The 72,089-nt window shown below is 40.7% G+C and overlaps 1 protein-coding gene across 1 annotated transcript; it reads right to left on the minus strand.

Annotated features, from left to right (window-relative positions):
• Window positions 1-6,120: 6,120 nt before the first annotated feature.
• On the minus strand, window positions 6,121-24,245 carry EIF2S2 (eukaryotic translation initiation factor 2 subunit beta). Its single transcript, XM_079720086.1, has 9 exons — window positions 24,096-24,245; window positions 18,642-18,819; window positions 17,022-17,125; window positions 13,825-13,960; window positions 13,010-13,110; window positions 12,260-12,408; window positions 9,468-9,524; window positions 7,227-7,312; window positions 6,121-6,588 (listed from the first exon to the last, which is right to left on the minus strand). Exons 1-9 carry the CDS (start codon window positions 24,108-24,110, stop codon window positions 6,413-6,415), a joined length of 1,002 nt encoding a protein of 333 aa, XP_079576212.1. The 5' UTR covers window positions 24,111-24,245; the 3' UTR covers window positions 6,121-6,412.
• Window positions 24,246-72,089: the final 47,844 nt, after the last annotated feature.

Consider the following 72,089-nt stretch of genomic DNA (forward strand, 5'->3'; position numbering starts at 1 on the left):
GTGAAGGGTGGAGGGAGGAGAAAATCCCCAAATGGAAAATATGAGTTCTACAGCTAGAAGAAAGGGGGCTTGGGCTGACAAAAACAGGTCTTCATTGTGTGATTATGACCATTTTATAGATTTTATAAATGTGGATGTTCTAGAACATGGCCCCATTGACAGGTGGTCTCTATATCCTCTCTCCTTTATCTGGACTCTGTGATGGTGATGCTATTATGCCAGTCTCCCAGTCCTGTTCTTAAGAACTAGCAGTTTCTACTTCTGTGTTGGGACCCAGCCACCATGTTGTGAAGAGGCCATGTGTACATGTTCCAGCTGACAGCCAGTATCAACTGTCAGACATGAGTGAGGAAGCCTTCAAGATGACTCCAGCCCAGCCACTGTCTGGAGAACCGTGTAAGAACTGCCCAGCTGACCTAGTCAAAGCCCAACACCATGAGTGATAAAATCGAATGATTGTTGTTGCTTTGAGCCACTAAATTTTGGAGTGATTTGCTATATATCAGTTGATAACCAGAACACAAACTGAGACTCAGAGGTTAAAGTAGCTTGCTCTACTTTGGGGGACTAGGTTAGGAGTAAAGACCTTCTGTTGAATTGAGTTCCTATCTAGACTTTTTGTTGTGTGACCTTAGGCAAGTCACTTAACCTCTGTGAGCCTCATCTTCCTCATCTGAAAAAAGAAAAAAACACATTCTTTTCATGACAGTACTTACTAACTGAGAGCACTAATTATTACCTAATCCAGATTCAGGTGATTTTCTCTTAAAAAATAACAGACCGTAATTTCCTGTTCTGTTTTTTTTCCTACTTATTTTTATACTCACCTTGTTTCAAAATGTTATTTCAGGCAGCTCACAAAGAAAATGTCAACAGAATATTATAAAAATGAGGCAAAGGAAGATAACAGCAAGGAGGCCTTTTTTGGTGTAATAACTCTATGAGTTATTGCAGTCAAGAGGAGTGCGTTGGTCTAGTGATTAGGCCCATGGGGCAGCCCAGTTAGCCATCCTGCTTGTATGAATGAATGGATACGTCTCTCCTCTGACTGGTCAGTGGACTCTTGGTGCACACATACTCCTCTCTGCACCTCCACCTCAGTGTACCTCTGTGGGAGCCCAGATGATCAGGGTGTCCTTCCACAAAAGTACAGCAGCCAGGTCTTGTTTGGCCAAGTGCATGGGCTTGGCTCTTCTGTAGACTGAACAGAAACTGACAGGGTTACCCATTCTTACTTTCTGACCTGGACCCCGTCTTCCCCGCCCCGCAACTCTCCAGTCCCTTTTAATAAAAAGCCCCCTTATTCCTCAAACCCTACCTTCAGTGTCTTCTCTGTGCCCTGCCCTGCACACCCCAATGTCCAGCTCCCTGACCACACAGGGAGCTGCCTAAGGTGAGAGACTGTCTCATTCATCCTTGCACATAAGGGTTTTAAAAAGGAACATGTGACTTGGTCAACGACATAATTATGGAGCAAATACAAACAATCCAATCCAGCATCTACCTTTGTCTTCTTAATTATATTCTACCTCTGCAGAATCTATAGAAAGGGATATAACATATATACGTTAACATATATATGTTAGCATTTCCTGGGTGCTCTGAGTTCTTTAACACAGATCGCATCATCTTATTTAAGCTTCACATCAATCCCCCAGAGTTGGAGATACTCATCCCTTGTTACGGGTTGGGAAATTGAGACTCTGGGTTGAATAATTTGCCCAGAATCTTGTCACTTGGAAGGGGTGGAGGCAGGTTGCAAACCTGGGCAGTCGCTCACCACATGCCCCTGTCATAAAAGACTCTGAAATTCCTCTCCCGATTCTTGTGAACAGTCTCTCTTCCTCTGCATACTCAATTTCCTTTGCTGACTCTTCCTCTTAGGCCAGCACCTCTTCATCTGCTTTAATTTTTGTGTATGAATTCCTGGCTGACCAAACCTATGGCTTCAGACTCCACTTTCAGGCCTCCACAATCTCCAACTCTTAACTTAATGCTCCCCAGGAGTGCCGGGGGACATACACAGATACCCATCTGATAGTTGCACTTGGATGTCTACAAGGATCTCAGTTGAGCCCTGTCCAGCCCCCATCTTTATCTATCTTCATGAGTCCTGCATCTTGAAGAACGGCATTTTTGTCTACCCCGTTGCTCATGTCAACATCTTCCACTCCTGATTGTCAAATCATGTTAGTTTTTCCATGGTATGTCTTTGCTCTAACCTGTTTTTCATCCCACTGCCTTAATAGTTAAGCCCTTTTTATCTCTTACATAGACTTTACAACTTCTTAACTAGCCTTCCTGCCACTTACTTCCCATCAGTCTTTCCTCTTTACCACCAATCAGTTAACCATGGCTCAGTGGGTAAATTCCAGACCCCTTAGCATAGCATGTAAGCCCTTTAGGATCTGACCCTCTTCCTTTCTCTCTCTAGCTCAATACCAGTCTGCCCTCTGTTCTTAAGCCACATAGAACTAATTGTGAAAAGAACTGATTTCTGTGCCTTTACACATGAGGTTGCCTCTACCTGGAATGTTGTCTTCTCCCACTGGTTAACCCTCATTTATCCTTTATAGCTCAGCTCAGAAGTCACCTTCTCAGACACCTTCCTGGCCTGAGTTAGCACTGGCCCCTCCTGTATGCTACTTTTATTACAGCTCTTAAAGATTATATATATTTACAACTGGTTTGGTCATCGGTCATTTTCACTGAACTGTAAGCTCCTGGAGGGCAGGGAACAGGGTCTGGAGCCCAAGTGCCTGGGACTGCATCCTGACTCCCCACTTACCAACTAAGTGACTCCTTGGGTGAGCTGCTTATCCTCCGAGTCTCCATTTCATCTGTAAAATGGAGATAACAGTATACCTACCTCAGAGGGTTGCTATGCTTATTAAATGAATAAATATATATAAGCACCTAGAACAGGACCTCACACAAATTAGGGACTTTGGTAGTACTAGCCATTTATTATATAAATGATTATTTAAGAATAGCCCAGAGGGAATTTCCTGGTGGTCGGTGGTTAGGACTCGGCCCTTTCACTGCTGGGGCCTGCGTTCAATCCCTGGTCAGGGAACTAAGATCCTGCAAGCTGCGCAGTGCGGCCAAAAAAAAGGAGGATAGCCCAGATTCTGGGCCACGTGAGAGGCATGTCATAGTGCATTGGTATATCTGGGACTGAAAAGTGAAGCAGTTATAATTCTCAGAGGCCAAAATAGTTTATGATACTGAAGATGTTGCCCAGCATGATATGATTAGGTTTGGCCCACTTCCCATGTAGTATTTTGGCTTTAATTTGGTTCCTGGCTCATTAAAAAGCTCATGAAAATCTGCAGCTGATGAATATAATTTTAAAAGGTGTCCATTAAAATGGTGGTGTTCTATAAGAATGTCCATTAATACTTATCCTTTAGAACAGCTGGTTCTCCAGTGGCTTCAAATATTGTGTTAAAACAGAAGCCAAGCTTAAATCAAGAGGCAGTGATTAGAAGGGTTCATGAGTATCTGCTATTAGGGAAGGTTTGAAGGGACAGGACTCATGGCAATCAATCACAGGGGACCCAGTATTTGGTCCTTTCTTCTCTGGAGAGCACCACCATTAATGGGACAAAGATTGAAGGACTATGCCTGTTGCAAACCCTTGGGAGAGTTTGATGCTCCTATGGCCGAGGGTGGCAGGGTTTATCAGGATCACTGAGACAGACAACCACCACAAGGACAGCAGTCTTTAGCAAGGTCAGTAAACCCACCGTCATCATAAACATAGAAGCAATACCTGTAGTCTTCAGGATTGGTACACTTGGCAGGGCCACCCTTTGGGAAAAGGGATATGCTTACAAGTACTATCAGCCATTAAGTCTCCTCCCCTCTGACCAAGGAAATTCACCCTAAGGGAAGTATGTATTCAACGGAAGGAAGATAATGCATAGTGCAAGGCAGACCTGCGTTAAGAACTTTACATACACTATCTCATCATCTTTGAGGTAGGCATTTTCTCATTTTATAGATGAGCATACAGGCTATAATCAATGGTAGAGGACTGCCACTCCAGACTGTTCAAAGCCTACACTCATAGCATTTTCAAGAATTAGCAAAACCCACCAGTAGGGTACTGACTTAATAAACTATGACATAACATGAATAGACTCCTTTGCAGTTTTAAAAAAGATACTAACTTGGAAAAATGTTCTCGATACTGAAAGGTTCTATGGTGATAGGATTATGGCAATTAAATTTTTGAAATTATAAATTCATCTTCTCAGTTAGAAAAAGACTATATACCACATACTATAAAGCCCAACTTTTAAAAACACATTGTAAAATCTAATGTTCTGTTCAAATGTGAAAAGTTAGTATTGCCAGGGCAAAGAATCTGGATTGGGGAGGCCAGGTCAGAACTGGGGCCTCACACACCACAGTAGTACTTCTTCCAGGCTGCCCAGCCGAGCATTTTTTCTGAACACTTAGGCTGCAAAATGTTTGGGGGGAGAAGGGGCTACAAGTCTGCATAGTCTATGTTCCTCTTAAAGAAACTCAGATACTAGAACACCTCCTACCACTTACAACCCACAAGCTAGGCACTGCTTGCTCCAGGCATGGGGATACATCAGTGAATGAGCATACTCCCGGCTCTCAGCACCTACAGTGGCCTGAGGGGAAACAACAGTTGACATGCAGTGCGCTGGGACCTCTGAAGTGTAGAGTGAGCCAGGAGATCTTAGGAAAAGCTTAAGCTTTTCTGTAGGTGAGGCTGGGGACAGGTATGGAGTCAAGAGGGTTTTATAAAGACTAGAGATATAACTGCATGTTTATGTGCACTATCTCCAAGAGTTAGGATCATTCCAGAGAATCTGTTTTGAGAATGGAGTTAAGAACTGGAGTTGAAATTGCCAGCCTCTCACCAAACTGTAAAGTCCCATGTCTCCCCACTAAAGAAATGAACAAAACACACATATATACGCACAAAAGCGCTAATTCCACAAGAGGCACTGATCCTTGCTTTATTCACGCGGTAACATCTGACATTGGGAATTGTGTGGATATAGATACAAAAGAAGGAAGATGAAATCATAAATAGCAGTTGAGTTCATTAGGGCAGTGCTGGCAGCTCAGCCAGTACGTAGTCCCCTCAGGTCCTACTGGGTTGAGGGAATGCTCTGCCCCCTCCACTGCTTCTTGGCCAAGATGCTTTACAACACCTGGACTATACTTTAAAATTAAGGGTCACAGTGATTAAAAACAACATGGTCAAGACATTCAAGGCTGAGTGACTGCTCCTGGAATAGTCTGGCAACAAGAAAGTGAGGAGCAGCATTATGCCCTTGTCCTTGGCAAGTACGTGCAAGGCAGATCACAGCAGACATGTAAGATGATCTTTTCCCCTGTGCTCAGTGGAGAAATACCTTTTCGGCCAAAACCACAGAAGGCAGAACCAGAAGGAAGCCCCAGAAGCACCACACAAGCAATATCACCTCTTAGTTTCTCATGATCACATTCAAAAGCTACTTTAATACAGAAAATAGAAAAAGCATTTGTGGTGGGTCCTTTTCAAATCCAGAACACAAGTTGGGGAGGAAAAAGAAAAGCTTCCTCTAGCATCCTGGTTTGGACTCTCAAAGAGTTCTCTCTACTGCACATGCCACACCACTTCCTCACCAACAGAGGCCCAATGGGGGTTTTTCTTGGAGTGCCAGTTACAAGACACACCCAAAGGCTGTTATCTCTAAACTTCTCTTAGTGGCCAATAAGGAAGAAAATGCTAAGGAAGGTACTTAGCACCTTGTATTCCCTCATGTAGTAACAGCTGGAGGACTTAGCAGTGAGGTAGTGGCAACAATCCTCACATAATGAAAAGAATTCAAGTCTATAAAATCGTTCTCTGGACACTGAAAACAAGCTGTCCTCCCAGACCTCATCCTCCAACCACCCTCTCACGTGAAGCTGTGTCTACTTCCGGTATACCAGGAAGCTGAGAAGGAAAATGGCTACCCAGCTGAAGTTTCTCAGGACTAGGATACAGAGACCTTGCCAGAGCCTAGGCACAAACTGTTTTGCTGAATTCATTAGGCATAATTTTTTTTTATAGAAAAGAAAACTGAAGGACAAACCAAATTGAAAGAATCACTGTTATAATAACTTTAATTTATCTTGCATTTTACAGAAGTCTATGAACGATTTTAAAAAAGCACCGCCTTACCCCATATTTCTCTGACAGTTGTTAAAGTAGGCAATGAGTATGTCAACAGCTTGAGCAGCGGCATCTTGCAAGAATTTCAGACCAACCGGCCACACGCCAAAGAACTTGGCAGCTTTTCTATCTTGTTTTTAATACAGTGGTATATCCACTCTGATGGTAAACCTGTCCAGCCAAATCTCCACAACACACTTTGCAAAATCAGTGGTGATTAGCAAATTAGTTAGCTTTGGCACGGAGCTGTGCTCGCTTGCCTGTGACAGCCTGGAAGCCAGTTTTGATGCTGGCAACAGAGCATCGAGAATGACAAGTTTCACACTGTAAGAAATAGAGTCGGGTGTCCTTTTGCAGGATTGTGTCCGGTGATCGGCACGTGTGACAGGTGACATATTCCTCTGCAGGAAAAGCAACATAAGGAATTAGCCGGTAGCCACAGTGAGCCAGAGGTTTCTTTCTTCTGAAACACTTCTACTGACTGCAAGCCCATGCTGGCACCCAAACCAGGAAAGCTTAGCTTAGCTACACTTAGGTATTCTAGGGGTAAGAAAACACAAGCTATCTGATGTGATGCTTCACGTACTTAACAATGGGTTGAGAAAAGACCCCAAATGTCCAAAGAAGCAGTGACACTTGCCAAATGCCTACTCCTGGCTGTGTTTACAGGAGAGCCACTTAGAGAACTTACTAGCTTTCCTAGGTGGGAACAGATCTGCCAATTTTAAGTGATTAAGAAGGTAACAAAACTGGGTCAGGCCAGGTCTGAGTGCAGACAGATTTCTCTGACTTGGCCTTCAGCCTGGAACCAACCAGCAGCCTTGATCAGCTGGGTCGTCTTAGGAAATCCAAATCCCTCCCCATGACCCCTAATCGGCCACCAAGAGCTACCTCCCACCCCAGCTCCCCACCACTATCATTTTCCCTCATCTTCTAAGGCCAGCCTTTCCAGCTTCATTAAAAACCAATGGCTGTCCCCCAAAATATTTCAGCCCAATAAGAACATTTCAGAGCGACATGTTAGAAATTATAAACTTACTGATATATCTTCTCAAAACATTTTCTATCTGTTTCTGTTGGAATCTTCCTTTAATTACAAGTTGGTTATTACCATCTATAGAACCACTATGAAAGAAAACAAAAATATCTCCATTATTATTATTTTTTTCCTATAAGGAATCAAATTCCAGGGCCTTTACATTTAATGAACTTAAAATATATTCAATGGCACAGGATAAGTTCTAGGAGCAGTGCTACCTGGTTTCTCAAAATTTATTTTTAATTAAGTAGTTGGTACCTGATGACCCTATTTCCTAACATTAAATTCAATTTTCAATTAATTAAGTTTACAGCAACAAACCTGATTTGTAACTGATTTTAAGTCTAAAACAAATTTATTCCTTAACTGTCTGTGTGATGACCCATTCACCCAACAAAAGGACAATCACACTTTTACTGAATGCATACCACATGCAAAGCAGTGAGGCAGGCTATAAACACATGCAAAGCAGTGAGGTAGGCTATAAATACAAAAAAATATGAAAGGAACTGCAGATATCTTTAAAAATTCTAAGACCAAATCTTTTGATTCAGTCACATACAGCTGATGAACATGTTCTAAAATTGTGGTGATGGTTAACTATGTGAACAAATTAGAAACCATTGGATTGTACATATTTACATGTGTGAATTGTATCTGTAAAGCTGTTACAACCCTCCCCCAAAAGTACAGTTGAAATCACAGGCCTCATATTGTCAATGGTGCTTAAAAAGAAACTTTTTGAAAAGAAGTTGCTGACAAGTACTTTTGAGAAAGCAAAGCTCTCGGCTAGACATCATTTGTTAAAAATTACAAATCACAAAGTGAAACAACAAAATTCAGCCAAGCAGCATTAAATTTATATTTGCTCCGTATCTTATTATAAAACTGACTTTTATAAGAACCTCTCCTGTGATTCTCCTTTAACTCTAAGAGTTTATTATCATCCTGCATGAACTGCAACCCCTAATCTTTAGGCTACAGTGACTTCAATGCTTGATGCAAGAAATTTTTTTCATTCACTGTCAAAAGAAATTGAATTTTCTCAACAACCCTATAATATTTCGCCCACTGACCATAAGTTCACTGGTCACAACTTGTTATAATTTACCTCACCTCTACAAAAACTAAATTATTCTGAGAAGTAGGAAAAACACTACCTTCTACTCCTTCATCAGTTTATACAAGTTAAAAACAATGATTGTAACAAATTTACATTTAAAACAATTCTTCCACAACACAGTCCACATATCTACCACTGGTCAAGTAAATTACTCCTTAACCCCAAAGCAAATACAGCCAATTCCAACAAACTGAGTTTCAAGAGTAGGAAGAGAACAGGACACCTCAGTTATCTCAGTACTGCCAGCAAGGTACAGGATTAAGGCTTTTAAGAGTTCGAGCTCCTGAGAAAGGCAGACCTGAGTTTACATCTTGACTGCAATTAACTAGCTATGTTACCAACCATACAACTTCATTTCACCAAACCTGTTTCCAAATGTGTAAGACAAGGGTAATATTAGTTTCTACTAACAGTTCACATAACTGTTTAAAGATTGAGATGGTACCCAAAAAAGTGCTTGGCATACAATGGGCACTCAATGTCTTAGTCATATTTATTATGCCCTAATTCTGCATTACTTATTTTTAAAGGGACATTCAGCTTCCTAGCACTTATGGCCAAACTAACTGGGATGGGCTCCGTGGGACACTGGCCCTCCCGAATGGTGATGGACTGGCGTGGTGTCTTCAACAGGAGAGCCCTAAAGACAGGGAAGTAACTATTTAATTATGGATACCTGTTTCAATGTTTTTCCCATGGCACTCATCAATTTATAAGCTGTACTTCATCAACAGCCTATTTACAATTTAGAAAATAAATTCTGTCCTAAGAAAATGGCTTCCTCTGAAATCTGGTATTTGCTCCATAAAAAGACCCAAGAATTCCAATTAATGACAGGAAACTCTAAACATGGCAGAGCCATGGTGCTCACTCTGGTATACCAACAGGCCTGTTCACAGAGTAGCCAATGTGAACTTTGTTTCCTATTCCCAAGTAACCAACCTCCCATAGAAATGAACAAGTTTTCCACCTTCACTGCCCTAAAAGTTCTTCTGACAATAAAGTGAATGTTTTTTTTTCTAAGCATGTTACATATCTTTTCAAGTTAAGAGAAGTTCTTATGAAATGTCCATTAATACTGTAAGTAACTGTATATAAATGTGAATATAGTTTCTTACCTTGTACCCAATTCAGCCAATAAAAATGCAAGGAGATGTTTGGGCTGACGATGTAATCTAAAAAGAAAGTGGAATAATATAAACCTTATTTTTCATGGAAATCTAACCAAACTTCTAAATACTTCACCCTGTTCACTGTTGTAATTTGTTATTACTCAGCTATTAGGTGAATTTTAGCACAGTTCATCAAATTCTGAAATGAAGATAACTGATACCATTTGTTTACATTTCAAAGCCCATAAAACAATATTACATTTTATTTACAAACATATACACATTGGTAAATGTCTATAAACAGGGACAGGAAAGGTAAATACCAACTTTAGAGGATAAAATCTTTTTCTAGGAAGGAAGGTAAAAGGGATCAGAAAGAGATATAAAGATGGCCTTAAACTGTAACTGTAACGCCCTCTTTGTAAAGAAGCAAAAAGGTCTGAAGCAAATGTGTCAAAAGGTCAAAATACACCAAATTGAGGCAATGAATACTTGGGTATTTGTTATGCTAATTCCTATATATTTCCTGTTTGCAATTTTTTTATTTAAAAAAAAAGGGAAGTATTTCACAGCAGCACAATAGCAGAAAATTTAAAACAGCTAAAATATTCACCAACTGGGAAGTGGTTAAATAAATTGTGGTACATCCATTCTATCTTGCTTTTAAAATAATACAGGTCTTGGGCTTCCCTGGTGGCGCAGTGGTTGAGAGTCCGCCTGCTGATGCAGGGGACACGGGTTCGTGCCCCGGTCCAGGAAGATCCCACATGCCACGGAGCGGCTGGGCCCATGAGCCATGGCCGCTGAGCCTGCACGTCCGGAGCCTGTGCTCCGCAACGGGAGAGGCCACAACAGTGAGAGGCCCGCGTACCGCAAAAAAAAATAAAATAAAATAATAATAATAATAATACAGGTCTCTAAATACAAAAAAACCAAAAAGATGTATCCACATAAAATGAAAAAAGCAAATACAGAGCAAGGCCACTCAGTATTTCACTTTTTAATTCTATTCATTTGGCACTGTTTGAGCTTGTTCCAATAAATAGATATTACTATTACAATTTTTAAAAGTTATTTTTAAAAAGTTACAATTTTAAAAAGTTATTTTTTCCCAAAAATGTAATGAGTAAGGGTTGGTGAAAATATAATAAAACAGGTGGACACTTAGGTTGCTACTCAGAGTATAAACTGGTATAAACTTGTTGGAAAGCAACTTGCCAATGTTTGCCATAGAAATGTCCATTCCTTGTGACTAGGCAATTCCATTTTGGGAATTTTTGCCCTAAGGCTCTATTCTGAGTTCTGCTGAGATATGTGTATAAGGATGTTTCCTAAAGCTCTGCCTCTGATAATGAAAAATTGGGAGCAACAATGTGCAACTAATGAACTGTCAGAATATGTTGTATAGGGACTTGCCTGGTGGCACAGTGGTTAAGAATCCTCCTGCCAATGCAGGGGACACAGGTTCTATCCCTGGTCCGGGAAGATCCCACATGCCACGGAGCAACTAAGCCCATGTGCCACAACCACTGAGCCTGCACTCTAGAGCCTGCGGAGCCACAACTACTGAAGCCCACGCGCCTAGAGCCCCTGCTACGCTACAAGAGAAGCCACCTCAATGAGACGGCCATGCACCGCAATGAAGAGTAGCCCCCACTTGCCGCAACTAGAGAAAAGTGCATGCGCAGCAACGAAGACCCAATGCAGCCATAAATAAATAAATAAAATATTTAAAGCCTTGTGCTTCAAAGGATGGCAAGGAAGTGAAAAGACAATCCATACAATGGGAGAAAAAAATTTATCTATATATATAAAAAAATATGTTGTATAACTCCTAAAAACATTTAAAAGACTATTTAATGATAAGGGTAAAAATTTCACAATATATTAAGAGAAAAATATGTTAAAAACCAGTATACCAATTTATTTAAAAATATGTAGATGCATAAAAGTAGCAAAACAAAAATATTAAACTATGATTACCTATCTCTTAATGGTGGATTTACAGATGACTTTTTTTTCTTTAGTAGGTCTATATTTTCTTATTTTTCTATAATAAGCATATACTACTATCGCCATCAGCAAAAGTCTAAAACCTTTTAAGTCATGCCTAAGCAATGAAAACAAGTGGTTACTCTGGGCAGGGAATTTTTAGTGATTATATTTTCTTTGTTTACTGTTGTTTTCCCTTTTATCTGCAACAAGCATGTATCACTTATGAAACAAAAAGAACAGAAGATAAAGTCAGTTGCCCTAAGGAACCTGCCAGAAAAGGTGTAGCTGAGGACCTTTGAGAAGAGCCAGCCCCAGACAGTGACCTGGGGGTGAGACAGGCATGGAATGCGATGGTAATTAAGAAAGTCGAAATCTCATCAACTGTGTCTTGGCAATAACCATCCAAGGAAGAAGCACATTAAATTCAGCTGCTTTCCCAAAGCTCACTGCTTGTACTTGCTTGGCAGGCCCACCCCAGGCTGATGAGCTTTTCCACCTCCCTGGGCTCTCCAGGCCCCTGTCTAAGGACTACAGTCAGCCTTCTTACTCTTCACTCCATCTGGTTAGGATCCTCTCATGAGTCAGCATGAGTGGGCTTCTCTCACTTCTGGATGCCCAATAAAACAAGCCTAAAGACCTGTGAATCGAAAGAACTGACGGACTTGAACTGTGACCTCCCTCAACCCAATCGTGACACCTGTGCATTCTTTCTACTTTTAATAAAGTCCACAATAAGCATATTTAACATACACTCCACTGAGAATCTAGCATTTGGGATGGAGACTCTGCATTAACCAACTTACAATTTACAGATATCTGTAAAGTTGACAAAAGAAGTTTTCTTGGTTCCTACTCGGACGACCTGTGGAGGTTTCATGACAAATTTCCTTTTCTCTCCAGCAACCATATCTGGATTCTTTTCCCTCATGATGTTGAACACTCGATTCAGTAGCTATAGAGATAAAGTGGAATTCATGTACAGTCTTATTAATAGCAGGAGTATAACGTTCCCACTTGAGTCATTGTGCTTTTCCTTTAAACAGAACAAACCTTACTTTTTACTAAATGTACACACACATCACATGTTCTGGGAGCTCCCTGAAAGCAAGACTCAATTCTCAACCAGGAACTGGTCCATTATGGATGTTTAACAGTTCCTTGTTTAAAGTTAAAGGAATGAACAAGCCCAATTCTGTTTCTGTGGGAAAGTATATGGTACCTGGAGAAGTAAAATTCAGACTACCCTGAACAAGCAAACCCCAGACTACTATGGCCCCCTATTAGCCACTCCCTCTCCCTACTGTCCCTCTTCAGTGGGGCTCCAATGATCCCAGAAGTTCATGGATTCAGATGGAACAGTGAGTGCTATAATGACTGCCACATTGTGGACAGCCTGCCCCAAACGTCGGCATCAGGCAGTGCGACCTCTCTGGGTCTGTTTCATTATCAACCTATACTTCAATGGCCCTTTCAATTCAGGGAACATTTATCCTGCTTTTGTTTTGAGTTCTACTGAACAGTTTAGCCCCCTTTCATAACAGAATTTGTCTTACCTCCTCATATGTGTAGTCTCTTTCTGAACCTGCCCAAGCAGGGCCTGTCTGGTTACTGAATGAGATACCATCATCTTTTTTGCTGTCTTCATCTTCTAAAGCTACAGATAACAAAGACTGTAAGAATGAGGGGTAGAGCCTGATACAATAACAAAAAGGGGAGAAGGGAGAAGCAGATCTAGAGAAATGAAAGCTTCAAAGACATGTCTTCCTTCCCACAACTGCATTCACAACAGCCTCAAGCATAAAGGCATCAAGGCTCACAACCCCATATTCCTTAAGGGGATGTTACGATTTTCATAAACCACCCTTAATAGAGACCTCTCTAGGGATGTGTGGTAATACAGACACATTGAACTGTTTCTTGATTTAACAAACGTAAGATAAAACAATGCACTGGGATAATTAGAGGAAAAAAATGTCCAATTGTTTTGAAGCACTTAAGAAACATATACATCCATAAAAACCCATCTGCTGACTATACTAAAGTTCTCTAAAGCAGCTATAGCACTTAGAAGCTAATAAACAGCACTTTTAACAATATAGTAAAAGATTTTTTAAACATTTAAAATTCCGTTACAGTAATTGTCCCAATAGTCTAAATCAGTATGTTTTAATGTAATCACAATTGCCAAGTTCTTCCCCCATGAAGTCTTTTAAACTGTCATTATGAAGTTAGATTCTGTTTCCTTTTAGCTTCCATTATTAGGCAGTGGAAATAAGGGGCAAGAAAAAATAAATAAGGAGGCCACCCATGGAAGAGACTAGGCCAAAGGCTTGTGTAGCCTAGAAATGAGCTAAGCTCCCAATATTACCTTCATCTTTCTCTAGTATTTCATCCTCATCTGGGAACTTGATATTCTTCTTTTTCTTCTTTTTATTGCCAAGCATAATGTCAAGGTCATCCTCTGGTTCAGCTGGTTCTTGAACATCACTTTCAATCTTAAGGTCCTAAGAAAGTGAGATAAGAGTCTCAACATTTTGCTACTAGGATTATTATTATTTTTAAATGATATGGGCTGACATGGTTTGGGAGGAAAAAAAGATTTTAAATATTCAAAACTGAAGTTACAGATCAGAACTCTCACAGGTGAACCATACTGGTTCAGAGTCTGTCATTTAAACTGGAAAAATTTTAAGACACTTTTGTGGGACCTTTTCCTTTCTTTTATCCATCAGCCTTGGGATCTTACTATAATTATTGTCCATGTTTTTAAACCAGGCCACTGTCAGAATCAAAGAAACAAAGATTCTTAAATCTTCTCAGTGACAATCTTCAGCAGGAATGGGGTTCAGGAATGTTTTAAATAAGTTTCTAAGTATTCTGATGCAGTTCGTAGGAGGGTTTTTTTTTTTCCTTCTGACACCAAATACGTGATGTTTTTCCACCTCAATTCTCCAACTCTCTGACACTAACTAGGTGACCTACAATTCAATGCAGTTCTAACACTACCCAGAGTTAGTGACAAACTCCATGGGTTTAAGGGCTCAGTCGCATAAGACTGTCTTCATTTCAGAGGCCAGGTACAAGTATAGAGTCCCCAGGTTTCCAATACATATGTCCTACTTCAAATTCAGAGGTTCCCACACACCCCTGGTTCAATAATTTGCTAGAAGGACTCAAAGAATTCAGGAAAACACTTTACTTAACTATTACTTTATTATATTATATATATATACAATATTATAAAGGATATGCTCAGAAATAGCCAAATGGAAGACATGCATAGAGCAAGGAAAGGGAGGCAGGAATGCAGTGCTTCCATGCTCTCTTCAAGTATACCACTCTCCCAACACCCCAGTGTGGTCACCAATCCTGAAGCTCTCCAAACCCCACTGTTTAAAGGTTTTTTATGGAGCTCACCCATGAAAGAAACCCATGAAAGGTTTTTTGTGGAGGCTTCATTATGCAGGTATGATTGATGAAATCACTGGCTCTTGGTGACCGAACTCATATCTAGAGATTCCAAGAGTCTTAGGAGCTATGTGCCAGGAACAGGGACAAAGACCAAATATTTTTTATTATACCACAGCCAGCCTGGCACCAGACTGTGAGGAGGTCTTTGGGCATCACTTCAATAGATGAAACCATGAAAGAGGGAGAAGGCAGAACCCACGGAGAATTAGGGTCCTATGATGAATGGATAGAGACAAGGTAAAGCTTGATCCCAAGATTAGCTGCTATAGTCATGGATGTAAATAGGGCATAACCTTGAAATGAGACATAAAAAACCCCAGAAGAGCAGAAAGGGCCAGTTTCAGTCTCCAGCCTTCTAATCTCACCTCCTTTCACCAGTGTATCCAACTCCCTGCCCTGAAGTGTGCCATCCACATTACCCATCAATATCTATTTTTGTGCACCTACATCCTGAACTACTCTGTAAATGGCTATAGTAATTTTAGAAATCTGATCAGCAGCAAAGTTGGAATAGCCGGGAGGAAATGAAGCTCAGCCTTGAGATGCCAAATCCAGCTGTGTCGTTTCAGTGCCACTTTTGGCCATCAAAGACCAATCAGCCCATGTGTATTAGCTGGATAACACCAGACAAGAAACCTGATACTAACCTAGTCTCTAATAAGATGACAGTCAGTAAATGAGAAACTCAGACATGCTAAATATAAATTAGCACACATCAGCCAGCTTCTAGTCCTATATTATTATTTATTTTATCCCAGTAAGATCTATTTTCAACCTGAGGCTAAGACCCAGTGAAAGGTAGAGAATAATAGCACATAGTGTTTTTGAAGATTTTTCAAAAGCCCTGTGGTGCTCTGAAAATTCAGGGGGAGAGTAACCCAAGATCTTAAAAACACTTCAGCCTCAAGTTAATGCCCATGTCTTGCCTGACAAGAGTACTTATAACCTCTTACGTTATGACTTCAGTAGCAGAGAAAAAAGTATCCAAGCACTAAATTAGAGCTTATAAGTGGCTCTTCAGGACAAAAGCTACTAGAGAAATTTGTTAAGCAAGACTTTCTGTGGCACATCTCTGATGTGTCACCTTGTTACCCAGGATATTTATACCTCACTCATTCAACACAATTTGAGCATTTCTCTTTATCAATTTCCTTATAACAGCAGGAAGAGAAGAAAATCCCCAAACAGGGGAGAGAGTAGGATAAATCCAGATAAAATAATCTTGTTCTAAAGAACTCTAAATTATCCCTGAACCTCCAAAAACAGGAAAAATATCTTATTTGTTTCAGTACCCTAACAATTAGCACACAATGCCTGACTCACTATCATCATTAACACATATTTGCTGAATTAACCAAGTCATTAAAATTGTGACATTGTTTCCAAAACTCAATGAATTACTGCTATGTGTGGGATACACCTTATTTACTTGAATTTGAGCAAATAAATAATTTACCAAAGAAAAATTTGGGTAAAGGGCATAAAAGGCGACAACTTAGTGCATGTGTATGTGTATTCTCACTCTTTCTCTCTCATACTTCTGAGATATTTATATTAGAAATCAATCCAGTAATAAGACAATTACAGGGCCTCAAGGCCCCCCTACAAGACCAGAGAACTCCACAAAACCAACCTGAGTGCTCTGGTTCTCCTACAGGCTATAAAATCATCAGCCACCAACCACCACAGGCTGGGGTTCATTCTTTGCTGCTCAGAAGAATACACATAAATTTGTGTATCCTCAACATGCTACCAGAAGTTTAACAGAAGAAACTATATTTGCTCTATCGGATTTCTAACAGAAATCTCTCTCCTCAGCCAATCTCAGTATGATTGATGATAAGTGGCATTTTGTAATCATCTTAATGGCACACAATACAATGTGTAAAACCTAACTTTACATTCCTTTGAACCATCATCCCTTTAAGATACCTAGTCAGACAAAAATCCCAAGAAACTGACCTTAACAGTGGTGACTAAATACTTAATAACAAAAGCAAAACTAGTAAGAGATGAGACAAACAGGGAGAAACATCAGCCACTAGCAACCTTTCAAGGGGTCAAATTTTACCTTCAATAAGAAAGCAATACTACCTTTACACCTTCTTCAGCTTCATCAATATCAAATATCTTTTTTGTTTTTTTCTTCTTTTTCTTCTGATTAAAGAAGTTCAAGTCATCTAGATCATCAGAAGCATCTAAAAAGATAATTGAGATTATCAATTATTAATAGCAGAAGGTGAAGCATTAAATTATGAGTTAAACCAATGTTTCAGCTATTAATCGATCAAGTCACCAGAATAGCGAGATTGGTATTAATTAGCACAGTAATTCCTCCACAACCACAAAGGTTAGGGTTCTGAAAACACAATGGCAGGTCAACTCAAAGCTTTGTAGGAAAAATCTGGTTAGGGGACCATGTTGGGAATATTTATTTAGTAATCTGACCATATGATGCCTCATTGTTCCCAAGTCAAAGTCAGGGTTCTAACATAATTTCCAAGGCTCTCCAGCTTTATCTCTCTACTTCTGCTACTCTCTCATCTCCGACACCTTAATTCCTAGTTCCAGCTCAACTGAACTACCTCCACTTCTTAGTGAAGTATGTGTCTCTCACCTTCAAGCCTTCCTATGGGCCCTCCCACACAGCTCTTACTTTCATCTCACAGGATCTTTGTTAGGAGTTACTTCCATCAAGAAGTCTTCTCTAAGCCTATCCCTCCTGTTCCCCAACTGGGTTAGGTGTCCCCTAGGTGCTTTGATAGTACCTTCTATTACTTCAACAGAGGTGCTTACCAGCTGCTTGTCTGTCTCACAATGAGATACTAAGGGGCTATGCCTTTCTCACCTAAATCCCAGAGCCTAGCTCAACAAGTTATCCAATCAATCAATCAACAAAGGGCCTTATAAAGTATTTCACATTCATTAAAATGAGGCTACAATATGAATAAAATGAAATTTTATCCACCATTAATGAGTAATAATGGGTTTGGTTCAATAAGTTTTCCATTTTTTGTGCCCTATTGTACACTAGAAATATTTTTAAATGACACTACTACAAAGTTTTTCAAGAGCTATTTATGAACTAATTTTGTCTTAATAAAAGAATGATTTACTTTCCAAGTTTGTTTTAAACATGTATAAGATGCTTAGCACATGGTAGATGCTCAATGAATGTTAATTTTCTTTATCCCTAGTACAGTGTCTTCTATTCAATAGGCATAAATATGTTTACTTAATCATTTATTTCTAATTGTCAAATGCTGTCTGTGTTAGAGCACAGAGTGAATAACTCATGCTGGTGTCTAAACCCAAACATTTTAGGCTGTAATTTTAGTCTCTTCTATATGTTTTCAAACTTGTTAAGACACAAAACTGTTTATCTTGGTCCCATTTCTTTCTGCCTACACTCAAATACAACCACCATTAAAACTGGAAAAGAGACATCCCGAAAGGCTAGACTAGAAAAACCAGCCCTGGAGTAACAAGGTTTTGTCATCTCTGTCTTCTGGATTCAGTGGAATTTTCCCTGAAACAAGTCTATCAGAAATCTGGCAAGGTCCCATGCACACAGACCGCTGATGGCCTCAGCTTCACTGTAACAGATAGCCTCTCAGGCTGAGAGGCCACTGTGTGCACAAAATCCAAAACACACTGATGGAAGAGAACCAGGTCTCCCAGGACAACAGTGACTCTCTCATGTCTGCCACTTACCTTTTTTCCTACTGTCCTCTTCATCAGCTTCTACATCTTTGTCCTCAGTTGGCTCTGGCTCCACTTCTTTTGTTTCTGAGGGCTGGGTTTCTTCTGTCTGGGCATCCCCTTCCTCATCTAACATAAAAGGCTTCTTCTTCTTCTTTTTCTTCTTGCTCATGGTAGGATCAAAAATCATCTGTTTAAAAGATAATAAAAAAGAAAAGGGGACCACGTGATTATTTTTAATGATACTCACATTCCAAGTATGCTGTATTCTCAAAAGGCATACTCTTAAAAGAAAGAATATTTGACGCATTAAAGTATCTAAAAGGATTTTACAAAAAAAAAGAAAAAAAATACACATACACACATACACACACACACACGCAACCTTCCTTATACTATTAAAAGTCGAGGAGGGTGGGCTTCCCTGGTGGCGCAGTGGTTGAGAGTCCGCCTGCCGATGCAGGGCACACGGGTTCGTGCCCCGGTCCGGGAGGATCCCACATGCCGCGAAGCGGCTGGGACCGTGAGCCATGGCCGCTGAGCCTGTGCGTCCAGAGCCTGTGCTCCGCAATGGGAGAGGCCACAGCAGTGAGAGGGCCGCGCACCGCAAAAAAAAAAAAGTTGAGGGGTGCTTCCCCAAAACATATGTACATGTCTTTTAATTTAAAATTATCACAAGATAACAGAATTTAGGAAAGGGATCTTAGCAATAACCCATGCTTCACCCCTCGCTTTATGAATGAGAAAACCAACGCCTAGACAAGTCATATGTGTTTTATTTAAGGTTGGTAACCTGGGGTTGCTATACCAGGAGACTTGAACTGATAAAAAAAAAACTTAAAATATTTTTTATCCTGAAACTCAGACAAGCCTTTAAGGAAATCCATCAGCAGCCTTTCATGTAGCAAATCTCTGAGTAAAAGAAACTTCTATACAACCTTTTACTCTGCTTTTTGTTTCTGGAACATTAAAAAATACAGATAAAGTGATTAAAAGCACAAGTCTAGAACCTAACTGATTGAATTCAAATCCTGACTCTGGTTCTTACCCAGGTAAGTTCTTGCCCTCTCCTTGCCTCAGCTGTAAAATGGAGATCAGTAGCAGAAACAAAACCAAATCTCACGAGGTTATTAGGAAGACTAAATAAGTAAATAAATATAAAACACTTGGCACAGTGCCTGGCACAAAAGTACTCAATAAATGTTAGCAATTATTATACAATTTATATAATGCTTTACAGTTGACAAAACATGGTATCTCTTGATTCCTATCACTGAAATTTCATCAACTCAGGGTGATCTAATTTCCACGACATATCATGAAACTCAAAAAAATTCCCAAAACTGATTCTGATTAACTTAAATTCCTTTATGTCACAAGTACATTAAAGAAACTGAGCTACACTGAAACCAAACTATGGTCTGTAATAAGGTAGGGTAGTATAAATATCGTCCTTAACCAATAGAGAAGGATTTGCAAGACATTCTGGAAATTGATACAGCCTCATTTCAAAGTTATCCCCTCCAACCTTAAGAAGGCTCTAATTGTATAAATGAGTAATTCTGAAAAGTAGTCAGTCTGAGGAACATAATCTGGCAAACTTAGAGAAGAGGATAGAAGAGCCAGGAGGAAGGAGTTCCCCACTGCTGACCTACTGGGTCTTGAGTCACCCTACATGGAGTGCTGTAATCTGTTCCAGGGAAGAAGCTATAATTCATCCTTATTCCTGAAATATGGAGGTTTGGCAAAAGGACAGACAACACTCCAGGCACTATAAATTTGGTTGTCTGGCAGGGCTTACAATTCACTTATTGCATTTTTTTCAAGTATCAAGTTCCCTAGAATATTAATTATCTTTTAACTATTATTCAGCAAGACAGACTAAAGGTAAGGGGGATCCTAAAATCATCAAAGGACATCCTCACAACCGCCCTGTTATGCTCTGAAAAACATTCATATAGGTCCACAGGGTATGGTTGTAGCCTTGTAAAGGGTTATAAACATGAAAGAACTGTACACTGAAGTAATTAACACCTCTCTCAATTACTCTCTCTGGATACTTAAGACATAAACTCATTGCCTCATTTTATTCACACCACTCAGCAAAACCAGACTTTAAAAATATGGAAATAGGGATTCCAAAATAGTGCCCAAAGCAGACCTCCCCCAAACCACAAGGTCACATCAGTCTTAACTTTAAAAATGTGGTTTTGGGGACTTCCCTGGTGGTCCAGTGGTAAAGAATCCACCTTACAATGCAGGGGACGTGGGGATCGGGGAACTAAGATCCCACATGCCGCAGGGGCCCACGCGAAAACTACTGAGCTCGCACACCTCAACTAGAGAGCCTGCGTGCTGCAAATTACAGAGCCCATGAGCTCTGGAACCCAGGCACCACAGCTACAGAAGAGAAAACCCAACACCACAACTAGAGAGAAGCCCGCGTGCCACAATGAAAGATTCCACATGCCTCAATGAAGATCCCGCATGCGGCAACTAAGACCTGATGCAGCCAAAAATAAAATAAATAAATAATAAATAAATCTTTTTTTAAAATGTATTTTTTTAAGACTTCCATATCTGACTTAACAAATTATCACAGTCCATATGTGTTGTTTATGAAACTAGCTGGGATGTGAGACGCAAATAGTTGCTCACAGTACACTTATGGAAAAGCACAGACTCTTCTGGGCTTTCTTTTTTTAAATTCTAGATAGAAAAAAGCCTTCAAAAGTTTTCTCTTTTGAACTTCCCACACTGGGTTGGGTTGAAGAAAGTGAGGAAAAGGGACAGCAGCAAAAGTTACCCTGACAATAACCTAAAGTGCTTCAGCAAGTTGGAAGCCTACTCCCATCTATCATACCTTACTCAGGATGTTAACTTTAAGGCCACAGCACACCCCACCCAGAAGGCAGGAATGAGTTACAAAAGCACCCAGAGAAGCAAGGTGAGCAGAACAAATGCTCTGAACAAATGTGTCGTCATCTCTAGGTGATAGGATTCTGGGAGATTTTTATTTCTCTTTTTATTCTTCTGTTTTGTATACGTCATACAACACATATTCCATTTTTAATCAGTTTCTTTTGTAAAACACCTTACTATGTTGTGTGAAAACCTGACGTTCCGATACTTTGTGAATGGGGCCTAGTAATAAGCAATAATCTTAGCTATTGACAGCACTTTAATGCCTGCAGATTAGGGAATTTTTCCTCACAAGGCAGCACTCATATTTCTAGAATACTGCTTTTTAGAGGTCATGGTTCCACTAGTTTAAAAGAGATTATGTTATTTGAGTTTTGGGCTTACTTGCCAGGTTTAAAAGGAAGTGTGTGCAGTTTATGACAACTATACATTAAAAAACTATTAAAAGAAAAAAAGGAAATGTGAAAAAAGAAATAAATTACTTTTTAATAGTAGGTTCTTTAACGCTCTATCTTGGCTACCAGGCAGGACTACTTCCACTGTAGGGAATCCCTCACAGTTTATAAATCATTTCTATGTACAGATTTTCACTCGATCCTTACAAGTCTGTAAAGTAGCCAGAAGTTAAGGATCGGCCTAAGAAAACTTATCTATCCATCAGTATTAAAGGAACCAGAACCTGCACATACCTTCAGAGTGGAAGCCAAAGGCAGGATTCTAGTCATACTAACTTGCTGTGTGATCTTGGGCAACTTAACCTCCCTGAGCCCTAATTTCCTGTTTACAAAATGGACTGGTAGATCTGAGAAATGCAAAGCTGCTTAATACTTTACGGGCTTCCAAAGTCCTCTGCTGGAATGCTAGTTCTGGTATCTCTGCTTGACGAAATCCTTTTCACCCTTCAGTAATATTCCACTTCCTTCGACATATGATCCCACTGCTAAAACTGAACCCTCCAGCCCTCCAAATCGCTGTTAATGGCTCTATTTCTACCTCCTATACCAACTAGTAGTAAATCTCTTACAACACTTCCAAGTACTTTACCGTAGAAAACCAAACACAGAATAGCACCCCAGAGAACTCTGCACTAGATAGGTACTTTATTTGTTAAAGGTTATGAAAAGCTTAGAAAATGGGTAGAAACAAAACAAGCATGAGACACTGCCACTCTCCGAACTTTTGAAATACAGTGGCCTACAGCAATGTCTACCATGACCTCCAAGCAAGAACGACACACCTCCCTTAGACTCAGTTTCCTTCCTAAGAGAGCAAGACCCTCCTAGTCACCTAAATGGAGATTTGGAATTCTGCCACTGGCTCAGCCACTTACTATTTATTTGATCATGGGCATTATACAACTTTCTAAAAGCCTCGGTTTTCTCAATTCTAAAATGGGCATAACAATACCCACCTTAAAGGGTTGTCATGAGAATCAAATGAGAGCTCAGAATCCCCTCCAGAATAAAATCCAAATTCCTTAACTTGGTCTTCAAATCCCTCCATGAACTAGCTACTACCTATATTTCAAGGGATTAACTCTAACCAAATTGGATAATATTCTACCCCCTTGCCCTGGATCAGGCCTTCCCACTACTTGAGGAAATTCAAAGCATTTCCAGGGTCTACCTCAAAAGCCAAAGCTCGAAAAAGCCTCGAATTTTTCTCTTCCTTCTCTCCGAGGCACTATTGGCCAAGCACTCGAATGTTTACAGAAATTAATTATAAATTCAAAGGTTTTTTTCTGGTGGGGAGAGCTGGCCGGTAAGCGGTAGCTCTCCCCGCAGTGTTTATACCTGCGGATATCACTTAAAGTCAAATTTCATTTTAAGTCGTCTGGTTTTAAATAAACTGGGATAAATCTGGCCAAAAGGGGATTTGAGGAAATTTGCTGAGGTACAAGCACGACAGTAGAAAAAGACCCAGGCATCTTTGCAGCTCAGACTTCCCGCTGACGTCGCTGAGAGCTCTGCTAAGGAAGGCTCAGGGACTCCCGCCCTAAAACTTTCCGAAAAGGGTAATCACTTTTTCAGGCTGAAGGATCTTTTCCTCTCGTCCTATCCCCCTCTACATGAGAACAAGGGTGGGTGCCGGGCAGGACAAGCCAGCCTGTAAAGTTTTAAACTAGAGCGCTCCACCGGAGCCAAGAGACGCTCCTCTAGGCACCACCAGCGCCCAGAGAGTGAGAGTTAGAGCTGCACCGTCAAATCGAAAGGAATGCAGGGGCCGCCTGCCCCAATCTCGTTCAGCTGGGGCATTAACCGGGCATTCAAGCTCTCTTCTGGAGGGCGACTCAACGTGCTCTCCATTCCGGAAACGCCGGCCACGGGAGGACGCCGGCCTCAGCGCCGCCGCCCTGAGGAGAGCGGGGCACGGCCAAGCCGCGGCTCCGGAGCCCTCGCCGGCTCTGCCGCTCCGCGTAGCCTAGGCCCGGCTGCCCCACATGGCGGCGACCGGCCGCTAGGCCGCAGGCCCAGTCTCCCACACTGGGGTGGGTCTGTCTCACTGCCTCCGTCCCTAGACCAAGCGCCAGCCTCAGGCCCTCACCTCGTCCCCGGACATGGCTGCGGCTCGAGTGGGCTCGGCACGGACGGAAAGTCTGACAGGTCAGCCCCAGGCCCAGGTTTCAGCGCTGCTCCTGCCGACACCTCTCCCACCACCGCACTAGGCTCTTGCATCAGCGAAAGGGAACAACACCCCGCCCTCTCTTCCCAAGAGTTAGAAATGCGCCTGCGCAGAGACCGCCAAGGCGCAGGCGCGCGGCGAAGCCGACCTAGCGCGCTCCGACTGGCGCGAGTTACCAGGCGACGCCGCGGCGACAGGCAAGCCGGGACTTGTAGTCCGCCTAGAAGAGGCGGGCGCTAGCGCGGCGGCCGCCCAGAGACCTGTGCGCGTGCGCGACGTCTGAGGAAGCCGGCAAGGGAGGTTCGATTTAGCCGGGGGCTGAACTTACCTCAGCTTTTGGAGGCGTGGAGAACTCGCGCTCTTCTGCGTCTCTTGCGGAGTGAATTCGAGGTGGTTTCTCCTGGGTTAGGGTGGTGGGTAAGGCACTCAGTAATATGAGCCTGTCGGGGCTTGTTTCCCTGCTGCTCCCTCCACCGTGCCCCATTGGGGTTTTCTAGTGTTTCAGGAACTCGAAGTTGGAGCTAGAGGCGCACACCTCACTAAAGGGTTTTACTTCACGAGAAATTTAACTCAACAGGCTGGATTTCAACTTGGGAGGTCGGCTTCTCCCTGTAGACGGGAGAGGAGACGTCCCCTGAGGAGAAGCGGCCTGGCAGGAGGCATTCTGTCGGGAAACCTCGAAATCCTTGTTTGCGAAGTCTTTGCTTGAATGCTGCGGGTGCAGTTCCCCTTGAGGCATGATGATAGCAGTTACCCTTTAGGGGGCTCTCACTATTGTCAATGCCCTCCAGCCAAATACCACCGAGATCACCTGTCTAGTTGAACAAAGCTGGGCTTGGACTTCCCTGGTAGTCCAGTGGTTAAGAATCTGCCTGCCAATCCAGGAGACACGGGTTCGAGCCCTGGTCCGGGAAGATCCCACATGCTGCAGAGCAACTAAGCCTGTGCGCCACGAGTACTGAGCCTGTGCTCTAGAGCCCTCGAGCCATAACTACTGAAGCCCACGTACCACAATTAACAAGCCCAGGCGCCTAGAGCCCGTGCTCTGCAACAAGAGAAGCCACCGCAATGAGAAGCCCGCGCACCGCAATGAAGAGTAGCCCCCCAGTCGCGGCAATTAGCACAGCAACGAAGACACAGCACAGCCATAAATTAAAAAAAAAAAACCCTGAGCTTATTGTCTCCTTGTAAGGAGGGGAGGCACAGCATGAGGCACAGGGAGACATCTCAGGAAGAGGGTGCTGGAAAGAATTTACAGGGTTTGGGCTTGTGTTAGGTAATTTGGAGGGCTCCAGGAAGTGGGCCTTCTCTCTGGATTGGATGCTCTTAGGAGGTGAAGGTAATTCTATGATGGGGTATTTTAATAATTATTACCTATAAAGGGAGAAGAACCCTCATGTTAGCCAGGATAGGGGGATATTTGGTCTTTTTGTTTGTTTGTTTTTCTTTTGTGGTTGGGACAGTATTCTTGTTTGTTTGTATTCAAACATGTTTATGGAGTGGTTTTGTTTTTGTCTTATCCATCATGGTCACAGAGCGGCTTTGTCTGATGTTGGTGTTTTGTGAAATTGTTTATGTTCAGTAGGGCAGCACATCCTGGTTGATAACACCAACCTAGCTCCCCCATTATAGCTCCCCCTAGTATATATTCCCTGCTTTGGGCCTCAAAACAACTGTGTGAGACAATCCACAAATAGTTTGTTCTCTCCATTGGATACTAGTCCCTAATGTAAGTGTGGTAGGTAAAATTAGGTCCCTGTCTCCAAGGAGCTTATAGCTCAGTGAGAGTGATCCAAGCCCAGGCAATCTGATGCCAGTGGCTGCTGCTTTACCACCTTGAGAATCTGTATCCCTAAGGGGACTACACTGCCTCCTCAGTAATTTTCAGCTACTGATATCTGTGCATACCAGGATTTCTCAACAGCAGTACTCTCGACATTTTGGACCAGATAATTCTTTGTTATTGGTGGCTGTTCTGTGCAGTGTAGGATGTTTGGCAGTATCCCTGGCCTCTATCCACTAGATGCCAGTGGCACCCTTTCCCTAATTGTGACAACCAAAAATGTCTCCAGCCGTTACCAAATCACCCCTGGTCAAAAGCCACTGGTGAATACCATTTGTATCCTCCTGGTCTCTGAGAGGTAACAAATATTTGGGGCATGACAGTCCCCAAATCACTTTGAGTGGAGAGGCCTTGAACAGGAGAGAAGGAAACAATGGCCTATGTTTTTGAAAAGCCCATCCAACTAAGAGAATGAAGACTGAGACAAAGAGAAGACAAGTGGGAAAAAAACAAAGGTAGAAGAGAAATGATAGAGGCAGAGAGGAGCTCATAGGAAATCACCCTTAAGTTACTTAGTTCACCCTAACAAAGTTAGTTCACGTTAATAAAGACAAAGCCTTAATGAGGCCTCGCTATACTGCCACTCCCTGTTTGGGAAATGCTGGTCTGATTAGCAAATAGTGTTGACCACTTTTGTGAAAAATTTATTTTCTTTTACAGCATGGTACCAGATATGACCTCCCTGAACTGGTTGCTTGCAAGAGACTTTCTTCAGAGATTTCAGGTTACCCTCAAGGTAGTTGTTTTCTTGGGAAAGCCAAGATTCCCTGGGGAGCTGGCAAAAGTCACAAAGCAATGGCAGCTAAACGTTTCCAGGTTTTCCAAGAGATAGGTTGTACTTAGATTAAGCTAATAAGAACGTCAGCACAATAGTTATTTGTATTTTCCTAACCTGTTTCATCCAGGAATCTGTAAAACATAGACATTTATTAATTTTCTTCTCATAATGGTGAGGGAGATCATTGACATTCTCCTATTTTATAGAAGCCAAATTATGGAGTCCACAAAAAGTAGTGAGAAATCCAGAACAGCCTCCTGGAATCTTCACTCTGGGCCATTCTTGATGCTCAGCACCACCCCAGATCTCCAGCTTCCTAGTAGTAAGCTACTGAATTTTATGTTTTCATAGGCTTTAAAATATTCCTTAGTCTCTTCACTTGACCCACAAAAACAGGCCTATAGAGGCTATGACTTTAAATAGTGATGGTACTTGAACTAGAACCCAGATCTCATGATTTTGGTCCAGTACTCTGTCTACTTAAGCAAGCCCATACATCCTTGTAGGTGATGTTTAACTTACAGAAAACATAATTAAGTTAGAAATTCTAATCCACAGGGAAATCCAGACCTATTCAATCCTTTTCATTCATTTCATGGGGACTTTACGAGTTAGCTTTGATGAGTAAAAGAGAAAGTCACTGAGATATTAATGAAAAGCATTTAGTAACTCTGAAATTAAATTTGTCTTTGGGTTGATGAGGTAGACAGGAGGTATAGTGAGCACCGCCCCCTTATCCAAAGAAGTCTTGAATAGTTTATCCTCCGAGAACTAAACTAACAGAAATGAATTCTTAATTATTTAATCATATATAGAAATGACTTATGAGATAATGTGTCAATGGAGAGATTTAGGAATCTAGTCTAATGGAAATACTGTCTCCAAATAACATCATTATGTCAGTGATTCTCAAATCCATTATTTCCAATTCAAACTTCTCCTCAGAATTCTAGCCTTACATGTCCAAGTGCCTGTTTCTTTTCATTTGCTTGTCTCACAGAGATCTCAAAGTTATTGTGTTTATAACAGAACTCTGGGTATGTCCCACTGCAAATCTTCCTCATCTCAATTAACAAGGCACTGCTCTCTACCCAGTTGCTTAAATCAGAAACTCAGGAGTTAACTCAATTCCTTCCTTTTCCTCACTTTCTTCATCCAATTCATTATCAAGCCTTATTGATTCAATGTCCAAAATAAATTTCAAATCCAACCACTTTTTTCTCTACTGCCACTAGCCTGGTCCAGGCGATAGTCATCTCTTTCTTGGATACTGCAACAGTCTCCTCTTGCCCCTTTACTTCATAACACTTACCACAATTTGTTTAATTTATTGGTCCGTTTTTCTTACTTGTGATTTAATTATCTCACTTCACTACTAGAATGTATATAAAGTGCTTGAGGATAGGTACAAAATCTATTTTTTTTTTTTTGGCTGCGTTGGGTCTTCGTTGCTGCGTGTGGGCTTTCTCTAGTTGTGGTGAGCGGGGGCTACTCTTCATTGCAGTGTGCGGACTTCTCATTGCGGTGGCTTCTCTTGTTACGGAGCACAGGCTCTAGGCACATGGGCTTCAGTAGTTGCAGCACGCGGACTCAGTAGTTGTGGCTCGCAGGCTCTAGAGTGCAGGCTCAGTAGTTATGGCACACGGGCTTAATTGCTCCGCGGCACATGGGATCTTCCCGGACCAGGGGTCGAACCCGTGTGCCCTGCGTTGGCAGGCAGGTTCTTAACCACTGTGCCACCAGGGAAGTCCTGTTATTTATTTTTAAGTGCATATGTCCTTTCTTTCCAGCTAGATTATAAAATCCTTGAGGGCAATGACTCTGTGTACTGTTGCCTCCTACAGTGTGTTAAATCTAGTAGGATCTTGATGTAAATTGTGTTGTGATTTACAGGGTTACTTAGTGTCTTGGCATCTCTACAGGAGACTTCAAAACTCTTAAGAAAACCACAACGATATACCACCTCACACCAATTGGATGGCTATTAGGAAAAAAAAAAAAGAAAGAAAATGACAAGTGTTAACAAGGATGTGGAGAAATTGGTGTACTGTTAGTTGGAATGTAAAATATTACAGCCACTGTGTATGGCTGTTCCCCAAAACAATATGGTGGTTCCTCAAGAAATTAAAAATAGTATTACCATATGATACAGCAATTCCAATTCTGGGTATATATCCAAAAAAATTGAAAGCAGAGTCTCAAAGAGATATTTGTATACCTATATGTATAGCAGCGTTATTCACAATAGCCAACAGGTGCAAGCAACCCAAATGTCTATTGATAGATGAATGGATAAACAAAATGTGGTATATATATGTAATGGAATGTTATTCAGCCTTAAAAAGAAGGAAATTCTGACATGCTATAACATGGATGAAACTTGAGGACATTATGTTAAGTGAAATAAGCCAGTCACAAAAAGATAAATACTGTACGATCCCATTTATATGAAGTACTTAAGGTAGTCAAATTCATTGAAACAGAAAGTAGAATGGTGGTTGCCAGAGTCTGGGGGATGAGGGAGAATGGAGAATTGTTGTTTAATGGGTATAGAGTTTTAGTTTTGCAGGATAAAAGGTGTTCTGGAGATTGGTTGCACAACGTGGTGAATGTAGTTAGTTGTACACAAAAATGGTTAAGATGGTAAATTTTTTTTTTTTTTTTGCGGTATGCAGGCCTCTCACTGTTGTGGCCTCTCCTGTTGCGGAGCACAGGCTCCGGACGCACAGGCTCAGCGGCCATGGCTCACGGGCCCAGCCGCTCTGCGGCATGTGGGATCTTCCCAGACCGGGGCACGAACCCGTGTCCCCTGCATCGGCAGGCGGACTCTCAACCACTGCGCCACCAGGGAAGCCCAAGATGGTAAATTTTATGTGTATTTAACCAGAATTTTTTTTTCAAAAGACCACTGAATAGGGAGTCAAAAGACCAAGGTTGGAGTTCCTTGTTCCTTGATGACTAATGAATCTTGAGCAAGTCACTTTTTCACTCATGCCTTGATTTCTTCATCTTTAAACAGGATAATAAAACATTCCCAGCTTCTGGGTTTATGTAAGGATCAGAGAGAAAAAAAAAAAAACCAAAAAATGAATAACTCTTAAGATAATTTTTTTGAGTAGTATTCTAGTATTCCAGTGTCCCTTATCTCCTTTAATATTCATTACAAATTTTATGTCTTATTTCATAACAAAATATTCCTAAAGACGTCTTAGCAATAACCTGTTACCACTTCAAAGGATATGTATGCTGAACTCTTTCAACTTGGGTTGCTCACCTTATAATTTGGTCCTGGGAAAACAGCAAATAAAAAGCCTTTATGAAGGCTATTGATGACCTAAGATCCTAATTACTAATGTGGTTTAGCATTAATTGAGGAAATACAAGTTTAGGATTCTCATGTGAACATAATAAAGCTGGCCCCAAATTAAGGGAATAAGAGGAAGAATGAACATCTGCTGAGTACCTAATAACTGTTAGGCCCTATAACAGATGTGTTACATGCATTATCTCATTTAATCCTCACAACAGTGTTGTCAGGTTAATAACATCATACTCGTTTTATAAACGGGGAAAACAAAGCTGAGAGGTTGTCACTTGCCCAGGATAACACAATGAATGACAGAGATGCAATCAAATGCAGGTCTGTGTGACTCTAAAGCCCATACTCTTTCTACTGTTACACTGCCTCTCAAAATATATTTGACTATGCCTCTTGGTAATAGAGTTAATGGTAAATATTATATATTTGATATATATTCATACATTTATATCAGTTATCTTCCCTTAGTCGTTACAAGTAAGATAGACTGTGGTAGGGACAATTATCACCACTTTATAGATGATGAAACAGATAGAAAATTTAACTTACCTAACACCAACATCAACCAGCCAATAAATAATAATAACAGGACTTGAAAATAGGTACTGCAGTTCTCAGACCCATGTGTTTTCCACATCAGCCTCATGAGAGCAGAATTTTATCTCTGAATTTTCTGGTTCTGACATTTTTTATGGGAGCGAAAGAGTGAGCATCTTGAAAGTCCTTCAGTTCTCAGTATACCTGGACAGATTAAACACATCTTCATCCTTATTCTCTCCCCCATTCACTAAAATGACATTGAGTTAATATTTTTAATGTTATCAGTCCACAAGGACAAAGGGAATAAGAAAGATAACAGGGCTTCCCTGGTGGCGCAGTGGTTGAGAGTCCGCCTGCCGATGCAGGGGACACGGGTTCGTGCCCCGGTCCGGGAGGATCCCATATGCTGCAGAGTGGCTGGGCCCGTGAGCCATGGCCACTGAGCCTGCGCGTCCGGAGCCTGTGCTCCGCGACGGGAGAGGCCACAACAGTGAGAGGCCCGTGTACCGCAAAAAAAAAAGAAAAAAAAGAAAGATAACAGCAGATGACGGATATCAACAACATTTTGGAAGATGGAAAGTTGAGCCGATAAAATTGAATTCCAAGTACTGGGGAGGGGTATACTAATGAGAGGCAAGCAGGTTCATGTTGCAGAACACTAAAACATCAGGAATTGAAAGGAGCAGATATGTAGCAGCAGAGATATGTGAGGGGCCAAAATGAGGGGCATCGGCTGAAAGTCTATATAAGAAGTTAAACTACCAGGCTCCTTCCTCATCCTGCTCAGTTAGGCAATTATGCCTCTATCTCCCTGCTTTATTCTGTGAAAAATTGAATTAGAGAAGCTCCAGACTGAAGTACCAGGTACAGCTAAAGGTCATAGCTGAGGAGGCTGGGGTAGGAGGATACCACGCTGAAAACAGATCAGATGAATATCTACATGCTGAATGATGAAACTCGCCCAGCCTTCTTGCTCTACTTTACTCCAAGGATGCTGACAGCAAGGCTTATATTCTCGAGGCAGGACAGCAGAGGATTAATTTTGGGAGAAACTTAAAATTGGATAAACCCAGAAGAAATATCTATAGATAACGATACTTGAGGGTCTCCCAACAAAACAAATAGGTCCCCACTTTATCAACCTGTGATGAAACCCACCAGCTGACAAACTCTTCCACCTAACACAGACCTTCCAAATACCTTTGTAATGACTCACTCTTAAATATGAAGGGACAGCAAGGGATCACCAGATAGTTGAGATAAACCTTCACCAAGAAAAACAGCATCAAACAGAAGTGGAAAACAGGCAATATAGAGAACAGAAGAATATTTTTTTGAAAACAATAAGCATCCTCTGCCTCTGATAGTATAAAATAATGTATCCATAAAGCAAAGGCAAGTTGCTCCAAAAAAAAGGAGCAATCAGAGAATAATGGCTCTGGGAAATTTTTTTAATAGCAAAAACAAATAATAGAAGTATTAATGTATAAAATTGAGGAAATCTCCCAGAAAAATAGAACAAAAAGACAGACCTGAAAATAGAAGAGAAAAGATAATTGGAGAATGAATCCATAAGGTCCAATGTTAGGCTAACTGCAGTTTTAGAAATGGAGAAGAAATGAAGGGAAGAAACTTATCAAAGAAATCACAAGTTCTCTGATAACTGAAGGACACGAGTTTCCAAATTGACAGAGCCTGCTGAGCGCCCAGCATAATGAAGGGGGAAAAAACAAAACCAAAAGAGCTATGGGACATTATCATGAAATTTCTAAAGACAAGGGATAAAGAGAAGATCCAAAAATCTTGTTGATAGGAGGTGAAGAGGGAGCAGGGAAAGGGGAATGGATTATTCATAAAAGAGTAGGTAATAAGAATAGCATATTTCTTAACATTGACACTGGTGGTTAGAAGACGATGAAACAGTGCTTTCAGAATTCTGAGAGAAAATTATTTTCAACCTAGAATTCTATACTAAGTCATGTTATCAATCAAGTGTGAGGCACAATTAAAGATGCAAGGATCAAAAACATTTACTAACCCCCAAGCTTTTCCTGGGACACTACTGGAGGATGTGCTCTACTGAAACAAGAACGACCAAGATAGAGGTTTTAGGAAAGAGGGGAATCAACCTAAGAAAGGTAAAAGGAAGTCCCAAGATGATAGCTGTACAGCAGACCTTGTGAGGGATAGTCCAGACTAAAGGGGAAGGAGTGCTCCAGGGGAGTATTTCCAGTAAAACTGTTAGAGTATACATGTTTGGGTGTGCTGAAAATAGTTAAGGCATTTTTACATTTCTGTTAGAGAGTCTGGAACAGTTAGTGATAATGATACAGAAAATTTGGCAAACAAAAAACTGAGGCGATTATTAATTGCAACACAAACAAAAAGTTACATAAGAAAGGAAATGTAATCATAATACAATTAATTGATCGAGAAGTAAACCACACTTATAGACCCATAATAAGGTTAATTTGAAACATTGATTTAATTTAATGTGATATAACAATATTGTGAGGCTGAAGGGAGGGAAACATAAAGTGTTGGATCTTTATCTTTTATATCAGGTACTGTTTAAAGTTTACAAATCAAAAAAGAAAGCAGTAAAAATATTTAATTTAGGAAAATGTTAGTAAATATGCAAAGAAAAAAAGCCAGTGAAAGAGTCTGGGAGGGTATCTCAGGCTTTGGGGAGGCCACCGCTTTTTTTTAAGTCTGTGTGTGTGTTAAAATATACTCCTGCTGTGTTTTGTTATGAGCCTTGTAGTTCCACATGACTTTTTTTAAACCACAAGACTTAGGGTATTTACATGTATTACCTTGATAAACATTAAAAATATCCAACATAGAAAGAGAGAGAGAGCAGGAAAGAGAGAAAGAAAATCTTGTGTCTATCCAGATCTATGATATAAAATGACATTATGAATTTTCTTTATAGAGAAGTCCTGGAAGAATACCAGAAAATAACAACCCTAGATATTTCAGAAGAATAAGACCCTAACTGTTTAGGCCATTTTTTAAAGTATCACATTTAATTTGGGGTGTCACAGTTGCTGCCTTCTCCCAAAATGAGAGAAATAAGGTAGAATACTAGAGCATTGCTATCCTCTGAGTTCTAATCAGTCTTACTGGCTGATTTTTTTAAATTGTGAAAACAAATGTCATCGATCTTCTGGAATCTCAAAAAGATGTTATCCTCAAGATTAATGTTGTGAGACTGTCTCATATATGGAATTAGGAGACCTAGGTTTAAATCCCCTTTCTATGACTTACTGGCTCTGTCACCTTAGGTATATTATTGATTCTGGCCCTCCCGTTTCTTCTGCTTACTCCAGAAGCTAAATTGCAATGAAAAATGTTCAAGAAGAACTGCTTCATGCTAAATCTCTCTAGTAGTGAATATGCTCCAGTGTACTTATTAGGGATTATTCAGTCTCCTCTATTAAACTATAAGAATTTTAAAAGTACCAACTATATCTTTGCCTCTGAAATTTTCCACATCCTATTATTGCTGTTCTCTGCTTCTAATGGGCACCAAATCAATGTTGCCAGAGATTTATTGACCATATTGTGAGGAGAATGTTTGTCATTAAATGTTCCCAGGGCTTCCCTGGTGGCGCAGTGGTTGAGAGTCCGCCTGCTGATGCAGGGGACACGGGTTCGTGCCCCGGTCTGGGAAGATCCCACATGCCGCGGAGCGGCTAGGCCCGTGAGCCATGGCTGCTGAGCCTGCGCTCCGCAACGGGAGAGGCTACAACAGTGAGAGGCCCGCGTACCACAAAAAAAAAAGGAAAGATTTTATCCAAAACCCTGGAGTATCCCAAAGATTTGGTAAACTTAACTGCTATTGTTACTGATATCCATGTTCTTATGAGTATTAACAAAAGAATTTATGACACAGCTAAACAAAATTATAGCATGAAATCTAGAGGAAGCCTGGTGAAGGAGACATAAAGAGAGTTTTATGATCTTGAAAAGTACAAACGAGACTTCCCTGGTGGCACGGTGGTTAAGAATCCGCCTGCCAATGTAGGGGACACGGGTTTGATCCCTGGTCTGGGACGATCCCACATGCTGTGGAGTAGTTGTGGCGCACGGGCGTACTACGCCCGTGCGCCACAACTACTGACCCTGCGCTCTAGAGCCTGCGAGCCACAACTACTGAGCCCGTGAGCCACAATTACTAAAGCCTGCACTCCGCAACAAGAAAAACCACCACAATGAGAAGCCTGTGCACCACAACAAAGAGTAGCCCCCGCTCGCCGCAGCTAGAGAAAGCCTGCACAGCAACGGAGACCCAACACAGCCAAAAAAAAAAAAAAAGTACAGAGTGAGACTTAATTTGTTCAACAATACCTAGAATATTAGAACTTTAGCTCACCTTTGGAAATTTAAAATACACTTTCAGAAAATAAAAATTAAATTTAAATGCCCACTAGATAGTGGACCTTAAATTTTTAAAAGTAACCATTTCATATATTTTAGAACAGTATAATTTTTCAATTAAGGCTATATTATTATAGCTAATATTTATTGAATGCTTCCTTTTGAACACTCCTCTAAGCTCCTTAATATATTATCTTGTTTTCCTAACCCTGTGAAATAGGTACTGTAATTACCCCCATTTTACAAATAAGAAAGTGGGCTCAAAGATATTAACTAAATATCATCTTCCAGATGCAATCTGATTAGTCCCAGATATTATACCTCCTTTAAATATGACAACTTTTCCCCCTTTATTTATTTATTTATTTATTTTTAAATTTTTGGCTGCGTTGGGTCTTTGTTGCTGCATGCAGGCTTTGTCTAGCTGCAGCGAGCATGGGCTGCTCTTCGTTGCAGTGTGCGGGCTTCTCATTGCAGTTGCTTCTCTTGTTGCGGAGCATGGGCTCTAGGTGTGCAGGCTTCAATAGTTGTGGCATGCGGGCTCAGTAGTTGTGGCTCATGGGCTCTAGAGCGCAGGCTCAGTAGTTGTGGCGCACGGGCTTCGTTGCTCCGTTGCATGTGGGATCTTCCTGGACCAGGACTTGAACCTGTGTCCCCTGCATTGGCAGGCGGAGTCTCAACCACTGTGCCAGCAGGGAAGCCCCCTAAAGTTGGGTTCCTTTGAAATGACCCAAGGCTCTCTTAATATCTTCCTTCCTAAATTGTACTCCAATTCCCTTTTGATGGTGTTAAACTCATTCCAGTTTAAGATTGTTCTTGGTGGAGCCATCTGACCTGGTAGCTTTTATTATCCTCCCACATGTATAATCGCTTGTTAGCCTCTTTATTTCTAGCTTCCTCTAAGTATTTCTTCTCAAGTTCTTGGTTTCCCAACATACAGTGTTACTTCTCTTCTGTTAGATAACTTTTTTTTTTTTTTTTTTGGTGGCGCTGCATGGCTTGCAGGATCTTAGTTCCCTGACCAGGGATGGAACCCGTACCTCCTGTAGTGGAAGCCCAGAGTCCTAACCACTGGACCACCAGGGAAGTCCCTAAATAACTCTTTTAAACAAACAAAAAAATACCTTTAAATAGCCTTATTCTTTTTGAGAAATCTCTTTTCCTTCCCCAAGTTCCCTTCCACCCAATAACCTCAGTAAAAATAGTCTCTTTCTCTGCTGAAACTTTGTAGTACTTCACTTATGCCTGCTTTCTTTATCTTATTTGTCATGTTCTCTCTAGCATTAGAGTTGTGTGTATTCATTTACTGTTTGCTAGAATCTAAACCTCTTGGGACAAGAGCCAAATTTTACACATTTTTGTATTCCTTGCACATAATAAACGTTTAGTGAGTGTTGTTGAATGAATGAATAGGCAAATGAATAAATGGAGTCCTATTTAGTGGTGTGTTAGAGTTGCTCTTACTAGATTCTGAATGCTAATTGTTAAATTTTCAGGAATTTTGCTAGTAGGCTGTTAAACTATTGGTAGCTTGAAAACTGACCATGGTAGAAGTATTTCCACCAATGTTTTGTTGCACAACACAACAAAGTTTTTTTTTTCCACCAGAGAGCCAGTTTTTTTTTTTTTTTTTTTTTTTTTTGCGGTACGCGGGCCTCTCACTGTTGTGGCCTCTCCCGTTGCGGAGCACAGGCTCCAGACGTGCAGGCTCAGCGGCCATGGCTCACGGGCCCAGCCGCTCCGCAGCAGGTAGGATCTTCCTGGACCGGGGCACGAACCCGCGTCCCCTGCATCGACAGGCAGACTCTCAACCACTGTGCCACCAGGGAAGCCCTCAGTTATTATTAAACAGTTATATATTTATCAAACATTTACCAGCACACCACTGGTCCTATTCTTCCATACTAGAAAGCTGTATATACCTCTGTGTTAATATTAAAAAGCTGAAGAGTTTCTAAGCCATCTTTTCTAATCTCAACATTTTACAGATAAAGAAATTGAGATCCAGAGAAGTGAAGTGGTTTGTATATGTGATACATCTAGATAGTAGCAAAGCAGAAACTGGATTCCAGCTCTTCATTCTTCTGGTCATTTCTTCTTTTTATGCCACCACATTGACTTCATTTCTATGTTGTTTTAGTGTTGCTTTGTTCCTTGGTATAACTTCAGATAAGGTCATAAGTATTGTTCCACACATAATAATTATTAAGGGGTGTCAGTGAACAGAACACAGCTTTCTCTACTCTTTGTTCCTTTTGCAAACAGATTTAACACATTTGTTTTTGGAGAAAGAGCAGATTTTGTTCCTGAGTTTTATGGGCTGAGAAAAAAAGTTTTGCCTTTAATGTTTCTTTATTGTTTAGTTAAAATTTTTTTATTGAATAAAAGAGACTGCGTTTCATAAAAGTACATTATATGACACTTAGAAATGTGTTTGTAAACTTTTATTGCATACTACCCGAGAATGACTGTGAAAGCCAGGCAGCAACAATTTTGTCTCTTCTACAGTGGCATGGCTGCCCAGTAATATCTTCTTCACTGACCTGCCTTGTTTTCTAAAATTCTCACCATTAGTTTGACAATCTGGGATCAAGGTATTTGTTAAAATGCACAAATGTTACCTCGGAAGAAAAGCTCAAAAAGCCATTTTTAGAACACTAGAGGAATAAAAATAGGACAGATATTTTGTGATTTTGAAGGGATAAGGGTGATAAAGAGAGGCCCAAGATAATGTAGGAATTTCCAGTAGGATAGGTAGGACAAGCTTATCTTTGGTGATTTGTCACAACTTAGAACCCATGGGGACTTCCCTGGCAGTCCAGTGGTTGGGACTCCACCCTTCCTTTGCAGGGTTCGACCCCTGGCCGGGGAACTAAGATCCCCATATGCTGCATGACACAGCCAAAAAAAAAAAAAGTGGAAAAAAGAACCCATGACAGCCAGAGGATAGCATGAGAATATTGGTCATAATCAGTGGATTTATTGGAGACTTCAGTGAGATCTTGGAAATATGGTTAACTTCTGAGAATATTGGTCATAATCAGTGGATTTATTGGAGACTTCAGTGAGATCTTGTAAATATGGTTAACTTCTGAGAACAGAACTAGTAAGAAACAACCTAGGCTTGTCAGACCTCGCTTGGAGTATTATTAGAAAATTTGTAGACAAACTGGAACACTTTCCAGGGAGAAGATTGGGACTGAAAAATCCACCTTCAGTAAATATTTATGTTCCAGCACTGTTCTGTACATTGTGATACATCAGTGAACAAAACAAAGATCCCTGCCCTTGTTTTTGTTTGTGTGTTTGGTTTTTTGTTTGTTTGGCCCCACTGCGTGGCATGCGGGATCTTAGTTCCCTGACCAGGGATCGAACCCATGGCCCTTGCAGTGGAAGCATAGAATCCTAACCACTGGATCGCCAGGGAATTCCCCTCCCTGCCCTTAGGGAACTTGAGTTTTTGTAAGGCTAGACAGACAATAAACAAAATGAATACTGACTACAGTTTGTTAGAAGGTGAAAAGTGCTTTTGATAAAAAGAAAAAAATAGACAAGGCAAAGTGAATCATGTCAAGAATATCAGGAAAAGTTGAAGGGTGATAGTTCTGTTTCTTCTATAAAGTATGTATAATAATATTTACCATTGCTATAAATATTGAATGTGGTACTATTTGTTAAGTACTTTGTACTATGCCTAACATACTTGACAGTAGACAATAAAGGCTCTGCTCCACATCATCTTTACTCCAGGATCCAGGTCTTCTATCTGAAATATTGTCTGTTTTATGGAAGAGGGAAAAGAAGCAGGCAAACCACTCACTGGCTCTTAAAGCTTCTGCCCAGAAGTCACACATCACCAGCTTTATTAGACCAAGTCACATGGTGTGATGGTTTTCAAAATATGTCCACAAATTCTTTGACACTCCTCCCTTCAGAAAGTGGAGTCTAATTCCTCTGCCCTTGAGTGTGAGCTGGACTTAGTTTCTTGCTTCTCACAAATACATGATGACAGAAGTGATGATGTGTGACTTCCAAGACAGGATCATAAAAGGCATTGCAGTTTCTCTCTTGGTCTACTCACTCTGCAATAAGCCAGCTACCATGTCATGAGGACACTCAAGTAGCCAAATAGTTAGACCCATATGGTGAGGAACTTAGGCTCTTCACTAATAACCAGTGAGGATCAGAGATCTCTTGCCAGTAGTCATGTGAATGAGCTCTCTTGGAAGAGGATCTTCCTGCTTCACTCAAGCTTTCAAATGTCTGCAGCCCCAGGAAACATCTTTTTTTTAAATTGAAGTATAATTGATTTACAATTTTGTATTAGTTTCAGGTGTACAACATAGTGATTCAATATTTTTATACATCACAAAATTATCACCACAATAAAGCTAATGTCCACATGTCACCAGCAAAGTTATTACAATATTATTAACTATATTCCCTATGCTCTACATTACACCCCAAGACTTGTTTACTTTATAACTGGAAGTTTGTACTTCTAAATCTACCTCACCTATTACACTCATTCCCCCCTCCACCTCCCCTCTGGCAACCACCAGTTTGTTCTCTGTATCTATGAGTCTATTTTTGTTTTGTTATATTTGTTCATTTGTTTTGTTTTTTAGATTACACAGGTAAGTGAAATCATGTGGTATTTGCCTTTCTCTGTATGGCTTATTTCATTTAGCATAATACTCTCTGGGCCCATCCATGTTGTCGTAAATGGCAAGATTACATTCTTTTTTTATGGCTGAGTAATATTCCATTGTAGATAGATAAAAAGATAAGTAGATATAGATTTTTAATTAATTAATTTATTTATTTTGGGTTGCATTCGGTCTTCATTGCTGTGCACAGGCTTCCTCTAGTTGCAGTGAGGGGGGCTACTCTTCGTTGTGGTGTGTGGGCTTCTCATTGTGATGGCTTCTCTTGTTGCGGAGCATGGGCTCTGGGCACACAGGCTTCAGTAGCTGTGGCATACAGGGTCAGTAGTTGTGACTCGTGGGCTCTAGAGCACAGGCTCAGTAGTTGTGGCGCACAGGCTTAGTTGCTCCGTGGCATGTGGGATCTTCCTGGACCAAGGCTTGAACCTGTGTCCCCTGCATTAGCAGGCAGATTCTTAACCACTGCACCAACAGGGAAGTCCCAGTAGATATAGATTTTGAATCATTGTGTTTTCATTTTCATTTGTCCCCAGATATTTTTAAATTTAAATTTTCTCTTTGATTTCTTCAATGACCCATTGATTGTGTAGTACCATGTTGTTTAGACTCCATCTGTTTGTGTTTATTCCAGTTTCTTCCTTGTAGTTGATTTCTGGTCTCACACTGTTGTGGTCAGAAAAGATGCTTGATATGATTTCAGTCTTCTTAAATTTATTGAGACTTGTTTTGTGGCCTGGCATGTGATCTATCCTGGAGAATGTTCCATGTGCACTTAAAGAATGTGTACTCTGCTGCTTTTGGATGGAATGTTCTATATATAGCTATTAACTTCATCTGATCTAATATTTCATTTAAGGCCGGTTTTTCCTTATCGGTTTTCTGTCTGGATGATCTGTCCATTGATGTATGTGGGGTGTCAAAGTCCCCTACTATTATTCTGTTACTGTGAATTTCTCCCTTTATGTCTGTTAATATTTTCTTTATGTATTTAGGTGCTCCTATGTTGGGTGCATATATTTTTATCATTATGTCTTCTTGTTGGATTGATCCTTTTATCATTGTGTAATGTCCTTCTTTATCTCTTGTTATGGTTTCTGTTTTAATGTCTTTTATCTAATATAAGTATTTCTACCCCAGCTTTCTTTTTGTTTCTATTTGCATGGAATATATTTTTTCATCCCGTCACTTTTAGTCTGTGTGTCTTTAGATCTGAAGTGAAAGCTTGTAGGCAGTATATATGTATATGTTTATTTGTGTGTGTGTATATATATGTATCTTGTTTTTGTATCCATTTAGCTGTTATGTGTCTTGTTGGAACGTTTAGCCCATTTACATTTAAAGTAAATATTGATAGGTGTGTACTTATTGCCATTTTGTTAATTGTTTTCGTGGTTCTTTTTTGTTCCTTTCTTCTTTTGCTCTCTCCCCTTTAAGATTTGATGACTATCTTCAGTATAATGTGTGGATTCCTTTCTTTTTGTATGTGTATCTATTATAGATTTTTAGTTTGTTATTACCATGAAGTTCATATAACTAACTATAACTCTCTCTCTCTCTCTCTCTCTCTCTCTCTCTGTATGTGTATATATATATATATATATATGATTATTTTAAGTTGTTGATCTCTTAATTTTTAACGCATTCTAATAACACTGCATTTTTACTCCTTCCCCCATGTCTAATGTTTTTGACATCATATTTTACATCTTTTTGTTTTGTGTATACTTTACTTATTGTGAATATAGATGATTTTACTTCATTTGTCTTTTAACCTTCCTACTAGCTTTATAAGTGGTTGATCCACTGCTTTTACTGTATGTTTGCCTTTACCAATAAGATTTTTCCTTTCATATTTTTCATATTTTAGTTGTGTTCTTTTCTGCTTAGAGAAGTCCCTTTAATGTTTCTTGTAAAGCCAGTGTAGTGGTGCTGAACTCTTTTAGCTTTTGCTTGACTGTGAAACTCTTGACCTCTCTTTCAAATCTGAATTATAGCCCTGCTAGGTAGAGTATTCTTTCTTTTTTTTTTTTTTTTTTTTTGGCTGTGCCATGTGGCTTGTGAGACATTAGTTCCCTGACCAGGGATCGAACCCATGCCACCTACAGTGGAAGCACAGAATCCTAACCACTGGACTGCCAGGGAATTCCCCTGGGTAGAGTATTCCTGGTTGTAAGTTTTTTCCTTCTATCATTTTGAGTGTATTGTGCCACTTCCTTCTGGCCTCCAAAGATTCTGCTGAAAAGTCAGCTGATTGTCTTATGGGAGTTCCTTTGTATGTAACTAGTTGCTTTTCTCTTGATGCTTTTAAGTCTCTCATTATCTTTAATCTTTGCCATTTTAATTATAATGTATCTGGGTGTGACCCCTTTAGGTTCTTCTTGTTTGAGACTCTCTGTGCTTCCTGAACTTGAATGTCTGTGTCCTTTACCAGGTTAGCGAAGTTTTCAGCTATTATTTCTTCAAATAAGTTCTCTGCCCCTTTCTCTCTTATTCTTCCGGGACCCCTATAATGTAATGTTAGTATGCTTGATGTTGACCCAGAGGTCTCTTAAACTATCCTCATTTTTTTTTTTTTTTTTTTGCGATACGCGGGCCTCTCACCGCTGCGGCCTCTCCCGTCGCGGAGCACAGGCTCCGGACGCGCAGGCTCAGCGGCCATGGCCCACGGGCCCAGCCGCTCCGCGGCACGTGGGATTCTCCCGGACCGGGGCACGAACCCACATCCCCTGCATTGGCAGGCGGACTCTCAACCACTGCGCCACCAGGGAAGCCCCTATCCTCATTTTTTAAAAATACTTTTTTCTTTTCAGCTTGGGTGATTTCCACTACTCTTTCTTCCTGTTCGCTGATCCATTTCTTTGTATCATCTAATCTACTGTTGATTGCTTCAGTGTATTTTTAATTTCAGTTATTGTATTCTGCAGCCCTGTTTGTTTCTTCTTTAATTATATAACTCTGTTAAACTTATGCCTGTGTTCATCCATTCTTCTCCCAAGTTTGTTGAACATCTTTATGACCATTACCTTGAACTCTTTATCGGATAGATTGCTTATTTCCACTTCTCTTCAGTCTTCTTCTGGGGTTTTGTCTTGTTTCTTTGTTTGGAACATATTCCTCTGTCTCCTCATTTTGCCTGATTCTCTGGGTTTATTTCTATGTATTAGGTAGGTCAGTTATGTTTCCTAATCTTGGAGAAGTGGCCTTATATAAGAGATGTCCTTTGGGGCCCAACAGCACATTCCCCCTGGTCACCAGAGCTGTATGCTCTAGGAGAGCTCCCTATGTGGGCTGCATGGGCCCTTCTACTGTGGTAGAGCCAACTGCTGAGGGTACATTAGTAGGCAGAGCTGGCCCCTGGCCTGGTTGACTGCCAGGCCAACCTTGTGTGGTGGTTGTCCTTGTGTGGTGGTTGTAGGGCTGCTGATGGGGAGGACTGGGTCCCAGAGCAGCTGGCTGCATGACCTGGGGGTTCCCAGGGCTGCTGCTAGCCTGCTAGTGGGTGGGTAAAACCCCCAGTGCTAATAGGCTAGAGGGAGGACTTCAAAATGGTGCTTCTAAGCACCAGTGTCCTCATGGTAGAACGAACTCCCATAAATGGGCTGCTGCCAGTGTTTGCATCCCCAGGGGAAGTCCCAGTTGCCTCCTGCTTCTCCAACAGTCTCTCCAAGATCAGCAAGTGGGTCTGTCCCAAGCTCCTTTGAAATTACTGCCTCTCTGCTGAGACTCAGAGTGTGAGATTTTACACACACCCTTTAAGAGCAGAGCCTCTGTTTCCTACAGCCCTCTAACTCTGTTCTGGGGGCTCCTCTTCTCATGCATGACCCCTCAGCTGGGGAGCCAGATGTGGGTCTCATACCCCTCACTCATTGGGATGAACCTCTGCAATTGTGATTATCCTCCTGTTTGTGGCTCACCTACCCAGGGGTATGGGTCTTGACTATACTGCATCTCTGCCCTTCCTACTAGACTTGTTGTGGTTCCTTCTTTATATCTTTCGTAGTAGAAAATCTTTTCTGCTAGTCTTCAGGTCTATAGATAGTTGCTCTATAAATAGTTGTAATTTTGGTGTGCCTGTGGGAGAACGTGAGCTCAGAGTGTGCCATCTTGGCCAATGCTCCTCTCCTCAGCAAAACCATGAGAGACCCTGAACCAGGACTACATAGGCAAACTACTCCCAGATTCTTGACCTACAGAAACGATGAGATAATAAATATTCATTGGTTTTTTGTTGTTTTTTTTGTGGTATGTGGGCCTCTCACTGTTGTGGCCTCTCCCGTTGCGGAGCACAGGCTCCGGACGCACAGGCCCAGCGGCCATGGCTCACGGGCCCAGCCACTCCACGGCATGCGGGATCCTCCCGGACCGGGGCATGAACCCGTGTCCCCTGCATCAGCAGGCAGACTCCCAACCACTGCGCCACCAGGGAAGCCCTCATTGTTTTTAACTGTAAAGTTTTGGAGTAATTTGTTGTACAGCTAGAGATAACTAATACATATGGCCACCTCTGAATTCAATGGGGCAGAATATATAATCCTCATGCAGAGAGAGGTATAGTAAGGAGAGAAATTGGAATATTTGGTGAGCAGTAATATCTATGACAGTAGCTAAAAAAAATATATATATATATATATATATATTTTTTTTTTTTTTTTTTTTTTTTTTGCGGTACGTGGGCCTCTCACCGCTGTGGCCTCTCCCGTTGCGGAGCACAGGCTCTGGACGTCGGGCTCAGTGGCCATGGCTCACGGGCCCAGCCACTCTGCGGCATGTGGGATCCTCCTGGACCGGGGCACAAACCCGTGTCCCCTGCATCGGCAGGCGGACTGTCAACCACTGCTCCACCAGGGAAGCCCTAAAATATATTTTTAAATTTTATTTATTTATTTATTTATTTATTTATGGCTGTGTTGGGTCTTCATTTCCGTGCACGGGCTTTCTCTAGTTGCGGCGAGTGGGGGCTACTCTTTGTTGTGTACGCAACGTCATCGCGGTGGCTTCTCTTGTGGCGCACAGGCTCTAGGTGCACAGGCTTCAGTAGTTGCAGCACGCAGGCTCTAGAGCACAGGCTCAGTAGTTGTGGCACACGGGCTTAGTTGCTCCGTGGCATGTGGGATCTTCCTGGACCACTGCTCGAACCCATGTCCCCTGCATTGGCAGGTGGATTCTCAACCACTGTGCCACCAGGGAAGCCCCTAGCTAAAATATTTAAATCTAGTCCTCTACCTTTTCATTAGACAAATATCTAAAGCAAGGAATAAATCATATAACCTCTGTACATTTACTCCCTTTTCCCTATCCTGTCGTCCAGGAAGTTCCATAATCAGCACGTAAGGAGGTATTTAAGTCTGGGTTCTGATACCTGCTTCCTAATCCCTACCCCCTTCTAATTCCTAGAAGTGTTGTCAGATTCCATTCTTTTCCCTGCTTTTGATCCCTCCTTAGTCCCGAATCAACCAGTTTTATATTCTGACTCTACTACTCAGTTTTACAAAGAAAGGGGATTTCTTTTTCTAAGCTTTCCCCTCTTTTCCTATTTAAGCCTGGAGTCCTTCATCCTCACTTTCTGGATATTTCACTAATACCTCTTTCTTTTCTCCTGCCCCAGTCCCAGCATTCACAGAGAGACAGCTTGGAACAGAGCATTGGCCAGTTTATAGGCATTAAAAACGCTCATTCAGGGCTTCCCTGGTGGTGCAGTGGTTGAGATTCTGCCTGCCGATGCAGGGGACACGGGTTCATGCCCCGGTCCGGGAAGATCCCACATGCCACGGAGCGGCTGGGCCCGCGAGCCATGGCTGCTGAGCCTGCGCGTCTGGAGCCTGTGCTCCGCAACGGGAGAGGCCACAACAGTGAGAGGCCCACATACCGCAAAAAAAAACAAAAAACAAAACAAAAAAAACTCTCATTCAACCCTAAGCATGACGTTGGCTTTGTTCAAGTTTTTCAAAATGGAAATTTATATTGTTTTCCTGTTTATAAAGGAGATAAAGGCTCATAAAAAATGAAACAATAGAGAAATAAAAACTGAAAGTTCTCCAGAATTTTTTCTTTTTTTTTTTTGCGGTACATGGACCTCTCACTATTGTGGCCTCTCCCCTTGTGGAACACAGGCTCCGGACACGCAGGCTCAGCGGCCATGGCTCACGGGCCCAGCCGCTCCATGGCATGTGGGATCTTCCCAGACCAGGGCACGAACCCGTGTCCCCTGCATCGGCAGGCGGACTCTCAACCACTGCGCCACCAGGGAAGCCCCAGAATTTTTATTATGCATATACAAATAAACACATATGTTTTTACAAAACTGGCATTATAAAATGCATTCTCTTCTATAATTTTTTCAGTTAATAAATTGTGGTCTTTTTTCTATGTCAGTACTAACCGATCTATCTTATGATTATTAAAACTGCACAACAAAGGGGGGCCATAAAGTCTGGAAAAATAGGCAAATACACATAATTGATTTATTGATATGACATTACAATACATAATATGTTCAGTGTTTCGTCATTCATTAACAATGTGTAGTTCAATGCTCTGTGCAATATTGCAATGAACATACTACATAAATACAGAATTTCCATCAACCCCTACACATGCATCTGAAATGCATTGCCTCAATTGATTATGGACTTGGTTTCACTGAATAAGCCTGTTCCTTTGGTGTACACCAGAAGTAACCAAGGGGGTAAGTATCTATCTGATTTGTTTTTAACATCTTTATTGGAGTATAATTGCTTTACAATGGTGTGTTAGTTTCTGCTAAGTGAATCAGTTATACATATACATATGTTCCCATATCTCTTCCCTCTTGCATCTCCCTCCCTCCCACCCTCCCTATCCCACCACTCTATGTGGTCACATAGCACCAAGCTGATCTCCCTGTGCTATGCGGCTGCTTCCCACTAGCTATCTATTTTACATTTGGTAGTGTATATATGTCCATGCCACTCTCTCACTTTGTCACAGCTTACCCTTCCCCCTCCCCATATCCTCAAGTCCATTCTCTAGTAGGTCTGTGTCTTTATTCCCGTCTTGCCCCTGGGTTTTTTATGACCTTTTTTTTCCCTTAGATTCCATATATATGTGTTAGCATACGGTATTTGTTTTTCTTCTATCTGATTTTTTAAATAAACTTATGCTTCCAGACTCTGTGGCCACTCTATATACCACTATGTGGATATCCTGTAATTTATTTAACCAATTCTCTTCTAATGGGGCATTTAGGTTGCTTCCAGTTTTTCAGAGTTGTGACTAACAATGCGGTGAACATCCGTATTCATATTCATATACCTTTGTGGATTTATCTGATTATTTCATGGAGATAAAGAAGAATTGATGGGTCAAAATGGATGACATTAGAAATTTGATGTTATTGCCAAACTGCCTTCCACAGAATAAAATCAGCTTATGTTGCCACTAACATTTGAATCAGCTTATACGACCACCTACAGTACATGAGACTGGCTCTTTCCCCACAAATTCACCAACACAGGTATCACTAATCATTTAAAATTTTGCCAGTATGATTCCTATTATTGTTTTAATTTGAATTTATATAGGGAAGTCGCTGGAGGTCCAGTGGTTAGGACTCCGTGAGGCATAGCCAAAAAAAAAAAAAATTGAATTTATTTAATTATCAGTGAGGTTGAGACTATATATTTCAGTGGTTTTAGTATGTTAGTTACGTGATACAACATCTCTGGTCATTTTTGTTTGTTTTTAGTGGTTTTTATTATAAAATAAAACAGATACAGAAAAACACACTCACACACAGAGCTTAGTGAATTATTACTAAGTGCACTCCTTTTTAACCAGTCCAGAAAGATGTGAACTTTCAAAGATGCAAATGTGTGTTCACATGTCCAGTTATGTAAGTTAGTTCACGTGTCTGGCATACATTGTCACATGCGTGCATCCTCTACAAGTGCTTATGCTTTTGTGTACTTTACTGTACAGTACTGTATAGATATAGTACAGCATCTTTATTTAAAGCCCAGGATGTCCGGAAGCAAGCACAAAAGCAGCGGTGACGTAGCTGGTACTGCTAAGAAGCGCCAAGTGATAACAATGGAAACAAAAGTGAAAATAATTGAGAGAGTGCAGCGAGGCGAAAAGATGGTAGACGCTGCCTCTTCTTATAATATATGAATCGTTCAACCACTGGCGTGATTCTAAAGAACAAGGACAAGACCATGAAATATGTGAAGTCTGCTGTGCCAGTGATGTTGACAGTAATATCGAAGACGTGTGGAAAAGTGATGGAGAAGATGGAGAAACTTCTCAGTGTGTGGATGCAGGATCGGCATCAGCATCGAGTCCCGGCTCAGCTTAATGCTGATTCAAGAGAAAACTAAAAGCCTTTATGAAGACTTGAAGAAGTAACACGGTGAAGAATCAGAGGGTGCATCTTTTGATGCCAGCCATGGCTGGTTTCATCATTTCAAGGCTAGAGCCAACTTTCACAACGTAAAAGTAAGTGGTGAGGCAGCGAGTGCAGGTACAGTAGCTGCCCAGGAATTTCCTGAAACACTTTGAGAAATTATTGATGAAGGTGCGTACTTAACCAAGCAGGTTTTTAATGTGCATGAGACAGAACTGTATAGGAAGAGGATGCCAGACCAAAGTTAACATCAGTAAGGAGGAAAAGTTGGTGCCAGGCTATAAAGCAGCAAAGGATAGGCTAACTCTGTTGTTTGGTGGCAATGCTTCCAGCAACATGAAGCTGAAGCCACTCTTAGTTTATCATTCAGAGACCCAAGAATCCTTAAAATCATAGCCAAGGGCTGTCTTCCTGTTGTGTGGAAGAGTAACCCCAAAGCCTGGGTTACACAGGCCATTTTCCAGGACTGGTTTTTCCACCACTTTATCCCAGAGGTAGAGAAATATTGCTTAGAGGAGGATGTCCCATTCAACGTTCTTTTGCTGCTCCACAGTGCTCCAGGCCACCCCCCATTCATGGAGGACTTTCATCCCAGCGTCAAAATAGTGCATCTGCCACCAAATACTACATCGCTCATCCAACCTATGCACCAGGGAGTTATAGTGACTTTCAAGAAATATTATTTATGTCATACTTTTTGTCAGGAAGTAAAGGCAAGTGACAAATCAGGAACAACCTTGCAACAATTTTGGAAGGACTGTAACATCTACAAGGCCATAAAAAACAGTGACTTTGCTTGGCATGAGGTTACGGCCATCACCATGAATGGGGGTTGGAAGAACTTTTGCCTGCAGTTGGTTCACAATTTTTGTGGATTTGAGAAGGTGGATGAGGAGTTGAAAGAGGTCTTCAGCAACTTAGTGACCCTCAGAGAGAAGCTGGAGCTAGATCTGCAAGAGGATGACTTCATTGAATTCCTTGCCGTGCAACATGAGGAGCTTACTAATGAAGACCTGATGGAGTTGGAGGCCCAGAAAAAGGACAAAGAGAGACAAGAGGAAGAAGAAGTAACTGAAGAACCAAAGAGATTCACCACTCAGGAACTGGCAAGGGGATTTTCTTTATTTAAGGAGGCACTGTTAGTTCTTGAGGCACAGGACCGGGACATAGAATAGTACATGAAGGTTGCAGCAGCTGTTCAGAATGCAATCCAGTACTACCATGTCATCTATGATGAGAAAAAAAGAGCTACTACCCAGACATCACTGGATTGTTTTTTTCCAAGAGGGTAAATAGAATTGAATCCAGCAAGGAACAACCTGTGCCATCAACATCAGGTGTGAGTGAAATTGCAGCTTGCCCTCCATCTCCTATTGCTGATGATCCTTCAGCTCTACCATCTCCCACCTCCTCTCCCTCCTCCAGTCAGTAACTCTTCTTGCCTGTTCACTCGGTGCCAGCCCCTGTATGTATGCCAGCTGTTGTACTGTACTACTGTACTTTTCAAGGTACTGTACTGTAAGATTAAAAATATTTTCTTCATTTTTTGTGTTTGTTTTTAAAGTATTATTTGTGCGAAAAGTATTATAAACCTATTACAGTACAGTACTATATAGCTGATTGTGTTAGTTGGGTACCTAGGCTAACTTTGTTGGACTTATGAACAAATTGGACTTACGAATGCGCTCTCAGAGTGGAACTTGTTCATATGTAGGGGACTTACTGTATGCAGGTCAAGAAATAAAACTTCATTAGCTCCCTCAGAACACTTCCTTGTACCTTATCCCAATCATATAATCACCTTCCTCCTCTCAAAAATAACCACTATCCTGACTTTTATAGCAATAATCTCCTTGCATTTCTTTATAGTCTTATCACCTGAGTGTGATACTACAGTTTAGTCTTGCCCTTTTAAAAAATTAATATATCTGTTTTCTTTGCTCTGTGTTTTAAGTCTCTTTTAATTTATCGTTTCTTTCTCCATCCCTTTCTTTTCCTTAGAATTTACCTGTTGAAGAACGTGGTCCATTTGACTTGTAGAGTTCCCACAGTTTGGATTTTACTAACTGCATTTCAAGGACAGTTCAGCATTGTTGTATGTCCTTTGTATTACCTACAAATTAGAAGCTGGATGCAGAGGCTTTATCAGACTGTAGGTTTGATTCCTTTGACAAGACTACACATTACGTGTGATTGCCTGGTTGTTGCTTTTTTGTGTGTGCTGTTAGCAGCCACTGATGCTCCTTGCCTAGAGCCATTAATTCAATGGAGGTTAGATCCATTAATTCAATGGAGATCCATTAATTCAATGGAGGTTAGAAATTTTCTAATCCTTTCTTTTTATTTATTTGCTGAAATATATCTATAAAGACATGCTCCCAATTATCTACTACTTACTTACCCAATGGTAGAATTCATAACGGGAAGGCAGGATAAATGCTTGATCCTTTCCCTTTATTTGCCAGTTTTCAAGATAATGAATTGGTTCACTCTCATACTCCAAATATGATCAGCTTTTCAAAATATCACTGTGAGCTCAAGGACTTAAGCATATATAATCAGTTTTAATCCATTACACTTACTATTTTATATTGACACTCCGATTGTCCCATATTTGCTCAGTAAGCACTTCTTCAAGTTGTTTCCTGAGTCATTTTGACATGATCAGTAGTCCTTTTTTTAAAAAATAAATTTATTAATTTATTTATTTTTGGCTGCATTGGGTCTTTGTTGCAGTGCGCGGGCTTCTCATCGCAGTGGCTTCTCTTGTTGCAGAGCACAGGCTCTAGGCACACGGGCTTCAGTAGTTGTGGCATGCGGGCTCAGTAGTTTTGGCTCGCGGGCTCTAGAGCGCATGCTCAGTAGTTGTGGCGCACAGGCTTAGTTGCTCCGCGGCATGTGGGATCTTCCAGGACCAGGGCTCAAACCCGTGTCTCCTGCATTGGCAGGCAGATTCTTAGCCACTGCACCATCAGGGAAGCCCAACCAGTAGTCTTTGACAGCTTCCTTGCTAGGTGGTATGACAAAATGTTCCAGATTCATCTTGTACTTTTCCTGCCCCGGCTCTAGAATCAACTATTTCTCTAAGATACCCTAGTTTCTTTTAGTGGGAAATGGTATTTCAACATCACAATCAGAGCATTAGAGATTCTTATTACTACTGGTTAGGTCACTGTTTTTAGACCTTGTCTGGTTGTATTAACATCTTCCCTTAGTTTTTGATAATTTCGCTGTACTGTATCTAAGTATGGACTTAGGTTTATTTTTATGCTCAGTATCCATTATGCTTCCTAAAGCTGAGGGTTTTGTTTCCTACATCAATTTTGAAAAATGCTTAACTTCATTCGAAATTCCAATCAGTTTTCTAAAGTGGTTGTTAATTTTGCACTCCTATCCACAATGTATGAGCATTCCAGTTACCCCACATATTCATCAACAATTGGTATTGTCAGTCTTTTAAATAGCCAATCTGGTGAATGTGTAGTGGTATCTCTGGTTCTTATTTGCATTCTCTAGGTGAGTAATGATGCCGAGCATCTTATCAATTGTTTGTTAGCCATTTGGATATTTTTGTGATACGTTCAAACCTTTTGCTCAGTTTTTTAATTAGGCTGTGGTCTCTTTTTTATGGATTAGTATGAGTTCTTTATATATTATGGATACAAATCCTTTGACAGTTGTATGTGTTGTGAATATTTTCTTCCAGTCTGTGCCTTACCTTTTCACTTTCTTAATGGTGTCTGTTGATGAGCTTATAGGCTAACTCTTGCATATTGTGGGATATTTCATTGTAAATTTTGTAATTTTTGAATTACATTTTGTAATTTTCAAGAACCCATCTTTTTATATGATCTGGGTTGAGATTTCCCCTCTAGAGAGGGTTTGTATTTGCTCTTGTCAAATGTCTTAATGTAGGACCAATTTTTTACTTTAATGTTTTGGCTTGAAGGTCTAAAGACATATAGTTAGTGCAAATATGATCCTCAAACCCACTTGATGGTGGGCCTATGGTTACAAATTCTTGAGGGAGGCTTTTTTTCATGCAGAGCAAGCTAAAACAGACATACTTCCTTGTTATTTCTTTTTGATGGTGGAAAAACTCTGGTCCCAGTTTTTCCTAGGCACCCTGCTTCATTTTCTGTCCAGGTGTCTTTTAAAACACCAAGTCCTTGGGACTTCCCTGGTGGCGCAGTGGTTAAGAATCCGCCTGCCAATGCAGGGGACATGGGTTCGATCACTGGTCCAGGAAGATCCCACATGCCTCAGAGCAACTAAGCCCAAGCGCCACAACTACTGAACCTGCACTCTAGAGCCCACGCGCCACCACTACTGAAGCCTGCATGCTCTAAGGGCCTGCGTGCCGCAACTGCTGAGCCCACGTAATGCAGCTACTGAACCCTGCACACCTAGAGCCTGTGCTTCACAACAAGAGAAGCCACTGCAATGAGAAGCCCACTCACCACAACGAAGAGTAGCCCCCACTTGCTGCAACTATAGAGAAAGCCCGCATGCAGCAACAAAGACCCAATGCAGCCAATAAATAAATAAATAAATAAAAATTAAATAAAACACCAGGTCCTTGATTACTGAGACAGGCAACTTCCTCCACCCCTGATCAAGTCATATTTATCCAGCAATTTTAACTCCCTCTTTATTTTTTAGTCCCTCAACTTAAAAAAAAAAAAAACTTTCTTAGGAGCTCAAATGTACTATTTAAAATAATGTTTATGGTATTTTAGTCAGCAATTTTAGGTATTTTGTAGCAGGGGGTTTTCAGAAAATATAGACTGAAATATTAGTAGGAATACGATGCCAAATATTTCTGTACCCATCAAATCATTCCTTTTCTCAAATCCTCACAGTCCCTTGGGAGAAAATATGTAATAAAGATGTGAGGGCCTCTCTAGTCAATGCAGACTTACTTGGAGTCTGAAAAGTCAAAACAGTGTAGCATAACTTTCATCATTAAGATTCTGCTTAATCCTTAAGGATTTTGTTAACATTTGGTTTTGCTTAATTTTACCCACATCCTGTTTTCTCAGAAATGGGCCTTATATGGGGGTTCTAATGGCTTCTTGAACATCAAATAAATCTTAAAAGTAAAACTGTGATAGATTGAGTGTGAATGAATCAAACGGGGATTAAATTTCCATTAAAATACATATGGATTTAATAATTAGCAGGAAAGCTCCTCCTAATCAAAAAAATGTTTTAGGATAATGTTTGAGCTGTTAGAGAAATGCAAAATGTTGCTGGACTGTTATCTCAGCTTATATAGATTCCCTCTGAAACTCTGATGTCACAGCCATAGACCAAATAGTCCCAACCAGCGAGTGATAAAGCTAGCAGTTTCTGGCAAATAGTAAACATTTAAGAAATTTTAGCTTAATCTCTATTTTTCATGTGTTTGAAACACCCCTAAACTTATTTCGATGGAAGAAACTTCTTTCATACTTGCCCTCAGTCTAGTAGAGGAGTCAACGTGCAAACAAATGAAAACAATAGAATGTGCAGGGAATGGTACAGAGAAAAGGAGGGGTTAGTACTGCAACCTAAAGCAACATAGAAAGTCAGACCAGATGATGTTTGACCTGAGTCCTAAAAGAAGAGCTGTTTTGCCTGCTGCACTACTATCAGCAGAGGGACAGCATATGTAAAGACTTAGAGGTGGGGAAAAGAGCTTGGGATTTGGGGAGAACTACAATTGAGAGTGGTGCAGTGAAAGACAGGGCTACATGGGCAGTGAGAGGTCTGACTAAAAGAGGATTTGTGTTCCAAGATCTTGGGTTTTATCCTGAAAGATCAATATTTTGATTACCATCACAGCACTTTAGCACTCATTTTATATGTATTTTTAATATAACCTTTATCAAGGCATAATTTATACACAATAAAATGCACCTATTTTAAGTGTACATCTTTGTGACTTGACAAATTTATATACCTATGTAACCACTACCACTCAGTCTATAGAATTTTACCATTATCTCAGAAAGTTCCCTTGTGCCCCCTTCTCAGTCAGCTTCCCCAACCCCCAACACACACACCTAGGCAACCACTATAGATTTCTGTCAATATAAATTAGATACAGCTTTTTAAAAGTTTTGATTAGATAGAATTACATAATATATACTCTTGTGTAGGTATATATTTCTTTTGCTCAGCATGATGTTTTTGAGGTTCACCCATGTTGTGTATAACAGTAGTTTTTTTTTTTATTGCTGAGATTTCATTAGATTTATATACCACACTTTGTTTATCTAATCACCTGTGGTCGGCATGGGTCATTTCCAGTTTCTGGCTATTATAAAGCTGCTATAAACATTTGTGTATAGGTCTTTGTCAGTAGTCACTTTAACATGTGTTGTAGCTAATAAACTTTCTGGAAAGACCCTACCATCACACCACCTCTAGCCAAAGTATCTGTGTGTGTTGCTGGGAGTGAAGGGAAGGCAGCAAGAAGAATTTGTTTCAGGTTGGGACAGTCATGGTACCTCATTCCCCTGCAACAGTAATTGGTCTGAGGAGCAGGCATGCAACCAAAGATTAGTTAGAGTCTTTTCCCAGAAGAAGGAAAATCTTTTTTCCCTTGGGTTGCTAAAATGGGACTATATAAGCTTGAAGCTGCCACGTCTTTCTTCCCTGGTGCCATAGAGGAAGCCCTTCTGTGGTAGGAGAGAGTAAGAACAATACATGGGGGGAAATGGGGGTGGGGGGAGAGAGAAAGAGAATTCCTGCCTCCTCCAGGACTTACTTTTGCCTGACAGGAATACCCACATGTAGACATAACTGGGAATCCAAAGGACCTAATAAAGAGAAAGTGGGGGCTAAAGGAGAAAGACATAGTGGAGACAGCTGAAACTCATGGATCATGTTCTCAATGTCCTGAGTTCCATAATGCCAACCTTTTCTTAACTTTGAAATTAAACAAGGAAGCTGCCAGCCTGAGGCCTTGACAAAGAGGGGTAAGTTGACTCCTTACTGTGGATCAAGGATATTACTAAGAGAACCGTTTCCCTACCACTCTTGCCTCTCCACCCATCCACAGTTCATTTCAACAGATATGTATTGATACCTGCCTGTGAATAGACTAGTGTGGTGGAGTTTGGGGATATAAAGATGAATAGGACAGTCTCTCCCTTCCAGGACCTCACATACTAGTAGAGGAGGGATAACTCACTCAGCCTGGAGGTGAGGGCTATAAGGAGCTAAATCTTAGAGGATAAAATGAGAAAGAGACAAGAGCACTATAGGCAAAGATATGGAGACAAGAGACATTTAGTGTTCTAGAGTATATGGTCAAAGATAGGCCATAGCCAGAAATAATGCTGTAGAAGCAGGAGTTGGGTCATGAAAGACCTAGAATGCCACACTAATGTAAGACGTTTATATTTTACGTTGTCGACATTGGGAAGTTGTATTAGTTTTTGAGACCTGCTAAACAAAGTACCATAACTTGGGAGCTTAAACAACAGAAATTTATTTTCTCACAATTCTGGAAGCTAGAAGTCCAAGATCAAGGTATCGACAAGTTTGGTTTCTTCTGAGACCTCTTTCCTTGGCTTGCAGATGGCTCTCTTCTCCCTGTGTCTTCACACGGTCTTCCCTCTGTATGTGTGTCTAAATTTCCTTTTCTTATAAGGACACCAGTCAGATTGGATTAGGGCCCACTCTAATGGCCGCATTTCAACTTAATTATCTCCTTAAAGATCCTATCTTCAAATACAGTGACATTCAGAGGTACTAGAGGTTAGGGGACATATGTTTCATAAAAACATATGAATTTTAGGGGACACAATTCAGCCTATAACAGAAGCCATTGAAGGATTTTAAGCAGGGAAGGGCATGAACAGATCTGTACTTCAGAAGCATTACTGGTAATAGTGTGGAGGATGGACTGAAGGAGGACAAGACCAGAGGCATGAAGCCTTGTTAGGAGGCTTTTGGAATTGTCCAGGCAAGAGATGATAAGGGCCTGAATTAGAGAGCCTACTCACAGACTGCTGCCTGATTAGAATATTAGTCACTTCTGGATAGAGTGGCCCATGAGCGGTTGGTGACTCTTCCCACTAGGACAACTTTCGCTATATAAGATGTTTATGTACATTTGGTTTGAAGGAGAAGGGTAGGTGGAATGAGGCAGCAAGAAGTTCCATGAAGGATTTTTCAACCACGTCATGGTTTTATAAGTCTCCCTAAGTTTGGATTGTGTTTCTTTACTTCTCACTGTTTCTATTCCTGTTCCTACTCTTGTTATGGAGATTTGTTTTTGCTGTGGTAGAAAGATCACAAATTATGGAGTTGTGGCTACTTGGAGCCATAATTCTGGTGAGCCATAATTACTAGGTGAGTAACCTTGGGGAAGTCACTTTATCTCTCTGAACTTCAGAGTCTTTTTTAGTGTAAAATGGGATGATAATAATAATATCTACCTCACAGGTTTGTTGAAAGAATTGAATGAGATCATGAATGAAAAGTCTTTCGTAGAGACCCGTACACTTCTTATTTATTCTCCTTGGTACCCCCAAAGGATATTTTTATGTCTGTAGGTAGGAGTGGGAAACAGATATTCTTTACAGAGAATCTGGTGGCTATGATTTATTGAGTTACCTGCCAGGAGCTCTAGATGTGAGCCCTAGAGTATCTCTTTCTTCTGGATGGGGATCCCCAGGTCACAGGAGTTGATTGGGTGGTAGTTGTATCAACATTTGAGAAAAATATGACTCTTCTCTGGGTTATTTGGATCTGATTACCAGGAAAGAAAAAAAGTGCGGATTGATTTCAGTAAATGCTAGAATTTGGAGGCATATTTAATATCACTAAAACAAAGAAGGGAGAAAATAGACAAAAGCAGAGAAACAAGGGGTGAGAGCCACAAGAGGGAATATAAAACCAGAAGACAATAAGAGAAGAAACTAGAAAAGAAAAATACAATGACTTTCCCAAAATGTCTCCTATTTCAGACTTCTTATTTATGTCTCATTTCTTTAAGCATTATAAGAACCTCAAGGGAAAGGAGAGGAACTGTTCTGTTTAATATCAGTTATGTATGTCTGGACAATGTCAACTCATTATTAATATTGTTGCTAACAAGACATGATTCCTGGAAATATTGACTTAGGTTTGTTATTATGTATAATAATTAGTATTTCTGTGAATTATATACCTCAGTCAATGCAAAGATTTTACAACTTTCTTAAAAAGATGATTTAGTTGATCAAACATATAATTCTTCTAAAAACCATACCTTAGAGGGGAATGTTTCTTCAAAGAAGTCTGACATGTTTTCATATGAGAAAACATTTTCTTAACATTGAAACTGAATACTAACAATATTCCTTGATAATCCACCAAACTTTTTAATAAAGAAACTAGAAAACATGGCAAGAATTGGTCCTCAGATGAGACCAGGGATCAATGATTCATTCATTCAACATATACATATAGGACATGAGGTTTTTTGGTCAGGTGCTAGGTGTAGAGTGGCTGAATAAAACATAGTGCCTGCCGATTGTGTGGGATGCCTTGGCCTCAGCCAGTGAATGAGGTGGAGGAGTGAGGGCAAGGAAGAGGAGGGGGAGGAGGCAGGGAGCCAGCGAGTGCCCAGGGTGAATCAATGGAAACCCCCTCACGAAGCTGGGAAAGCACTTCAGCCGCAAAACAACAACAACAACATAGTGCCTGCCCTTGTGGAGCTTACAGTCATGTGGGAGAGTTAGATAGTAAGTAAGTACATAAGTAAATATGCAATCAACATATAATTACAAATGTGATAACTTCTATGAAGGAGAAGAAGCAGTTGCTATGAATTAAAATAACAGTGGAGACTTTAGATGTGCGTTGCTAAGGAAATGACATTTAAACTGAAACCTGAAGGATGAGTAAGAGTTAGTCCTGAGAAGAATGGGGAGAAAGTAGCCTAGGCAGAGGAAACATCATGTTTTAGTCCTGAGGCAAGAAAGAATTCATCATGGAGTTCATCAAAGCAGGCTCATGTAGCAAATCTCAGGTAAAACTCAGTAAAGAAGATCCTTCTCTTGTTTCTCCTGTCCTTATAGTTAATACTAATGGCTAAATGTCTTGGCTATGGTCAAGGCTGAAATAACTGCTAAGAGTTGAAACCCATGAGATCAGGGCTAACTCTGTCCCTGGGGAGGACAAAGAGATTCGGGGTGGGGGGTGGGGAAATCTAACCTAAGGATCTAGCATAAACTTTATTTATTATATCATCATAGGTGGACTACTTAAAATTTAGATATTGGATTTTTCTTGACATTCCGCCATAGTTTTTTTTTACTATGTGAATTTTCCTGGTGATCTGGTGACCTGTGTGGTTCCTGTGTTCCCTATTTCTGTTATTGCTACTCCTCCTGCCATCACCACCTCTGTGACAATTTCCCAGGCCAGGCACCTTGGAGCCACCTTTGACTTTTCTGTCATTTGGCAGGAACAATAGATTCCACCTCTGCAGTGTCTCTCCAATGAGTTGCCTCTGGTCCATTCTCATGGCCACTGACTGTGCCCAGGCTCTCCTGCTCAGTTCCTTGGCTCCAGCCTCATCCAACTTAATCCATCCTTCAGGTTACCACCATGTTAATCTTCCTTGAGTACTGTTCTAATTCTGCCCTTTCTTAGCTCTGACCATTTGTTCTGTAAAGAAATTCCCATAAAGCTGATTTACTCTTAAGCCTCAGAAAGTGTCATCTTTAAGATTACCTCAAACTTTGTTCTTATTCAGTCTAGAGTACTTCTTCTTCTCCTGTCCCCTACTCACTGTCTGGCCACTTCAACCCAACAGTCTTCCAGTGATTTAAGCCATTCTTTTATTCATTCAATAAATACTTATTGAATGTCTATTATATGTCAGGCACTGTGCTAGGCACTGGAGATACACAGCAAGGTAGATAAGTCCCTGCCCTTGTGGAGCCCACATTTTCACAAAAGGATGGTAAAGGTACAACAAAAGAAATATAATAAGCCAGAATAAAACAGGAACATTTCCCTTACAGCAGATTAAATAAGTTCCTCAGACCCTTCAAGCTGAAAGGCTGCATTGAAATTATATTGCGAAGCTAGTGGGTCAAAAGTTACTCATCATAGGTATAGTGTAAGGTAGTAGAGAGAAATAAGGTTGGAGAGGTTAAGACCAGTTCATGGAGGGCCTTGAATACCAGGCTAATGAGTTTTAAACAGTTTATAGACAATGAGAAGGCATTCACTTTTTCTGTTCCCTTCTTAAAATTCAGATTCTAAAGAACTGCCAGCTTTCTTCATACCCAGCCTTCTTTAACAAAACTGGAAAAGGTGTTACCTATTAATCTTTACACTTTATGATTGACTAACAACCTACATTTGAGGTTGTTTCTTTTAATATTTGCATTTTAGCCAGCTTTTGTAAATTTACACCTTTTTTTCCCCCGTAATAGTGAGATCAGAGGCGAAAGAAAGAAATGTCAGAAATCATAAAGACAAGCCATAAAATTCTGTATTCACCTTCTTCCCAGGCAGACCAAACTGGAACCTCCTAAACTTCCCTAGAAACACTGGGGTCAGAGGACCATGTATCTTCCTAGTCTTCTCTATATCTGTTGGCCCTTTCTGCTTTCTCTGGATTGAGCCTCTCCTTCAGGCCCCTACCAGCCACTCCTCTGAGAGGAAAGCCCAGGAAAAGCTCTCCCTCCTCTGTCTTTACATGCCCTTTCCTCCCTCTTCCCAAGATTTCCAGGTGGTCTATCTGGTGCTATTTTAAATAACATTTAATGATATGTGCAAACCATAATCCTTCTTAACTGACAACCTATGACAATACCTCTTTGCCACCTAAATTACCTAGACTGATAGTAAGGAGATTTAAAAAAGAGCCATGTTGGAATTCGTCCTTTTTCCTTACAAGCAATATTATTGAACCCATAGACAATTAATTATGAACACAGTCATATTACTTCAGTTGGGCATGGGTTTACAACACATCATGCTTTTATGGTTATTTCCAAACAACTTCCTGTCTACTCTCAGCCCATACATACCAGGACTCCCACATGTAACTCTTCTAATCACCGTAGAAGTAGCAATTTCCCAAACCATGTCCCTTTGCTGTTCCTAACTTCTGAGTTTAAAATGCCCTTTTAAGAGCCTCTTGAACCCCAACTACTAAGGTATCACTTTGAAATCTGCCTGAAAAAATGTCCAAACTATCCATTTCCTTCCCTGTCCTACAACTTGGCACATATGTTCTCACCATACTTAGTCCCTTTTCTAGTCTTCTTTACAATTTTTTCTAGAAATCTCTCTTCATACCACAGGAAGCACGGAGCTATATGTATTTTTGTTGTTCTTATTGTCACCTCTGTTCAAATATTAGGATAAATAGCAGTTAGGACAAAAACCTAAAACCCAGTTATATTTTGATTATCTTAGCCTTAGACAGACTAGAATTAGTCACAACCCATACACAAATCATGTATGATTGGGAGAATGAGGTTGTTTTAGCACGAGAGATAGTGGTAGAAAGGGTGGAATTTTGTCAGCTATTCCTAATGTAGGCTTCTTTTGCTAAAACTGCATAAAAACATGTGTCAATAGAACTCAGAGCATGATTGCTATGGAACTTGACAGCAGGGCTGCACTTCATCATTCTGGGCATCTCACATCTGGGAATTACCACTGGAAAAATGTCTTTGTGCTGTCCCTCTTCTTTATCACAGACATCTGCTTTGGAGGGGAGATTTGGATGGAGTAAAGTTTCTAAGCAAGTAGGGAAGGCCTAGAAACAAATACTTCAAAGTGCAGACCATATTCCTTTCTCCTGATGTATTAGATTCTACAACATTTAAACTTTTTCCTGTCTGGAAGCTGGTACCAGTTTTCTCCCCTGTAGAAAACTGCCGTTCTTTAAAGGGATGTAGAAATTCACTTTGACTAGAAAACACCTGAGGAGAGAACAGCTGGTCTTCAAGTTTGGAAAAACATTTGTCAAATGTTCTCTTGCCTCCTGTGGGGTAACTCTGAGCTATTGACAATTTTCTTTTTCTTCCTGAAGCTGAGTCAGACAGGCGTTACAGAACAAACACAGTCCCAAAACAGAGTCTCAATAGAAAGTTTGGGTTTTTCTTGCTTTCTAAGCTGTCTTGGCTTATCTTCCCTCCTAAGGCTTGCTGGAATCTGACTACTTTGGGGTTAAGTGTAGTGGATGGAATATAGGATAACTCGGAGCTTCTACTATTAAACTCTTTTATTTAAATGTTCTAGGATTGACTAGCTGTTCTTTTATGAAAAAAAAAAGCCTCTGAAAGAGTATGTTGATTTGAAAGGTTTACTCATCATATTCTAGGAATAGCTTACATTTTCCCATATTCTCTTTCTTTAGTAAGAAGTTCAAAATTAAGGAATAAATACACTCATATTTGTTAATGAAAATGATACCTGGCAAGTTACCAAAAATATAGGTGTAGGAGTAATTTTTGTGTGTGTGGCTGCGTTGGGTCTTTGTTGCTGTGTGCAGGCTTTCTCTAGTTGAGGCAAGCGGGGGCTACTCTTTGTTGCAGTACATGGGCTTCTCGTTGCAGTGGCTTCTCTTGTTGCGGAGCACAGGCTCTAGGAGCACGGGCTCAGTAGTTGTGGCTCGCGGGCTCTAGAGCACAGGCTCAGTAGTTGTGGCACACAGGCATAGTTGCTCTGCGGCAAGTGGGATCTTCCTGGACCAGGGCTTGAACCCATGTCCCCTGCATTGGCAGGCAGATTCTTAACCACTGCGCCACCAGGGAAGCCCAGGAGTAATGTTTTAATCGCAAATAACTCTTCAGATATACAAGAAAAATCTTTTCTTCTTCTGACTCAAATAGTGAGATATGAGATATGAGAATAGTCACTTTAGAAAGACAAAATTAGAATTAATAAGGTCATCACCTTTAGATTTAGGAGGTAAATGTTTTAGGGCTAGAACAAGGTTATCACCAGTCAGTGCAATCAAGGTAAGGACTCGAGAACAGAGGAGTCATTTATTTATGAACCAAGTTTTTCACCCTTCTCATTATTGGCTATACCCTATCCTTAAGATTTGATCTTTCTTCTCCAGTCCTTTTATTTATTTATTTATTTATTTATTTTTATTTTTTATTTTTTATTTTTTTTGCAGTACGCGGGCCTCTCACCGCTGTGGCCTCTCCCGCTGCGGAGCACAGGCTCCAGACACGCAGGCTCGGCGGCCATGGCCCATGGGCCCAGCCGCTCCGCGGCACGTGGGATCCCCCCGGACCGGGGCACAAACCCGCGTCCCCTGCATCAGCAGGCGGACTCTCAACCACTGCGCCACCAGGGAAGCCCTATTTATTTATTTTCAATAAATTTATTTATTTATTTATTTTTGGCTGCATTGGGTCTTCGTTGTTGGGTCTTAGTTGCTGCACGTGGGCTTTCTCTAGCTGTGGTGAGCGGGGGCTACTCTTCGTGGTGCATGGGCTTCTCATTGTGGTGGCTTCTCTTGTTGCAGAGCTTGGGCTCTAGGCACACAGGCTTCAGAAGTTGTGACACGCAGGCTCAGTAGTTGTGGCTCGCGGGCTCTAGAGTGCAGGCTCAATAGTTGTGGCGCATGTGCTTAGTTGCTCTGCGGCAAGTGGGATCTTCCTGGACCAGGGCTTGAACCCATGTCCCCTGCATTGGTAGGCAGATTCTCAACCACTGTGCCACCAGGGAAGTCCCTCCAGTCCTTTTAGAGTATGGTCCTATTTCCTGAATATCTGCCAATAATCCTAGCCAGATCCAATTGTGTTAGCCTAATAGTATGAGGAATTCAGAAGGTTAAGTACTCATTACTTGGGTTTTTACCCCTCATGTTTCCTGTCCTCCTGTCCCTTTTTAAAATTATGAGTCTTCATCCTTCTGGATTTTAGCTCTAGTTTTTCCTCTGGAGAAGCTTCTCTGACATTCTGTTTCTGCTAACAACCAGTCCTTCATACTTCACTCTGTTTTAACCCTTATCGGGATTTCCCAGGTGGTGCAGTGGTTAAGAATCCGTCTGCCAATGCAGGGGACACAGGTTCAAGCCCTGGTCTGGGAAGATATCACATGCTGCCAAGCAACTAAGCCCATGTGCCACAGCTACTGAGCCCGCGAGCCGCAACTAATGAAGCCTGTGCGCCTAGAGCCCTTGCTCTGCAACAAGAGAAGCCACTGAAGTGAGAAGCCTGTGCACCGAAACGAAGAGTAGCTGCCACTCGCCACAACTAGAGAAAGCCCGTGCACAACAACAAAGACAAAATGCAGCCAAAAATAAATAAATTAATTTTAAAAACAAACAAACAAAACACTTATCAAGCTATTTCTTTTTTTTTTTTTTTCTGCAAAAGATTTTTTTATTTTTTTTTATTTTTTATTAGTTTCTGCTTTATAACAAAGTGAATCAGTCATACATATACATCTGTTCCCACATCCCCTCCCTCATGCATCTCCCTCCCTCCCACCCTCCCCATCCCACCCCTCCAGGCGGTCACAAAGCACCGAGCTGATCTCCCTGTGCTCTGCGGCTGCTTCCCACTATCTATCTACCTTACGTTTGGTAGTGTATATATGTCCATGCCTCTCTTTCCCTTTGTCACAGCTTACCCTTCCCCTTCCCCATATCCTCAAGTCCATTCTCAAGTAGGTCTGTGTCTTTATTCCCGTTTTACCCCTAGGTTCTTCATGACATTTTTTTTTTTTTAATTCCATATATATGTGTTAGCATACGGTATTTGTCTTTCTCTTTCTGACTTACTTCACTCTGTATGACAGACTCTAGGTCTATCCACCTCATTACAAATAGCTCAGTTTCGTTTCTTTTTATGGCTGAGTAATATTCCATTGTATATATGTGCCACATCTTCTTTATCCATTCATCCGATGATGGACACTTAGGTTGTTTCCAGCTCCGGGCTATTGTGAATAGAGCTGCAATGAACATTTTGGTACATGTCTCTTTTTGAATTATGGTTTTCTCAGGGTATATGCCTAGTAGTGGGATTGCTGGGTCATATGGTAGTTCTATTTTTAGTTTTTTAAGGAACCTCCATACTGTTCTCCATAGTGGCTGTACCAATTCACATTCCCACCAGCAGTGCAAGAGTGTTCCCTTTTCTCCACACCCTCTCCAGCATTTATTGTTTCTAGATTTCTTGATGATGGCCATTCTGACTGGTGTGAGATGGTATCTCATTGTAGTTTTGATTTGCATTTCTCTAATGATTAATGATGTTGAGCATTCTTTCATGTGTTTGTTGGCAGTCTGTATATCTTCTTTGGAGAAATGCCTATTTAAGTCTTCTGCCCATTTTTGGATTGGGTTGTTTGTTTTTTTGCTATTGAGCTGCATGAGCTGTTTATAAATTTTGGAGATTAATCCTTTGTCAGTTGCTTCATTTGCAACTATTTTCTCCCATTCTGAGGGTTGTCTTTTGGTCTTGTTTATGGTTTCCTTTGCTGTGCAAAAGCTTTGAAGTTTCATTAGGTCCCATTTGTTTATCTTTGTTTTTATTTCCATTTCTCTAGGAGGTGGGTCCAAAAGGATCTTGCTGTGATTTATGTCATAGAGTGTTCTACCTATGTTTTCCTCTAAGAGTTTGATAGTGTCTGGCCTTACATTTAGGTCTTTAATCCATTTTGAGCTTATTTTTGTGTATGGTGTTAGGGAATGATCTAATCTCATACTTTTACATGTCCCTGTCCAGTTTTCCCAGCACCACTTATTGAAGAGGCTGTCCTTTCTCCACTGTACATTCCTGCCTCCTTTATCAAAGATAAAAGCTATTTCAATAGCTGTTTATTAGACAGAGAACTCCCTCAGGATAGAGGCTCTCATTCATCTTTATATCCCCAGACACCAGTAAATAAGTGTCCATTGAATGAATGGATGAATGAACAAGTGAACAGAGGTCATTCTTAAAGAAAAAAAATAGACCTGTTTCTAAGGTTACCAGTGACCTCCAAATTGCTAAAAGACAGGGAATTTCCTGGCAGTCCAGTGGTTAGGACTCAGAGCTTTCACTGCCGTGGCCCAGGTTCAATCCCAGGTTGGGGAACTAAGATCCTGCAGGCCACATGGTATGGCCAAAAAATAAATTAATTAAAATAAAATAAAATAAAAGAGCTAAAAGACAATTTTCTGTCCTTATCATTCTTGACTTTTCTAGAGCATTGGACACTGCAGAATACTCTCTTCTTCTTGAAATTCCTCTTGTCTCTTATCTTTGATGACAAGTCTCTCCTGGCTCTCCTCTTCCTTCTCTGTGTACTCCTCAGTTTCCTTACTGACTTTTCCTCCTCTGCAGCACCTTAAATGTTAGAGTACTCCATACTTCATTTTCCACCCTCTTTTGTTTTTCAGTACATGCTCCCTGGATGACCTAATCAATGGCTTCACACTCTTCACTCATGTCTCTGAAATCTCCATCCTCTAATTCATTTATTCCCTCTAATCAGGGGAAGAATATATTCAGCTATCTATCCACAAGGACCTCAGCCTTAACATGCCCTAAACCAAGCTCCTTATCTCTCCTTTTCTGTCTAGCCCCAGTCTATGTTTTTGTTCATGAATCCCCCAAGTTGGGAAGTGATACCATCATTGTGCTCATGTCAGCAATTATACATTGCAGAAGAAAAGACTAAAGAACTTGAAGATATAGCAGTAGAAACAATCCAAAATGAAGCACATAGAGGAAAAAGACTTACAAATGAAAAAGAGTATCAGTGGGACAACTTCAGGTGACTTAATATATGTATAAATGGAGTCCCCATAGGAGAAGGGAGGGTACAGAAAAAATATTTGAAGATATAATGACTGAAAAAATTTCAAATTTAATGAGAACTATAAAACCATAGATCCAAGAAGTTTAACAAATCTTTAACACAAGAAGCATGAAGAAGACTATATCAAGGCACATCATAATCTAATTTCTTAAAGCTTAGATAAAGAGAAAGTCTTAATCCCTATTCTTCATCCCTGCTGCCTTAGGTTTGGTTCTCTTATGTCTTAGCTGGATATTTACAGTAGCCTCCAACTAATCTCCTTACCTTTCATTTACTTCCCCACCAGCCTTCTCCTTTTCACCACTATCAGAGAAGGGAGTTCTTGACTACTCACTGAATAAAATCCAAATCTCTTAGCATGGCATATCCAACCCTTTCCCCGCTCTCCAACCTCAATACCTCCCTTCACCCACAACTACTTGCATTCTCCAGCCACGTGGAACTATTTGTGGAAAGAGCCGTCCTCTCTCTGGCCTCTGTGCCTTACATGTACTGTTGCCTTAGCCCTTCCTTTACTTGATTTATTAATCTGTGGTTCCACTAATCTCTAAGTTTTTGGAAGGCAGGGACTATCTTTCTTCTCTTCAGTGCCTGCTACATAGCTCAATACATATTTTCAAGTGAGTGAAATTTTCATTTAAAATTATTTTTATTTATTAACAGCCCAACAGTCTGGGAAATCTATAGTCATACACCTATACATTGAGATTGAAGAGAAACTGTCTTTATTTTCACAAGCCAGAAAAGTTTCTTCTCAATACAAGGTATTGCTGGCTGTTAATACATTTGTCTTTGGCTTCATTTAATTTTTAGCTTACTGAGATTCATGAAAAAAAATTTCAATTGATGATTGTGCTTAAATAAGCTATTAAAATGGTATCATTTAGCATCAGTAATACTAAAATGCCTGAGAATGGCTGAGTTTTCTAGATGTCTTAAATATGTGGCAGTTTCTTTTATGAATGAGCATTCAACATGTTCCATTTCCACAAAAAAAGATGGGAGCTCTTTTGATAACTGCCAGAAAAGAAAATCACTGAGAGTGTATATTCATTCCTGCAAACAATTAGGGATAGGTTTTACACATATTCAGAGACTGTCTGCATAGGTATTACAGCCTCCATGCAGAAACTAGTGGCCCATTCACTGCCACTGGGCTTGTAGAACGTGCCCAGGTGGATGGAGAAGGCATAGACTAGGGCTTTATAAATTAATAAAGTTAATGTTTAAGACCAACTGTATTGAGGTAAGTAGAAATATGATTTCGTTAAATTGTTTTTAAACTAATTGGATTGAAATTCATAAAAAGTTCCATTAGTGAGTTCCCCTTCAAGCAGTGAATCTGAAGTAGGATTGGGGAAGTCATATGCCCTTATGAAGACATAGTGTTGTTTTCAAAAGGCAGTCATCGACCCTTGAAAACTACAAACTATCCACCCTGAATCTGATTATGTGGAAGAAGGATTTTGTTATCTGATGGGAATGTGCTACACATGGAGATCCATTAGTACCGAGTGAGACTAAGATGTTAACCCCAAATTATAATGTTATTGGCCATGTTAAGGGTACTATAAGAGGACACAGTTTTATCAGGAAATGTCTGATAGGCAGTGGAAGATATGTATCTTGAAAGATCTCAGATTCTGGAGATATTAATTTGAGTCATCAATTTGTATATGGGAATTGAAGCACTTAGAGTGGGTGAGATCACTCAAAGAGAATGTATGAAGCTGGAAGAAAATAGTGAAGTCACTATTATCACCATCTCAACCATTTATTGAATGATTCTTGCTGTATGCTAGGCATAGTGCCAAGTACTTTCTATCCATTATCTCATTTATCCTTCGCAAAAACCCTACACAGTTAGGTGCTCTGGAGCCTTTGGCAATGCTAACATTTAGGAGACTGGCAGCTGAGGGTGCTGTATCAAGTGGGTCTGAAAAGGAGCCATCAGAGAAAAAGGAGCCATCAGAGAAAAAGGAGGAGGTGATGTCATAGAAATCAAGGCAAGGTAGTATTTGAGGAAGGGAGAGGTCAGCAGTGCCACATGCTGCAGAGATGCCAAGGGAAATGAGGAGTACAGAGGAGCCACTGGCTTGCCAATTCAGAGGTTGAGGATGACCTGGGAAACATTTTCAAAAGTGGTGAGGGAGGGATGAGAGACATATTACAAAGGGTTGAGGAGAGAATGGAATGCGCAGAGGAGAGGCAATTAGGAGGGGAAATTTAGGCTAGAAAGGGAAATAGAGTGGAACTTAAGAGGAGAGTGGTAGGGGAAGGGAGAAAAGAACAAATAGAAAAGACAAGACTAAGAGCCTAGCCAAGGTGTACTATTTCCAGAAAGAAGGTAAGTATAGAAGAGAGAGAAAAGATGGAGCACGAAGGTATGATTAAGAGGTCTAGTGTTAGGGTGAGCTTTGAACAGGGAGAGGGTCTCTTAGTGAGATTAAAAGAAAGGAGAAGTAGAAGATATAGAAAGAGCTCAGGGGAGTTTACTACTAGGGGGTTCTGTTTTGTTCTGAAAAGTAGGAGGCAAAATCACCTGCTTCAAATTAAGTGGGCAGGGGTCTTGAAAAAAGTGGGAAAGGTTTTGATACGGGGCGTAACTACTCATATTCAAAAAGATGTACTCTAATCTGCTGAAAACTTTAAATCAGAGTTGTAAAATAGGAGAAAGTATATCCTAATAGGTCCTCCTCTTTTATAAAAAACCATGTTCCCAGACTCTCTAGATAGAGCCCTGCCTTGAATTTGGGGCATGGGGTTTTCTCTGTGGAGGGGAACTGAAAAAGGTGGTATGTAAAAGAGTAAAGGAGGAGGACAAAATGTGGAAAGTGCTCAAGAGCAGGTTATACACGTTTCAGAAATGCAGAGAAGGTAATTAAAATAGCCAAAGCCCCTGTGTTTTCCTCAAACCGTGGTTTGAACCTAAATGTGTACTGTGGATAGAATGCACTCTAAATGTGTCCAATGACAAATTTCTTGGAAATTTAACTACCTCTGGAGCTCTGGGAGAGATCTATACCTAACAGTCATCTTTAGAGGGCAGTGGTGATCTATCCAGGGATGTTATTTTAAATCAAAGCAAAATGTCTAATAACAAGTTACGTATCTGTAATGAAGAACATCTCCATTTCAAAGTATCACTTGAAATGAAACAGACATTCTATTAGAGTGTTTCTCAGATTGTGCTCTGAAGTACAATTGCATGGGGAGGGGGTTGGTTAGGGGTTGGGAGCAGGAGAGGATAGAAGAGATTAATGTGTTTTCTTGAACTAAATTAGAATCTCTGGAGTGGGGCCTGAAATCTAAATATTTTACAAACGTTCCAGGTAATTTTAAAAATGTTTTATTATGGAAAATTTCAATCCCATACAAAACCATTATCATACTAGATAATTCTTAGTTACACTAAAGATCTGTCTACTTCGATCATTGGGAAATTATGAGCTTATGCCCACATTTCCATCCATGGTTCCAAGGCTGTATGTATCTCACTGACATATCATTTCCCCAAAGGTTCACGATTATGTTTACATAATGGCAGATAGGTGTTTTAAATCGTGAATGGGTGTAGAATTTAAATTTTTTGGATACATATTGAGATGATTATACAGTTGTTGTTTTGTTTTTTTTTTTTGCATTACGTGGGCTTCTCACTGCTGTGGCCTCTCCCGTTGCGGAGCACAGGCTCTGGACGCGCAGGCCCAGCAGCCATGGCTCACGGGCCTAGCCGCTCCGCGGCATGTGGGATCTTCCCAGACCGGGGCACGAACCCGTGTCCCCTGCATCGGCAGGCGGACTCTCAACCACTGCGCCACCAGGGAAGCCCGATTATACAGTTTTGAACTATATAAGTAAAGTTTCTAATGTAGAAGCATTCCTGTGATAAAAATCCTTCTTGGTAGTGAAATTGAGTTTGATTCCTTTATATTTTATTTGGGATTTTTGCAACTATGTTTATGAATAAGATTGGCCTGGATTTTTTTTTTTCTTCTCTTACTGTCATTGTTGGATTTTAGCTTCAAGGGTATGCTAGTCTCATAAACTAGCACAATTTATCAACATGTTTTAGCAACTGTTTTTTCACCATTGCTTCTTATACTCCCCTATTTCCTTCTTGGTTCATTTTTATTTTGTTTTGTTGTTTTTTTTTAAACCAAGAGCTGGCTAGCTGATTCATTCAGCAAATACTGTTTGCTCACCTACTATGAAAAGCACAGTTTAATTCTGACAATACTGTGGTAAGTCAGTTAAAGTATCACTGCCATTGCTTTTTTTGTCTTTCTACCTTTTGACCTCCTTCACCCATTTCTCCTACCCCCGCCCCCGCCCCCAACTTTGGCAACCACTAATCTGTTCTCTGTATCTAATGAGCTTGTTGTTGTCGTTGTTTTTAAATTCCACATACAAGAGCGATCATAAGGTATTTGTTTTTCTCTATCTGACTTCTTTCACTTAGCATAATGCCCTTGAGGTCCATCCATTTTGTCACAAATGGCAAGATTTCATTCTTTTTTATGGCTAAATAATATTCGTGTGTGGGTGTGTGTTTGTGTATATCACAATTTCTTTATCCATTCATCCATTGATGGAAACTTGGTTCAGTTTTATACTGGTTTGAGTACATTCCTTAATAGGTCTTTCAGCAAGATTGTTTTGATGGTAAATATTCTAAGTCTCTGTAGTTCTTTAAATGCATTTATTTTGCTTTTACTCCTAAATTATAGTTTATCTGGATATAGTCTTTTACATTCACCCAGTCCATGGAGCCCTCTGGATTTCAACAGTTCTGAACCCACTTTATGTTCATGTCTCAGTTCAGCATTCCTGAACTACATAGGTAGTATGAATTTGAACCATGTGGCTAATTTAGTGCATACTTGGAGATCCAGTTTCTCTCCAATATCTATTTTCTATCCACAGTCCAGGCTAATGAGCCATAATTTCCTTGTGAACCCAAGGTATCAGAATAAAGAGATATGGGTGTGGCTACTTTGAAAAACAGTTTAGCAGTTCCTCAGAATGTTAAATACAGAGTTACCTTGTGAACCAACAATTCTATGCCTAGGTATCTACCCAAGAGAAGTGAAAACACATGTCCACACAAAAAATTGTGCATAAATGTGCATAACAGCATTATTCATAATAACCAAAAAGTAGAAGCAGGGCTTCCCTGGTGGCGCAGTGGTTGAGAATCTGCCTGCTAATGCAGGAGACACGGGTTCGAGCCCTGGTCTGGGAAGATCCCATATGCCACGGAGCAACTAGGCCCGTGAGCCACAACTACTGAGCCTGCGCGTCTGGAGCCTGTGCTCCACAACAAGAGAAGCCGCGATAGTGAGAGGCCCGCACACCGCGATGAAGAGTGGCCCCTGCTTGCCGCAACTAGAGAAAGCCCTTGCACAGAAACAAAGACCCAACACAGCCAAAAGTAAATAAATAAATAATAAAAATAAAGGAATTCCCTTAAAAAAAAAAAGTAGAAGCAACCTAAACGTCCACCAACTGATAAATTGATAAACAAAATGTAGTATATTCATACGACAGAACATACAGCCATAAAAATAAATAAGTACTGATTCGTGCTACAACACTGATGAATTTTGAAAACATTATGCTAGTTATCCAGACACAAAGGCTACGTGTTGTATGATTTCATTTATATGAAATATCCCGAATAGACAAAACTACAGAGACCAAAAGTAGATTAGTGGTTGCCTAAGGCTGGGGAGTGGACGGAAGGGTGAGGGGTATGAGAATGGTTGTTCATAGGTATAAAGTATCTTTTGGGGATGATAAAAATATTCTAAAACTAGATTATGATGATTGTTGCAGAACTCTGTAGATATACTAAAAACGATCGAATTGTACACTTTAAACTGGTGAACCTTATGGTAGATAAATTATATCTAAATAAAGCTTTTATTTAAAAAAAAAAAAAACTAGAGCAGGGGTTGGCAAATCTTTCTGTAAAGGGCCAAAGAATAAATATTTTAGACTTTGTGCACCATGTGGTCTCTGTCAAAACTATTCAACTCAGCCACTATAGCATGAGAGTAGCCATGGACAGTATGCAAATGAATGAACATGGCTGCATTCCAATAAAACTTTATTTACAAAAACAGGTGGTGGGCCAGATTTGGCCTATGGGCTAGTTTGCTAACACCTAAGCTAGAGTCATAAACAAAAGCTTAAGCCATGGAGGTATTGGAACCAGTTATAGGT

The sequence above is a fragment of the Hyperoodon ampullatus genome (genome assembly GCF_949752795.1).
Source record: "Hyperoodon ampullatus genome assembly, chromosome: 14".
In the NCBI taxonomy this organism is placed as follows: domain Eukaryota; kingdom Metazoa; phylum Chordata; class Mammalia; order Artiodactyla; family Ziphiidae; genus Hyperoodon; species Hyperoodon ampullatus.

Excerpts from the sequence above, each read along its gene's own strand:
- EIF2S2 (XM_079720086.1), bottom strand. Across the intron at positions 13,961-17,021 it reads AAGCTGAAGAAGGTGTAAAG|GACCTTAAGATTGAAAGTGA; the intron begins GTAGTATTGCTT and ends TCACTTTCTTAG. Across the intron at positions 9,525-12,259 it reads TTTACAGATATCTGTAAATT|ATTACATCGTCAGCCCAAAC; the intron begins GTAAGTTGGTTA and ends CTTTCTTTTTAG.